This window comes from Thunnus thynnus, chromosome 4, assembly GCF_963924715.1.
Source record: "Thunnus thynnus chromosome 4, fThuThy2.1, whole genome shotgun sequence".
In the NCBI taxonomy this organism is placed as follows: domain Eukaryota; kingdom Metazoa; phylum Chordata; class Actinopteri; order Scombriformes; family Scombridae; genus Thunnus; species Thunnus thynnus.
The window spans coordinates 21254053-21324226 of record NC_089520.1 but is presented as its reverse complement, the minus strand read 5'-3'; the positions used below and the strand labels follow the sequence as shown (position 1 = coordinate 21324226).

The 70174-nt window shown below is 40.2% G+C and overlaps 5 protein-coding genes across 9 annotated transcripts in view; 4 read left to right on the top strand and 1 right to left on the bottom strand.

The window, feature by feature from the left end:
• prkcda (protein kinase C, delta a) overlaps positions 1 to 12444 on the top strand; it is a 13215-nt gene extending 771 nt beyond the window's left edge. Inside the window, exons 1-18 of one of the 2 annotated variants that reach the window (XM_067587459.1) lie at positions 135 to 229; positions 2757 to 2886; positions 3023 to 3222; positions 3308 to 3374; positions 4270 to 4426; positions 4915 to 4946; positions 5085 to 5170; positions 5744 to 5873; positions 5957 to 6057; positions 6898 to 6994; positions 7134 to 7264; positions 7635 to 7808; positions 7906 to 7997; positions 10038 to 10100; positions 10813 to 10951; positions 11096 to 11284; positions 11448 to 11576; positions 11698 to 12444. In XM_067587459.1, coding sequence (XP_067443560.1) covers positions 2778 to 2886; positions 3023 to 3222; positions 3308 to 3374; positions 4270 to 4426; positions 4915 to 4946; positions 5085 to 5170; positions 5744 to 5873; positions 5957 to 6057; positions 6898 to 6994; positions 7134 to 7264; positions 7635 to 7808; positions 7906 to 7997; positions 10038 to 10100; positions 10813 to 10951; positions 11096 to 11284; positions 11448 to 11576; positions 11698 to 11856 — 2055 coding nt within the window. In that variant the 5' untranslated portion in view covers positions 135 to 229; positions 2757 to 2777 and the 3' untranslated portion in view covers positions 11857 to 12444. Of the gene's footprint in view, positions 1 to 134; positions 230 to 2756; positions 2887 to 3022; positions 3223 to 3307; positions 3375 to 4269; positions 4427 to 4914; positions 4947 to 5084; positions 5171 to 5743; positions 5874 to 5956; positions 6058 to 6897; positions 6995 to 7133; positions 7265 to 7634; positions 7809 to 7905; positions 7998 to 10037; positions 10101 to 10812; positions 10952 to 11095; positions 11285 to 11447; positions 11577 to 11697 lie in introns of those variants that run through there. The other variant, XM_067587458.1, reaches the window with a different exon arrangement.
• Positions 12445 to 13892: 1448 nt separating this feature from the next.
• rft1 (RFT1 homolog) lies at positions 13893 to 17609 on the top strand. Of its 2 annotated transcripts, XM_067587454.1 has the most exons (10): positions 13893 to 14223; positions 14323 to 14408; positions 14497 to 14619; positions 15290 to 15581; positions 15665 to 15799; positions 15894 to 16154; positions 16250 to 16394; positions 16503 to 16608; positions 16702 to 16951; positions 17083 to 17609. In XM_067587454.1, the coding sequence occupies exons 1-10, from the start codon at positions 14161 to 14163 to the stop codon at positions 17245 to 17247; spliced, it is 1626 nt and encodes a 541-aa protein (XP_067443555.1). In that variant the 5' UTR covers positions 13893 to 14160; the 3' UTR covers positions 17248 to 17609. The 2 variants fall into 2 exon arrangements, with proteins under 2 accessions (XP_067443555.1, XP_067443556.1); XM_067587455.1 differs by lacking the exon at positions 13893 to 14223 and having other exon boundaries at positions 14523 to 14619.
• Positions 17610 to 18934: 1325 nt separating this feature from the next.
• Positions 18935 to 20364, top strand: mustn1a (musculoskeletal, embryonic nuclear protein 1a). The gene is made up of 3 exons (XM_067587457.1): positions 18935 to 19080; positions 19192 to 19321; positions 19680 to 20364. Exons 1-3 carry the CDS (start codon positions 19072 to 19074, stop codon positions 19775 to 19777), a joined length of 237 nt encoding a protein of 78 aa, XP_067443558.1. The 5' UTR covers positions 18935 to 19071; the 3' UTR covers positions 19778 to 20364.
• A 1-nt stretch (position 20365) lies between these two features.
• ruvbl1 (RuvB-like AAA ATPase 1) lies at positions 20366 to 26965 on the bottom strand. Its single transcript, XM_067587456.1, has 11 exons — positions 26682 to 26965; positions 25289 to 25375; positions 25033 to 25165; positions 23140 to 23291; positions 22537 to 22626; positions 21751 to 21900; positions 21557 to 21620; positions 21275 to 21473; positions 21076 to 21178; positions 20899 to 20990; positions 20366 to 20773 (listed from the first exon to the last, which is right to left on the bottom strand). The coding sequence occupies exons 1-11, from the start codon at positions 26820 to 26822 to the stop codon at positions 20614 to 20616; spliced, it is 1371 nt and encodes a 456-aa protein (XP_067443557.1). The 5' UTR covers positions 26823 to 26965; the 3' UTR covers positions 20366 to 20613.
• Positions 26966 to 27085: 120 nt separating this feature from the next.
• eefsec (eukaryotic elongation factor, selenocysteine-tRNA-specific) lies at positions 27086 to 46237 on the top strand. 3 transcript variants are annotated; one of them, XR_010928166.1, is made up of 8 exons: positions 27086 to 27896; positions 29869 to 30076; positions 30331 to 30427; positions 30827 to 30991; positions 32310 to 32951; positions 35122 to 35278; positions 37190 to 37673; positions 37906 to 38010. XR_010928166.1 is itself a non-coding variant. In XM_067587453.1 (7 exons), exons 1-7 carry the CDS (start codon positions 27593 to 27595, stop codon positions 45550 to 45552), a joined length of 1593 nt encoding a protein of 530 aa, XP_067443554.1. In that variant the 5' UTR covers positions 27086 to 27592; the 3' UTR covers positions 45553 to 46237. The 3 variants fall into 3 exon arrangements, 2 of the variants coding, with proteins under 2 accessions (XP_067443554.1, XP_067443552.1); XM_067587453.1 differs by lacking the exons at positions 37190 to 37673; positions 37906 to 38010 and adding an exon at positions 45533 to 46237; XM_067587451.1 differs by lacking the exon at positions 37190 to 37673 and having other exon boundaries at positions 37906 to 38626.
• The last annotated feature ends 23937 nt before the right edge of the window (positions 46238 to 70174 follow it).

Below are 70174 nucleotides of genomic sequence, written 5' to 3'. Positions count from 1 at the left end.
TTGCCAATATGGAATTCCTGTTGAGGTCACAGAATCTCACGGGTCACAGAATACGTTGTAACACCGGGCGTGAGGAGGAATGCGGGCAGGTCTGTGCAGAAAGGATGTAAATTTAAAAAACAACAACATTGCATTTATTTGTCATGAAGACAGCACTGGTTGCAAACTGTCGTCTGTGTCAGACGTGAAGTGACATCAGCCAACTGACAATCAACCACTTCCTTTGGAGGTAAAACTGTTGCTTAAAGAATGTCAGATGCACTGACTGATTCTCAAGTCGATGCTGATTTCTCTTCAAATGGCCACAGTTGAATTGTAAATCACTGTAACCGCTTCCGTGGACTTTGTGACAGTCACAGTGAGTCTTTTTTGTCTTTCAATGTTATATGTAGTTTTCAAAAGCAATAAAAATGTGTGGTCGTAGTTGCAACACTTTAACCACTTGTATGTGTATGTGTGTAACAGATGTGAGGACAGGTTGTTCACATGACACAGTAGTAACAGACTGGTTGTATGAGCTTGATGCTTACATGGAGACCTGCTCCAAAATAGGTTTAAGTTGTAATTACATCCATACAGCATATCACTGTACTGTTAACTGTACGAGCTCCCTCTATGTGTTTCTGCCTGTTATCTCTCTTTGTGTCTTGGTGAAAGACTTTTCTTTCCGCCTCTCTCTTTCTCCTTCACTTATTATTTTATTAGTACAAATAGTTTGACAGTATGGTTCAGTTTCCCGCACTCATAGACGAGCTACTAATGTCACTACTACAGCTAATATGCATCTATTACCTGTGTTATAGTTGCTTATTTTATATTTTAAGAGCATAGAAACACACTTATACAGACCCCAAGTTATCTTTTGGTATGATTACATAGCCTGTAAGTCAAGCTTTTAGGTGTAATGATGAAATAATTAAGTCAGAAATTAATGTTGGTCATTAGGGTTAGGGTCACAGATATCAGGATGTGGGCTAGAAAATGATAAAAAGTCAGAAGTTCATGTTGCAAATTACAGTACACTGGTGAATGGCACATAACTACTGAATTTAACAGTCGGGACAAATCGAAACTGCACATGAACAGTTTGCTAGATAATCAATCTCTACCGCCCTCAATCACACAGTGTGCTTGCTATCGATTAACTCCAAAAACCCTGACAGCACAGCTCACAGCAGCAGTGAGTGTGTGAGTTAACATGGTTGTTCACCCCCCCTCGCCTCCCCTCCCTCCTCCCCTCTGATTGCATACTTTCTTTCTTGCCCGCATGTCTTTTTTTCTGTTTCTTAGTTTTCTGGTCTCAGTGTGGGCGATTATGAGTTTAGGATTGTGAATACCAGCTAGGCCTACCATGAAGCACTGCATGCTTGTGTTTGGATTAGGGACATGTTCAGGCTCGCTCTGCCTTTGTAGTACAGGCAAACACAGCTCCACTGTTGCACTTGAAACATTTCAGAAACTACACGCTCAAGAAAACACAGTAACAGGGAACTAAACAAGTAGCAGAGGTGCAAATATGGTGCTGTAATATTTAATGTTGTAGTTGTATTTCACACACAAGGGCGTAGAATTAATAGAATTGGCATGTAAAACAGCATGAGTGTGACTTAATCGGCTGGCCAACATATGTGGTTGTTGGATTTAACGTGCATGTGTCTGTGTGGGCATTACACATACAGAAACTGGTGGTGCATAGATGGTTTTAGAGGTTGAGACATAATCTATGCGTGCACATGTAAGTTTATGCAAGCAGCAAGTCATGCATGCATCAAACTAGTGCCTGCATATGGGGTGATATTGCTCTCTCACTTATATCATTATCAGCATATATTTCACTTCGAATCCACAATGGATGCAACATACTTTCATAATCTTTAAAGATACTGATAATTTTTTTAATCATTAATTATTTAGTTGTCGAAAATGATGACAAACGCCAATCACAACAGCCCAAATTAATGCTCAAAAGTGCTTCTTTTTTACTAGAAGTGGGAAAATCTATTCAATTAGTATTAAATTAAAATTACCAGCACAGGATTTTCACCCCAAAAAGCCAGATATAAAAAAATTAACATTAAAAAATAAGGTATAAAAATATTTAAAAAAAACAAAAACAAAACAGGCATATAATCATGTTGCTCTTTCCAACAACCAGCTTTGGAATCACATACAAAAACAATGCAATAGTCAGTCCGCACACTCTGTTCTTCTGCCACACAAAAACAGGTGTTATAGATGGAGGTGTTGTGAATGTTTGTGTCCCTCCTCCATGTGGGTGTGACTGAGTTGAAATGTCTCAAAGTGAGATTACAAAGTACAAGAGTAAATCCAAAGTAATGGTGCAGCCACAGTCAAATTTTCTCTTGTTTCTGGGATTGGAACATAACTGCGGTTCGAGAGAAGTTTTTCTGTCCTTATCGACTAAGCACATTTTGTGTGCAGGTGTCTGACAGGGTGTGAGATATATGTTCACAATAAAAAAATCTTGATTAAGAGAGTATTATCGTAGGTTCTCTCTCTGATGTTTGGTCTCACAATGTACACAGAGATTATTAGGTCTAACATTGACCTATAGCACTTATCTTTATGCCTTAATGTGAGCCAGCAGTATTGATGCATGAGAATATGCAACTGTGTGTATTAATGCAATATAATAAGTGGATATGTTGATGATCTACAGTTGTGTGTGTAACTAACATGCCATTATAGATAAATGTCACTAGGGTAACACTATGTTTGTTCATATCTGAGAGCAGGTGACCCTGGTACTCGTGACCATGGCTCCTTTCTTGAGGATCGCCTTTAACTCGTACGACCTGGGCGTTCTGCCCCCCCTGGCTGACCCGCCCTTCTGTGCAATCAAAATGAAGGAGGCCTTGACTACTGGTGAGAAACTCCATGATAGCCCACACACTGCCCTGTCTTTTACAGAAGGTGTGATCTCTGTAGGCAAAGCTGTCAGTTCTTGTGGTTTCCTGTGCTAAAAAACATCTTCTGTCTCTGTCCGTCTTCTTTCTCCTAGAACGAGGTAAGACCCTTGTTCAGCGGAAACCTACCATGTACCCAGCCTGGAAAGCCAGTTTTGATGCGCACATCTACGAGGGCCGTGTGCTCGAGGTACTGCTGATGAAGACAGCCGAGGAGCCACTGGCTGAGGTCACTGTAGGTGTTTCCGTACTTGCTGAGCGCTGCAAGAAAGCCAACGGGCGTGCTGAATTCTGGGTAGGACATTCCAGACTGTCTTGTAGTCCCTGTAGAGCAATATCTCAGACTGTCTGTGTGTCTAATTGTGTGTTTGTGTGTTCAGGTGGATCTCCATCCTTCTGGGAAAGTGATGATGGCAGTGCAGTACTTTCTGGAGGGAGTAGATACAGGTGAAAGGAAATAACATGGAAGCCTTCTCTTTTTTTCTTTTATTCTCTGCCTTTATACTGTTGACTTTAAATCTTATCTGTATGATTTGTTTTCAGACTGCTTTGTTTTCTTTGCTTTATTTGCCACATTGTCATTGTAGCCTTCAAAAACTTGATTTCACATGTTCCACATGTTTCACTATGGCATTAAATATTGACTAAATAAGCAACAAAAAAATTGAAAAAAATATCCTTATTTATAATTTATTAAAACTTAAACACTGACAAACTCTCCTTATCTGCTGTTGGCAGGGACTTGGATAAGATAAACCAACAGCCCCTCAACTATTATCAGATTCTGATTCTAGTGTTATACATAGCATACACGTGACATCCAGCTGAGCCACCTCAAACCAGGAAGAAGACCACAGACAAAATAAAAATACAGAAATCTCTTAAATGAAATAGTGAGAACTGATTTTTACTCTGGCTGAAAAATTTGTGTTCATGTAAGACACCAGCACTCATAGTAAGAGGCTGTTTGAGAAAATAGGTTTTCAGAGAGAGATGAGGGAAGTGGGCGAATAGTGTGAAAATGGGGAAGAATATTTTCTATATCTGTCCCTTAACTTTTGCATTGATCAAATACCATGTTGATGAAGCTTTATCTGTAAGGTTAGGGATTTCCAGTTTACAGTTTTCATACTTTGGTTTTTAAAAAACCCCCACCCTCATACATACACACACTGTCCTGCGACTTGTTTTAATCTTATCACCCACAGGCATTCACATGAGCAATTCCTATGGGTCCCCATAAATGATCATTAAGACTATCAAATTTTGACGTATATAAATTGACCTTTTGCATTGCATTGTTGTGGGATAACTGATCTGTGTTTTTCTGTCTGTCTGGAAGAGAGTAAGCAGGCTGCAAAGGAGGAAGAGGCTCCTACCCTGAACCGTAGACGAGGGGCCATCAAGCAGGCAAAGATCCACTTCATAAAGAACCACGAGTTCATCGCCACATTCTTCAGACAGCCCACTTTCTGCTCTGTGTGCAGAGAGTTTGTCTGGTCAGTTCCGCCTACACTTAAGTTCTATAAACAAACCTTCAAGACAGATAAACGGGAACTCATGAAACACCAATCTGATATGCTAGAACATCAGGCAGAATAACAAGGGGAGATTAAAAATATAATGTTTTCTATCTTCCTGATATCAGTTTTAAACACTCTCTGACTTGGTTGATTTCTGTCAGACTTGAGTTAAATGATCTGTTTGCTTGTGATTTTTTTTGTTGATAAAACCATTAAGGTTCAGCTTTCCTTTTAAGTTGTATCATGCATCCGTAGCAATGTTTATGTTCACCCACTGATGACCGATCTCCACTCATCTGCTTTGAGGTCACTTTTGGTCTCACAGGAGAGGAAATTTGTGGTTTACATGGGTGTACTGCAGGTGTTTGTTATCACCAACAAATGATTAATCAGCAGACTATTTACATTCACATGATCAAAGAATGATACAGACTGACCCATTTGTTTTTCTTTGTCTCCCACAGGGGACTCAACAAGCAAGGCTATAAATGCAGACGTAAGTGTACAATCATTTAGTATATTTTAAAATTGTGTACTTGACTATAAAAGGATATATTTTTTCACTTTACTGTCATAAATATGCTCAGATACTGGAACAAGTATGCAATTCTCTATCATCTTTGCTTTTTACCAGAATGTAATGCGGCCATCCACAAAAAATGCATAGACAAAATCATCGGCAGATGTACCGGTACTGCTGCCAACAGTCGGGATACTGTGGTACGTAACACATAGTTGTGCAGTACACAAAGCACTGTGAGCGTTCTTCATAATTCTCCAAATGTCAGTTTAGTGTGGGCTTTTCTCACTCTGTGTAAAACTGATATAAAGGTATCTCTTCTTATCACTGTGAACAATTGTGATAATATCATTGAATTGGCTTGGGTTGCAGGTCAGAGTTTAATACAAAGGCAGATACCAGTCTGGGTCCACATCCAATGTGATATCTTTTCAATGATCATCAGTGTTGGTGGATAAAGACGATCAAAGACCAACTGACCCAGATAATGACTACATGGAAATGATCAAGCACACTCACCCACACAGTGGATGAATGACAGATGGGGCGTGTACTCAGGGAGGCAACTTAAATCCAAGTAGACCTTAGAAGATTTGACATTGTAGTCACTTTTAACAGTATCAATCAAGTATCAGAGAGGGAAGCAAAGCGCTAAGCAAAAAAGGGAAAAGATGAGGCAGGTGCGCAGGGCAGTGAAGTGTCACAGACCTTTGAGTAGGTTTCCTTTGCCACCGGTAATTCATGGAGATGACAAATCCCGTCTGTTCCCGCAGTTCCAGAAGGAACGCTTTAAGATTGACATGCCACACCGTTTCAAGACCAATAACTACATGAGTCCCACCTTCTGCGACCACTGTGGAAGTCTGCTGTGGGGTCTGGTCAAACAAGGCCTCAAGTGTGAAGGTACAGTACAGATATGATTGACTTAATTATTGGAGTATAAGTGTACTTGTGTCTGTAACGGACTGTTTCTGTTCTCTTTGTAGATTGTGCCATGAATGTCCATCACAAGTGTCAGGATAAAGTGGCCAACCTCTGTGGTATCAACCAGAAACTACTAGCTGAGGCACTTACACAAGTCAGCCAGGTGAGGTCATGGAGTCATTTAATAAGTTGTCAAATCAAGTTTTTTTTTTTAATCTTTAAGCTGAAGTCAAAGTAAAGTTGGAAGAATTGAAGAACAAGTCTGACTCAAGTATCACACCACTTAATTAAATCAAAACACAGCTCTGTGAAAAACAATACGGATATCTGATTACATTATCTTTTACTTAGCAATTAGTATATTGTATCAGGGTATGTAATGTAATTTAAAACAATGTCAAGATGAGAACCACAATAGTAGGCTAGCACTTAAAACATTGTATGCTTAGATTTATTCTGTTGATGTGTGTTTATATATATATATACTATTTAAGCATTAACATTAGCACTGCATCATGTTTCATGCAGTTGACAGTGTTGACAGCTCTCCATAGGCACCCAGAGAAAGCTTTTAACAAACATTAAAATTATAGAAAAGTTAGGTTCACCATAACTATGGTCTTAGCCCATATCCTAGCTGTAAACCTGACCCCATTCTAGTCCTGAATCCAGTCCTTATCTGAGCCTATTTCTAACACTAATCCCAACACTTAGATTAACCCTGAACCTAGATAGAGCATATCTGTTCAGGGCTCTTCATTACAAAATTAAGTGTAACCATCAAACTGAGTGTCACTTGAATGTGAAACTCTTAATCCCTGGTGTGCGTTGACAAATTGTTCAGAGTGTGACACTTGATGGTGGGAACCTGAGCTCACTGTGCTGGTGTGTTTAAGGACTGGCAAGTTGTGGAAATCCTGGTTCTTTTGTTCTCTTTTTACAGACCTCTAAACTATTTGACTGGCTCTTTTATGCTTACTTTTTCTTTGTATTCATCCATCAGAAATCTTCCACTCGCCGTTCAGATCCAAACCTGCCTAATCTGCCCGATATTGGAATCTACGATGAGGTTAATAAGCTTGCTGGACTGGAAATCAATGGTCAGTGAGTGTGTTTTTCTGTATGTGCATCTTAGGCTCTTTATTGCTAATTATACAGAATAACATGCGAAAGTTTTCAATATTTAAGATAACAAGGTGAATAAATCGTTTCTATGTGTTGTAATTGTTTGTTCGTTAGATGGATCTCCCTATGGCAGACTGTGGGATGGATCTAGCCCACGGCCTCAGTCTCGGATTACCCATCTGACCCGCATCAATGTGGACAACTTCGTCTTCCACAAGGTCTTGGGAAAAGGCAGCTTTGGCAAGGTACACAGCAACCATTTTAACTGTGAAAGAGTATTTTAAAAAACCCTCAACCCAAGAATGAGAGGATTACCATGAGTAAACCAACAACACTCCAGCCATAAACACACTGGAAACTGCAGGCCTCACAGAAATAATAATCCCTCTTCTCTTCTCTTCTCTTCTCTTCTCTTCTCTTCTCTTCTCTTCTCTTCTCTTCTCTTCTCTTCTCTTCTCTTCTCCTCTTTTCATCTCCTCTCCTCTCCTCTCCTCTCCTCTCCTCTCCTCTCCTCTCCTCACCTCTCCTCTCCTCTCCTCTCCTCACCTCTCCTCTCCTCCCCTCTCCTTTCCTCTTCTCCTCTCATCTTTTCTCTCCTCTCCTCTCCCCTCCCAGGTTCTCCTGGCAGAGCTGAAAGGTCGTGGAGAGTACTTTGCTGTGAAGGCTCTGAAGAAAGATGTGGTGCTGATGGATGACGATGTGGAGTGCACTATGGTGGAGAAAAGAGTCTTGGCTTTAGCCTGGGAAAACCCCTTCCTCACACACCTTTACTCCACCTTTCAGACCAAGGTACATCCCTCTCCACCTCAATAGTGCCTTTGTTCACATTTTGTTTCCACTCTGCATAATTACATCATTACACACTGAAAGTGAAACTTGTCTACAGGAGCATCTGTTCTTTGTGATGGAATATTTGAATGGAGGAGACCTGATGTTTCATATTCAGGAGAAAGGGCGCTTTGAACTCTACAGAGCTACGTAAGTCTGACCTTTCACACAGACATGAAAACATACAGACTTGGCGGAGAAAAAAAAACACACAACCTGGCATCATTAGTCAGCGCTTTCATGCTCATGTAGCTGTGAAGATGTACACAGACAGAATTGATGACTTGATGGAAAGCAGCTGCTCTTACTAGCAGACTGGCCTTGTAAGGAGTGAGCAGGTCTGAGTGTCTGTGTACTGTTTGTAAGGGAAGGTATCAGTTACCACCCACCACTCAGCACTCTGTGGGAATTCCTTCAGGATAAAACAATGGCACACTGGTAAAAGAAGGTGTTATGTCCAAGTCCAAAAACTCAGTGGCACCTGCACTACCACTAAGTGAAGTTTTAAAAATTCTCACATTTACAAACACAGAGACGGAAGTTAAACATTTCTTTGAAACAAACTAGATGTTCTTTCTTTTATGAAATATTTTTCCAGGTATCACCTTTATTAATTCCACCTTCCTGATAGAACAGTTGTAGTACAGAACACTTGTGAGTGAAACAGAGTTAGTTTGGTCAACAAATATATGTATAGTAGACTTCAGTGTGTGCAATTTTGTGCAAGCTGGTTTTACTTTTTGAAAAATGTCAAGACAATAAATGCATTAACCATTAGCTCCTGTGTTCAGAGACACTGATCTTACAGTTTAGCCTGCTGCTACATTTCCTGTAGTTAAAGTGGTGGCTATGTCCTGGACCCATGAGATGACAGGAGTAATTCTCCACTTTGCAAACACAGACATCTGATCTTGTGTTGGCATCCACTAAAATGCTCCTCACTCAGTGACTGTATTGAGCCTGGATGGATCATTTACCCTCAGTGAGTGAGAAAGAAACAGAATTGGCTGTTTAATCCTCTCACAGTGCATTCATTTGTAACAAATGTGTGATTGCATGTGTGTTTACATATGTGGATAAATGCAATAAATAGTTCTGGGTGATATGGACAAAATCAAATATCACAATATTTTTGACCAAATACCTTGATATTGATATTGGGAAAATATTGTAGGGATGATTATTGGTGCATCACAAAATATTTACACAATGAGATTTTTATAAATAATAACCAGTAATGTGGATATAATGACTAAATGGGTAAAAGCAAATAATAGAAGAAAGAAATAGAAGAAAATTACATCACTTTACTGTAATGCAGCCTTTAAAACCAGGAAAAGACAACACTTGTGCCATATCACAATATTACAATATCCAAAATCTAAGATATCTAGTCTCATATCACAATATTGATATATTGCCCAGCCTTAGTAATAAACTGTGTGTTGCTGCACAAGCTGTCACGCTGCAATGGAAAGTATCTGCAATATTTTTTCCTTAGGCAGCAACTGAACTGCAGAGTTTCGAGTGACCTCTTTATCAGCACAAAGGCCCTGTTCTCCCAGTAGCTACCGCTAACCTGTTGACCCGGTGCAGTAGACAGTCTAGTGCGTCGTCTCAACTTTCATCACATAGCAGAGCCCATTTAAACTAACACCATACTTACACATACAAGATGCAGACTTCTTTTCATGCTTTTTTGTGTCTGTGTTTTTTGTGAATATATGTGCACATCCTGACATGTTTTATCTGAGCTACAGTATATTTATCAGTATTAAGTGAGAGATACTGAGTAGATAAACATGACGACCTATTTAGTTCTTGTCAGCTAGTCATTTACAGGGAATGACCAGTTATTTGGTTTGAGCGGAGGCTACTTTATCTCCTCTCTGGACTCAATCGTTTCACCTGACACAGATGACAAGAGAAGCGGGTCAGAGGTAGTCTAATCTTTCGGCTCCCAGCGGCTCTCAGGTTTCACATTATGAGAGCATTATTCACCTGTCTGCTACTCCATACAAATGTCCTCCTCAATAATTCAGGTCTACACTGAAATGAGTCTGCAGTGACACCAGCGTTTAGCTGCCAACTCCATAGTGACATAGCTGCAGTGCAGACCTGTAGCTTTCCATCAGGGACAAGTGGCTGATAATCTGTCTGTCTCTGCCATCTTTGTCTTCTACTCTACAGGTTCTACTCTGCTGAGATCATTTGTGGTCTTAAGTTCTTACACTCCAAAGGGATCATCTACAGGTCAGAGCAAAAAAAGTGTTTTACATAGGATGTACAGTACTTATATAATACTGATAGTTTAGCCCATAAACTTAAAATAATGAAGTCTTCAAATCACAGCTGACCATTTTATTGTTTTCCTGTCCTCTAGAAGACCACTGATTTCAGTGCAGTTGCAAGTGTGATGTGAAAATGAACTTGCAGAGACTCGAGTTAGATAATGATCCCACGCATTTTGACACCTTTATTTCCCCTGAAAGTTTCATTGTCATTGCGTGGTAATGCAGTTGTGTTCATGGAGTGTTTAGAAAACTGTCTCCGTGGGTGCAGTCCAAAAAGCAAATTCAGAAGAAGAACAAGCAAATGTGGATATTTCAAAAGGAAAATGTGAATGTGTTCATCTGTTACAGTAAAAAAAAAAAGATTCTTCAATCTCAGAAATAGTGTTCCTTTTGCATTTGCATAACCATGTGAAGATAATGAATGTTGTTCAAAATAAACATTCAAACACTGGCCTAAATCTATCATAGGCAAATTTCACATCTCTGCAAGTAGAACTGAAACCAGGGGTTGCCTCAAAATTAAACCTAACATTTTAAGTTATGTGCCATTTGTAATTAACGAGCTAAACGTAAAAACTCTGGTATGGTGCTAAAGAGTGCTGTTTTGAGGCAAGTTACAAGTTATTATATTTAAAATCAAAATCAGTCTGCTGTGATTGTTTTTCTTCCAGAGATCTTAAGTTAGACAATGTGATGCTGGATCATGAGGGGCACATAAAGATCGCCGACTTTGGCATGTGCAAGGAGAACGTGTTTGGAGAGAACCGCGCCACGACTTTCTGTGGTACTCCTGACTATATCGCTCCAGAGGTACAGCCTTTCAAACTTAGAGATACCCTCTTGTTCTGAAATATTTCAAATCTGCAACTGATTTGCGTTTATCATTCTGTATGCAGGAAAATGTCAGTTTGTCTGGAACAAGATGTATTTATAATGTTTTGTGTTTCAACTCAGATCCTTCTGGGACAGAAGTACTCATTCTCTGTTGACTGGTGGTCATTTGGGGTGCTGCTGTATGAAATGCTGGTTGGACAATCGCCTTTCCACGGAGATGATGAGGATGAGCTGTTTGAGTCCATCCGCATGGATACTCCCCACTATCCTCGCTGGATCAACAAGGAGGCCAAGGACCTGCTTGAGCGGGTCTGTACCAGAGCTTTTGTACAAAATCCATCTGTCACAGAACACCATGAAATCTATTCAAATGCAATTAGACATTAATTAATGTCAGTGTTTAACTGAAAAGGGGCTGTTTTTGAGATGTAATCATGCTCATCCTTTACTTACTGACTTTGTCTCCTTGCAGTTGTTTGAGAGAGACCCCACGCGCAGGCTAGGAATCGTGGGTAATATCTGTATACACCCCTTCTTCAAGAGCATTAACTGGCCGGCCTTGGAGAAGAGGGAGGTTGAACCGCCCTTCAAACCCAAAGTGGTAAGTCCCACACACAAGTCAATGAGGTTTAAATTGTGATAAGACAATGGATTATATGTAACATATGTCTATAATATTTGATTTTATAATTTTTCTGAGATATATTTGCTGTCAATTACAGAAAGCACCAAATGATTGCAGCAACTTTGATCGGGAGTTCCTCAGTGAGAAGCCTCGTCTCTCTCACAGCGATAAGAACTTCATAGATTCCATGGACCAGTCAGCATTTGCTGGTTTTTCATTCATCAACCCCAAGATGGAGCACCTTCTAGAAAAGTAACTGTTTTATTGACAGTCAGACTCGGGTTACATACCTACTGTTTTACAGGACAGTTCTGTCACATGGTTAAACTTGCAAATAAGTGAGCTGCTCCACAAGCAGTATATGTGTGACTTTATTCAAAGCACAAACTATTCTCCTTGGGTACGTGTAGAGATTAGCAGAATAGAAACGGGCCCTTGTACTGTATATATTGATATATTGATGTTATTGTGTTTGTGTGCATGCTTCTAAATTGTAAAGGCCTGTATGAGTAATAATATTAGGGTGGGAGGTTGTGAATCTGTACATTCCACTTGACGTCACTGCTACCATCTACAACCATGTTGTGTCCCTTTTGGTAATATTCAATTCAACTCAACTGAAAATTTAAGAAGAGGAAAAAGAAACGTATAAGAATAAATTGCACTGTATACTTCAAATGTATATTGTTTGTGTAAATGAGGTGGCTGCATGTACTGTATATAAATCTCAGACCAACAGAAGCCTATCCATCTTTAAATATAGCTTATTAATGAATGTTATCCCTTTTTGAAACGTCTTAATTCTTGCCTTTGACTGGATAAATCATGCCTTGCTGACAAAGAAGAGATTGTGTTTGTGTGGTTGACTAAACAATGTCATGTAAAGATCAAATTTAAAAAGCTGTATTGAGAGGTCCTGTCTGTGGATGGAGGCAGATTGTGTGCAAAAAAATGATTAATGGTACATGACTGTAAACATGAGCAGGAGGTCACTGAAATGCTGTATATAGACATTATGTATGTATATTATTGTAACACGTACACTCACTGGCCACTTAATACACCTTGCTAGTACTGGGTAGGACCCCTTTTGCCTTCAAAACTGCATTAATTCTTCATGGCATAGATTCAACAAGGTGCTTGAAACATTCCTCAGAGATTTTGGTCCATATTGACATGATAATATCACCAGTTTCTGTATATTTGTCGGCTTCACATCCATGATGCAAATCTCCCGTTCCACCATATCCCAAAGATGCTCTACTGGATTGAGATCTGGTGACTGAAGAGGCTTTTTGAGTACAGTGAACTCATTGTTGTGTTCAAGAAACCAGTTTGAGCTCTGTGACATGGCGTGTTATCCTGCTGGAAGTAGCCATTAGAAGATGGGTACACTGAGGTCATAAAGGGATGGACATGATCAACAATACTCAGGTAGGCTGTGTAAACAATGGTCAGTTGGTACTAAGGGGCCCAAAGTGTACCAAGAAAATATCTCCCATACCATCACACCACCACCACCACCAGCCTGAAAGCTTGAAAGGTTTTTGGTGTAATTCTGTGTCATATTGTCTTTATTTTTTAATATCTTGGGACCATATTTGAAATAAGCATTCTCACTTTAACATATTATCACTGTATTTTGTAGATCCATAAATAACCCCAAGACAAAATAAATATCAATAGATAAAGTGAAATAAATATCAAGAAGACAGGCTGGTGATTATAAAAACCTACAGAAAGTAATATTTGCAATGAAAACGTTTTCAGGTAGGACACAATTTGTTTCCTGTCCAGGGACAGTCCAGTCCAGTTACTCCCCAAAATTCATTTTAATAAAATATTCCTACAGTGACGCAAAAATACTTGAAGACATTTTAGGTAGATCAGAAAATGCAGTTACAGGTGGTTCCTAGGGAAATAGTAAAAGCACTATTTTTGTGTAACTATATAATGGGAAAATAATGAACAAAAGAAAGAAAGGAGAGGTTAACAAAACTGAAAAGCTTGTGAATTAATATATTTAATAATCAGCGTATACTTCGGGAATGTTAGCTGTGATAAACTTTTTATATAGATTTTGAGCTTTGTTTGACAGAAAAAATATTTTTTTGGCAAATTTTCATTTTGTGAATGTAGAATTTACCAAATATTGGTGACAACAATTTGGTCATTACACAAAAATGGGATATTTAAAATGAGTCCCCTTCCACAGATTATCAGAAGGGACAGTTACGCTCTCTAGCGGCGCTGCGCTTAACACAACGCTCTATTAACGTCACCGCGTAACGCGTGTGCGTACAATGTGTACGGAAGTGGAAATCTAGCCTCTAGCTTCTACTGCTGTCCAACAAATATCATCTAACACTTGCTGTGTTGCAACATTAAACCTGCCGTTCTCGTTTTTTTAGGCAGCCACATTAACAGTTATCACAGTATGAAGGTTCGGCAGCCGCATCTTTGACTTTATAATGAATTTATTTTCTTTATCTGCAGTAGAAAGCAGCGGATAATCTGTCAGATTCACTAAAAGTTTTCAGCTGGTCAGAGCAAATTCAACATGAGCTCTCAAGATGTGCTGAAGGATGCGTCCACACTAGCATCGTATAATGTGTTGCTACAGGTAAATGAACACACATCTGAGCTGTAACACTATAACGCTAAATGCTCTGTTTGTCTTAATGTTAAGGGATTAATATTGTTTGTCCTGGTTTTGTCTTAGGTGATGTTCCGTGTGCTCACCTTCTTGTTGAATGCATTCACTCTGCGGTTTGTGTCCAAAGAGCTGATTGGGGTTGTCAATGTCAGGTGAGACAAGACAAGAAACACACAATACGAGCACATTTCACTGCACCAGCTTCTGTAACGTGATTTTGTTTCGTCTTCGTATATGCAGGCTTACACTACTGTATTCCACATTAGTATTTTTATCCAGAGAGGCTTTCCGGAGAGCTTGTCTAAGTGGAGGGTCAGGGACGAACCACAGCTGGAGACAAGTTATCAACCTGCTGTGGCTGACGTGAGTTGATTTTATAAAATGATTCAAATACAGAAAAAAGAGCGATTTCACTGCTTAGAAAAATGTAGACAGATTAGAAAATGCACCCTATAAAGATATTGTGTGATTGTGTTTTGTTTGAGAAAGAGGAGCTTTACATGGCCATAACCATTGAAATGGAGGGAAGTGGAAATTGTGCTGTGAATTTCTAGCCACAAGATCAGTGAAATTGCCTTTTTTCATTTTTCACAAATAGAATAAAGGCCTCACAAATCTGAAACTGTGTTTTAATGACTCTCTGGAGTGTCTTTAATAACCTAGTCCAGATTTTACAAGTCTAAATATAGCGCTTTTTGATCTGGACCTGATCTAATGTGGTCTGGATGGGGGAAAAAAGCAGTGAATTTGCCCTTTTCTCAGTTTTCATAAGCAAAATAAAGGTTTCACACATCTGAAAGTGGGTTTAAACAGCGTGAAGGCTTTTGCTATGATGTCTAAGACTCTGTCATAAGTGTAAGTGGTAAAAAACTGAGACTCTGCAGCTAAATATCAATATTTATGTTTCCCTTAACTTTCCCCTTAACCCTGAATTGGAAGCTGTGAGTCAGAAACTAACTTCAGCGTCGTTATGTGCATTTGATATTGTATAATCAGCTTGGATATTTATCTCTGTACCTCTCTCACCTCCCAGGTTGCCTCTTGGTGTGTTATGGGCAGCCCTGCTGGTTTGTGTGTGGCTCTGGCTCCTGGAGGTCCCCGATCCTCAGACCGTTCCTTACTACAGCTCTGCTGTGGTGTTGTTTGCCTTTGCAGGAGTGCAGGAGCTCCTGGCTGAGCCCCTCTGGGTCCTGGCTCAAGCTCACATGTTTGTGCGACTGAAAGTGGTCGCTGAGAGCTTAGCGATGATTGCTAAGTGCAGTTTAACGGTAGTACTAGTGGTATCTTCACGTGAATGGGGCCTTTACATCTTCTCTGCTGCTCATGTAAGAAATGAGTTGAAGTCTTCATTATTTCTGTAAATACCTTTTTTCACATTTAATGATTGTAAGTTCTGGGCTTTTCTTAGTTGGTGTACACAGGAGTCCTGGTGCTGTGCTATGCTGTTTACTTTCTTCGCTTCTTGGGGTCTAAAGAGGCGACGAGGAAGGGTTTTCCTTTGCAGAGTGTTGGAGATCTGCTGCCCCACAAAGCTGATGGAAAGGTATTATTATTATCTATGGTTTATCTCCACAAATTAAACTGATGTACTGTTTACCATCTAGGACCAATGATGTTCATCTATTTTTTGTTTGTAGCCACTGGTTGATTGGACTCTGGCTCGGCTCACATGGAGCTTCTTCAAGCAGTCCTTCCTGAAGCAGATCCTGACGGAGGGCGAGCGTTACGTCATGACCTTCTTGAACGTCCTCAGCTTTGGAGACCAGGGTGTTTACGATATTGTGAATAATCTGGGCTCCATGGTGGCGCGCTTCATCTTCTTGCCTATTGAGGAGAGCTTCTACATCTTCTTTGCCAAAGTGCTGGAGAGAGGCCGTGATGTCAAAAGCCAAAAAAAGGTCTGTGGCGTGAAAATAAACACAAACACAGTTTTGTGAATCACTGGGCAGGAGTGGTTGTTGGTTTTATTTCATGCTTAGGGTTTTGTCTACAGGAGGATGTTACTATAGCAGCAGAGGTCCTGGAGTGTTTGCTGAAACTGGTGCTGGTGATCGGTCTGATCATCATGGTGTTTGGCTACGCCTACTCTCACCTGGCTCTGGACATTTATGGCGGCTCTCTGCTAAGCAGTGGGGCAGGTAAGAGAGCTACGACACAATCACAGGAAGCACAAACATTTTAAACAACAATATATGAAAATCTGTTTGGTTATCTTAGTTACAACTTTTTTTTTTTTTTTTTTAAAGGTCCCACTTTGCTGAGATGCTACAGCTGCTATGTCCTCCTGCTAGCTGTAAATGGTGTAACTGAGTGTTTTGTATTTGCTGCCATGAGCCAAGAAGAGGTTGACAAGTAAGAACATAGAGATACAAACAGACAGATTTATTTAGTACACAGTATATAACCTGTCAGTCAACATGACGTTTGTGGGGTTTTTTTTTTCAGATATAACCTGGTGATGCTGGCTCTGTCAGTGTCCTTCCTGCTCCTGTCCTACATGCTGACATGGTGGGCAGGGGGTGTTGGCTTCATTCTGGCCAACTGTCTCAACATGGGCCTCCGCATCTCACACAGCCTGCTTTACATACATCGCTACTTCCAGTCCAGTCCATGGAAACCCCTGCGAGGCCTGTTGCCTTCTCCGCTCCTATTGCTGGCACTGGCTGTCAGTGCAGTTGTCACAGCAGTGTCTGAGGTACCAGAGAAATGTGTCTTTTCATTCTATGCTCATATTTTACTTCCAAATATTGACATTACATTACAATTTTATTCTAAATGATCTGTGTCAGTGGCCCTAATTTAAGCTTCTTTATTCTGTGGTTTCAGGGTTTTTTCTGCTGTGACGGCGGCTGGTTGCTACGCCTGGTCCATATCTGCGTGGGAGCAGCGTGTCTGCTCTGCGTACTTGTAGCTGTTCTCCTCACAGAGACTCAGCTTATTCAGTTTGTGAGGACTCAGCTCTTACCCCAGTACAGAAAAAAACATACATAAATTAGATGGGAAATTATTTTATTGGACTGGAGGAAACCCTTTTCTCCTCTACAAACAGCAGCTAAAGAGTTACTGATTGACAGGCTGCGTGGGAGCAACAAGTGAACAGCTTTTTCCAATGGACCTCTATTATGAGTATGTGAATGTGTGTGTGTATGAGTGTGTGTACAGTATGTGTGTGATGATGATATCTTTTCACTCGATCATTCCTGTGTTGGTACCTACAAGTATGAAGAAACTTGCCATGACTGTTCTGGGATCTAATTGTGGGTGAAAAACAGATGAATGTATTTTATGGAAACAGTTGAATTTGTAACAGGGAATAGATTGTCCTGCACAATAAAACAAGGAAATGTAATTCACATTTGTGGTGTTAATTGAATGGAAAAGTATGAATTCATAGCCCAAAGAGCTACCTTGCTAAACTCACTGTGTGTGTGTGTGTGTGTGTGTGTGTGTGTGTGTGTGTGTGTGTGTGTGTGTGTGTGTGTGTGTGTGTGTGTGTGTGTGTGTGTAAATGTTGTCAAAACCTCCATTTTGGAGGATTTCAGCAGTTTTAGGGTTATTTTAAGTAACTTATTTCAGTAAATTGAACATAAAGTACAACTGAAAACTGTTGATATAACAAAACATGACATGACTTAGAATTAGAAAAAAATATTTAAACTTGTGTAAATAATGGGCACTTGACCATATTCTATTGAATTTGATAAATTTAAATTCAGGATCAAGAGACAATCAAGGCCTTTGTTGTAGTTTGTTCATGGAAACAAGTTTCACTTAACACTGAATTGTGTGTGTACTGTATCTTTTGCTCAAACTTTTTTTTTTTTTTTTTTGGATTTCAGTCTCATAAAACATGATGTCCATAACTCTATTTGCATGACTTTTTTTGAGGAGGTAAAGCAGCTCTACACCACAAACAAAGTGTATGGTACATCTCCACTTGATGTTTAGTTCAATTATATTTTCCATGCTGAATTTTGGTGACATTTTCAATGAGACAAATTTATATTGTGCTTTTGCACGCTCTGTTGAACATGAGGTTACACCATATGTTTGTGTCAGTCTTTTAGTCATACATTTTTATTTTATGAGAGTGAGATTAAGAGTAAACAGGTTGGATTCCTGCAGTTAATTAACATGTTGCTGGGGAACCTTTTCTGGTTACTTGTTGGTCCTTCCTCTGTACTAATCACCATTGAGTTTAAGATCCTTGAGGGCAATGACGTCATTATGGAAAATGAGCAGGAAGGGGTGGAAACAGCATTCTTTTAAAGTTGGACAATGCTTATTTTTATTTTGTTTTTGCTTTGTACATATATGTGCACATAAATCCAGCATGGTGTAAAGTTAGTTGGAAGGTTTGATGTCTTAAGACAATCAGCTACTTGTCTTTCGTTTCATATCTTGAACTTTGAGTCCAATTTGCTTGACCTGCAAGTTAACAGTGCTGTTAGAAAGGGATGGTTTGCCTAATGTAGGGAGGGGGAAGATGCAGGGGCAGATTTCATTTGTCATATTCTCGCCCCCTCTTGAATTTATTTGGACAAATGTAATGTTAACTGAATGAGCTATAGCAGTGACCTCATCATTTTTTTAAAGAAGAGCAGCTCAGAAGAGAAAAACCAGAGGCAAAGAGACAGAAAATAGGTGGAGCATGTACACTCATTGCGTCATTTATTAGTCTTAGGAAGAGATTTACTGTCCAGTGGAGAATTGCTGCCAGGTTGTGTGTGTGTATATATATGGGCTGGACCGACAGACAGCTGACAGAGAGAGGAGAATTTCCCACAGGATATCTTCCACCACTACTCAACCAACATGTCTCAAGTAAGGCCATAGTTTTAAGTTTTCAAAAGAGATGACATTTTCTTGTATTGTTGACTTCTGTAAACACGGAAGTGTGCCTTGTCCTACTTTTTCCTTCTCACTGCCCTTCAGCCAGGTCAGGAAGAGGACGAACAACTGCAGCGTCCTGAAGTGAGAGAAGAGGACCTGGCTGATGCAAAGAATAAGCTGGGTGGAAGTGAGCGAGTGAAGAGCAAGACTGAAGAAGTTATGGAGGAGTGTGGTGAGCACACACACACACACACACAAATAATCACAGCTATATGGTTTGGTGTTAGTTTGACTTACAGATTAAACAGAAAGAAAACAGTCTTTTTCTTCCTGTATCTGGTTAAGCTAAGATAACATTATGGCAGTGAGTTTGTGTGAGGGGAGTTCCTCATGATGCACAAGTTTCCACTCCATATACAGAGAGGACTCTGAGAGCTCTAATGATGGGCGACTCCTGTCAGCGTACTCTCTCACCAAGTGGGATAAACTGTGTGTATTTATAAAGAGCATTTCTGTGGCCTTATGTAACCCGCTTCTTTCTGCCCCATTAACAGTGAAATATTCTGATAGTTGTTTCTCTTCCTCTGCAGAGAAAATGGGTAAAGTTGCTCCGTCTGTGTTCAGCGGGGTGAGGTCCGGAGGAGAGACTGTTCTCAATACGCGCTCAGCTAAACCAATCAGGAAGTAGCAGGAGACTTCCTGACCATGATTGGACAACACCTGTTCCACATTAGTGATTAGGTTGTTTTCTTGCTGTGCTTCATTGTATGAATTGTTAAGTGTGTTTTTATAGTGGTTTCCTGTTATTTCTCAGTTATCTTTGTGTTTTTGCATTCAACAGTTTCACTTTGGCATGTTTTTGAGCTTTTATGAAGCTGATAATTACCTTTAAAAATCTAAGAATTTCTATGACCTGGTAAGCCAGTTTTTTTTTTTATTATTATAAGATTAAGAATTTAGGTTTTTTGCTATTTTTTTAATGTTCCTGTCTCACCAGCATTTGCCCACAGCTTCATGGTGTGGAGTAATAATAAAGGAACACGAAGCACCAGGTGCAATATGGCAATTGATAAATTTGAACATACAAAAATCTTCTGAAACATCAGTGTGCTTTATATACTTGTCTTTGTCAAAAAAATAAAATAAAAAAACCAAAAGAAAATAATTTGGTCTGTGCATTTGTGCCTGGACTGTGAGGAGTTTGTCAAAATCATCCATCATGTAAAAATCTGTAAAAATGTAACAATCCAAAAATATTAAAGAACACTGAGACAAGTTGTGTTTTCCATTTTTATTCAAAAATTATTTTCATCAACAAACGGAATGAATAAAAATCAATTAGAACAAACTACTACAGTAAATGAGCCGTAAGTAAGGACACTACAATGAGCCATGGTGGAGCGATAAAAGATGCAAAGAAACAAAGCATGGGACAAAGATGGAGAAATAAAGTGAACCATGTAACAACTGGCTGGTAACACCAGCCCTGAGAGTTGTAAAAGAAAAGAGGTGGAGATCCAGTTTTTATTTCATAAACTTGTGATGTTGATCTTGGAGGATTTTGGCCGAGGACTTTGCGTCGTAGAACAACTCGTTGATTTCCTCTACCTGCTCCCTCTCCACTGTCTCTTTTCCCTGAACGCGGCCCAGCAGACTGGCCGGCGTCAGCAGCTGCACAGCGTACCTGAGAAGAAACAGAAAGTAAGAAGCACTCAGTACACTCATACACACACACACACACACACACACACACAAACAGTATACAGCTTTCTCCCCTCTATTCACTGACACAATGCACTATATCTTTACCTGAGGGTGGTCTTGTTGCCGATCTCTGCCAGATGTGCAAGTGCTTCCTCGCTGATATTGATCCCCTCAGTCTGAGAACGGATCTTGATGATCTACAAATCACACCGTCGTCAGTCACACAAATGCAAAAACCCCTGAAGTCACACATCACACATGCACTTTGACCCTCAGACTCACCTGCTTCATCTCCTGTGGTGTGTACAGCATAGTGCGGATGATCATAACTCTGTCCAGCAGGTCCAGTGGAATCCCGTGTGGTGAGCTGATGTCCTCCGTTCCCCTAATGTGCAAAAAAGGAAAGTTAAACTACAACTCTTACTGCATTTCGAATATATATTTCTCTCTATAAAATCAATTTTATAGAGTTAATCCAAACCTGATTAAACAGTTTCCCCTGTTGGAAGCGAATACAACGATGGGGGCGATGGTGCTCTCCAGCGCTCGGTGGAGGTAGGTGAAGCACTCGATGTCCAGCATGTGCACCTCGTCCACGAACAGCACGCCGGGTACTAGCTCAGCTACACCTTGGTCGATGTAGCGGTTCACCACCTTGTTGATCTCAGCACGTAGCTTATCTGGAATGGCAAAAACGGAAGATGAATGAACAATAAAAGTCAGCTGGTGGAAGCACTCTGTGATGTTTTGAGTTTTTCTCTACCTGTGATTTCTGTCTTTTTGGGCTTCATCAGTTGTCCCATCATGGAGAGAATGTCCTGGCCTCCCTAAGACAGACAAATAACGAGCAGTTATTAAGGAAGAGGAAATAACTGCCTCTGACAACTTAATATATATATGACAATGTGACCGGATGCACATACATATTCTCTATGTTACTGTTTTACAGTTCTGTACCTGGGGTCTGGCATTTGCGACATCCAGGTCGTGCAGTGTAACATCCTGAACTATCTCCTTCTTTTTGTGGACGTCACCTTTGGGCAGCGGCACATACTCCTCGGCCTCCAGGTCAAACTCTGTTGCAAAAGTGTCACAACGACCTTGTCTCTGCAAAAGACACAAGCATAAAGAACATGTGGGTCACTGTTTAACAAAAAATGAATGTCTTACATTGCTCCGGAAAACAGTGAAACAGAAGACGGCGCATAAGAGGAGGGAGAGCAGGTGTATGATTGAACCCGGTGCCAGCCCATCGTAGACAGGAGGGCGTGCGGCTGAGGGATGAAAGAGTTAGAGGAGGCAGGTCATGAGATGGCTGTCAACAGTAACAAATGTGTCGTCCAGCCCTCCTCCCCTGGCCTCTGACTAGAGCCGACCCGCGCGCCCCCCTCCCCCCGGCCCACCTGCGCCGATTAAAGGAGCCGTCATCGCGGCCTGTCAACACGGGCCACAAGCCTCGCTGTTGGAAAAGGGGCACTGTGGGAGATGGAGAGATAGAGGGAGCGTGAAGAGTTGCAGGAATGAGAGGGGCTCATTCCAGAGTACAGTAGAAAATGCAGCAGAGCTTTCATGCAGAGCTGAAAGAGATGAAAGAACGCCACCATGAAGGACGGAAGAGGACGAAAAAATACCGAGACACCAAGAACAAAACCAAGAGCTTTTATTCAAACTATTTCATTAATGAATTTGTTGATCAAAATTTGTGACGGTTGTGACGAGTACATGAAAGTAATATAGTGATACCTTGACAGCTCCACTGTTGGCTTCAATGTAGATGACATCTCCCACTTCCACACGCTCCTTCTGAAGACTCTCATAAATGCTGGGATCCAGCTGAGGAAACAAGACGGGTGTAAAATATTTAAATCTGAGCATTAATGTCCCCATTAGCATTACTTTTATTACTAAAATCATGGCCAGAATTGGTCAATGACATTTTAAAAAACACAACGCTAAAATTCACATGTAAATCAACTGTTTGTTTTTCAGGATACTGATGGAGAGGAAGAGTTTTCTCAATTTTCAGGTAAGAGTTAAAACTGAATATGGAAACACTGATAGAAATCACATCTAGACACAACCTGGATTTGACATGTATGTTAATGAAGGTGTAAAAAAAAAAAAATATATATTTTGGAAATATTTTAGCTGATGCAAAGTAGCTTGAGAAGTTGATAAATTCTTGATAAATTGACACCGTTCTCATCAATCCTGTGGAAATCATTATCATCATTAACAGTTTATACATGCACCATAGCTAAAGGTGCTTTACAAGCAGCAGTAGCACAAGTACAAATAAAAAAATAGAGAGAGGAGAAAAAAAAAGATTATAGCTCCCAATCTGACCTTGAGCTGCTTTGTGCCTTTGCCCGTCTTCAACCCGATGACGACGTGGCTGATGGTTTTTCCGTAGCCACCCATGGGATTCTCAGTCTCACAGGGGGTCAGCTCTGTCACCTCCCCTTCATACACCTCCTTTGTTTCTTTGATACGTAATCCTGAAGGAGGGCGACATTACAGTACAGTGTGAGAACTCAATCGGGCCTTTATATTCCTGCTGAAACTAAGCCGCCACATCCTTCAGACTACTCAACAATGCGTTTTATTACAGAGAGAGAGAGAGAGAGAGAGAGAGAGAGAGCGTGTGTGCATGTGCCCATGAAATGTCTGGGCATCTTTCTCTGTAACACGATTACACTCTTGTTGCTCTTTTGTGCAGCCTGCGGCCCTGAGGATGAGGAAGGCACAGGTGGCTGATCCTCAGGGCCCAGTTGTTCAGAAGTCATCTGATGGGATTTCAGCTATTGGATTGGATCAAACCTTGAAAAAGGGGTTGTTCAAAAGGGAAAAAAAGAGTGTTCTGAAATCGGATTAGATCACGTAATCCAGTCTTGGCTTTGATCTGGATCAAACCTTCAGTATTTGGTGCTTTTTAGCAGGATTGGGATACCTTTGATCACAAAAAAATTTTAAAAATTATTTATTATTTGTATCATGAAGTATTTATATTGTGCACTTGATTTATTTAACTGTTACAGTGATCGAGTAGATAAAGTACTGTGTATTAATTACAATGTCACAATCATCAGAGATGAACCAGTCAAAAGTCATTTCTAACAACTGCATCCCTTATTGCATGTCCAGTCAGTCCCTCATTCTGGGTGAACACCAGAGGTTGGTCTGGGTCTTCAACAAGCTCAGGTGCATCATAAACGTTGTAACAAGGAATAATCCAGATTGGGTAATCTTGAAAAGTTTGTATCTGGATCAGGGTAATCCAATCCAATGTTGCTTTGAAAAAAAAAAAACGGCACAAAAGTAAGATGGATTACCTGATCCTGGATAGCAAAACATGGGATTTCAAAATCCGGATCATTCTGATCCAGATCAAACTTCTTGAACAACTGGGCCCAGGTCAGAGAGCAATGCTTAAGGCAGGGACTGTCTGTCACAGCGCTCTTATCGACATGGTGATGACAACCACAGAATGAAACCCCCTCCCCCTGGCAGATCATATTTGAGGGGAGGAGCGAAGGTGCTGATGACCACCTCTCCCTCTACCCAAGCTCCATTTCCCATTTCCTTCCCTCCGACAGGTACCATCAGCAGTCAGACAAACCCCTTCCCCCTCTAGAGCCTTCCTTCCTTCTCAACACCGGTCTCATAAATTTGCTGCAGAGTGCTGCCTTTCAGCTCATGAGAATGGTGTCAGCAGGACACTTTCCTATTCCTGCCCAAGGACTCCTTCACTGAGGGACTGAGATGAACATATAAGGCTCTGTTACACCAAAAGCTGCAGGCAGGCTGAGGAATTTTAAAACTGAGAGGCATTTCATTTTTCACTGCACTTAAAGATCCAGCTCTAGTAGAATCTAACCAAGCAGATAGTTTCAGTTTTATGAGCTTTCATGTGCTGAGGTTTTTAAATATCTGTTGTTGAAACTTATACTGCCAATTCAGGACAGTGGGAGTGGTGTGGAATTGGTTTCATGTTGGTACAGAGTCTGGTGATGTATAGTGATTTTGTCAGTTTCTTCACTTATCGTTGTTTCAGCATTTGCTTTCTCTTGCTGCTATTATGGTTGCAAATCAACCGTTTTGCAACGCAAAAGCTTGTGTTTGACCAACATTCAAATTTTCTTTACTGTAAACTTAAAGCTCAACAGGTCAGAGCGCATCAAAAACAACAACCTCAGTCAGCCTTGTTTGGGGGTAGAAACTATGACCAGTCACACTCACCGATGGCCCTCCTGAAATTCTCCATCAGTACTTCTGTTTTTTTAATCTCTGATGAGTAGACCTCACTGCCGACCATGGGGCAGAAAGGCACCTTGTTTCCCAACTCCTGCGCTACAGCCAAGGCAAGGGCGGTCTGAAGGGAGGAGAAGCAGAAATGTGAGAAAAGAATCACCAACAACAACATTAATAACAACAAAAACCACACTCAACAGTTTAACTAATGTCCTGCTGTTAATGAATGATCACTGTACATTACCTTTCCTGTACCGGGTGGCCCAGCCAATAAAACTGCCCTTCCTGACATCTTCTTTGAGCGGATCAGCTCAACAATGATGCCACAAGCCTAGAGAGTGAACACAGCATGTAGTCCTGTTATATATCAACATTCAAAAGTAAAATACCAACAGGACCTAACTGCAGGGAAGATGGACAGAGTAGTAGGATATCCTGGTGAGAACTTTGACCCAAGACTTTACCTTAACTCAGATGTCTGCAATGTTTCCCAATTGATAGATTTACTGTATGTTCACATGTGTGTTGGACTATTGTAAAACACAACATTTTTCACATTTATAATGGCTGAAGTCACACTCTGTTACTAGAAATGTTCATTGTTGTCTGGTTGGACCTGTCCTGGTTGGCCACACCAATGTCTTTGAAAATCTCATTCAAAACAGATCCAGTGCACTTGAAGCTGAGCATTTCACAGCAGGTTTTTTTTATTTTCACATATTGAAATCAAGTGTAAGCTTGACAATGGCAGCTCCTGACATTTCCAATCTGTGCACTGTCCCCACTCCCAGTCCCACTGACCACTCTGTTACTCTGTCCATGTATGTTAATGGCATAGGGCTAATAAAGAAAAAAAGCTGTTCTCTTTTATTAATTACATTTTTGAAAAGGGTACGGTACACCAATGTCCTATCCAAATGATTGTAGGCAGTCAAGTATTTCTACAAACAGTCAGGTCTCCTTAATCTGGAAATCAGAGCACTCAAATACAATGCCTTTATCTGTTTACAAAGCTGGTCCTTTGTCATTGAATGTGTAATGTGTGAATAAAAGTCTTCCATAAGTTGAATATTGGACCAGGATTGGCTTCCAAAGTATTCGTATGTCACAAATCATGCTCGTTGGCCTGCCCCTTAAAATTGGATTTTCAATAAGCACAAAGAAACATTACACTTTCAGCAGATGAATGTGAAAATGAATGTGGATGCTCAAACATCCAACTATAGGAATAAGGAGAAAAAACATATTTTTGAGTGGAGGGGGACTTTACATAAAATCATAATTGCTGTTAGTGTTTGTCTATTGAGCTGATCCGAGTTGCATTCATCAGTTATACAAATTCAGTTATATGCATTTTTGCTTTTCTGTGGAGGGATCAAAAATTCACAAACCAAAAACGGAGCTCTACAGTATTTTTAAAAGGGTAAATGAATAACTGTAAATATCATTTTAAGGTGGACTTTCCCTTTAGCTCACCTCTGACCTGAGAGTAAAACAGCGACACCACAGGGCTAACGGAAATAACACATTAACACCTGCAATGAGCTAAATCATCCTTGCAAGAATCCTTCAGCTCTCCTAGTCATCCAAACAAACACTACAAGAATAACTTAACTTCAATGCAACGTAAATATTACCTCTCTGGCAGCCTCCTGGCCGACTAGACCACATGCTGACTGTTTAGCATTCCCGGCCTCGTCGAGCCCGAGTCCTTTGACATGACTGTGAGAGGCGATCCGCTGAGTTTTTGTGGTGCTTTTTACCTCCTCGATCTTCATAGTTGTGTATAGATATGTGATGTGAAAACTGCAAAGTGGGTTTAAGGCAAAGAAATTGCCTCCTGTGCCTCAGATTACTTCTCACCGCCAGAATCGGCGCCGAAACTCAAAACACAGGGAAATCGGTTTCCATGTGGGTTACTAGGGGGAAAATTAGCGGAAGTGATACCCCTGAAATTACCGCCTATTTGGACTATCGAGTAAACCGATTGGACCATACCGATTAATACAAAATTTTAATTGGCTAAAATTCACGTCAATCATTTCCACCCCTCAAAACCCCACCCCCAGAGTTTTCATTTCCGTTTGTGTTTCAGTTGCTGTGTCGTAGTAGAAACCACTAGAAACTTGTCAGTGACTAAATAATAGTCTCAAATAAGTGTGAAACATAGCAGATAGAGGGTTTTCATCGCCATTCCCACATTTTATATTTACGTTTTAAACAAATAGCCATTACAGTTACTTTTGTTAGCTACTGATAAAACGTTCCGCTTTAGCATGTTGTTGTGCTGAGGATGGGAAGCAGGGAAGACGTGTCTCTCAACTGCCGAAGTAAAGTCTCATTTATAGTTCTCTATATTTTGTAAGCCACAAAGTAATTAGAACAGCGTATTGCTTAAAGTGTTTCGGTTATAATTAACGAATGTCACTGAACGGAAAGTTTGTGAGTAGCAGCAGTAACACCGCCTGATGTTTTCTCTGTAACCGTTAACTGAGACCAAAGTCTAACTCAGTCACGCCAGTTATAATCATTACAACAAACTGGCAAAATGTCAGACTCTGCTGACAGTCGGACAAAAACGTTAAATTTCAACATCGGGGTACTCGGACATGTCGACAGCGGGAAGACGTCGCTTGCCAGGGCGCTGAGCAGCACCGCTTCCACCGCCGCCTTCGACAAGAACCCGCAGTCCCGTGAGAGAGGCATCACGCTGGACCTGGGCTTCTCCTCTTTCACGGTGGATCTGCCGAGTCACCTGCGGGAGAGTCTCGGACAGCAGCAGTATGACAGCCTGCAGTTCACCCTGGTGGATTGTCCCGGACACGCCTCTCTGATTCGGACTATTATTGGAGGTGAAGTCTATAAATTATGTTCAATTGATATTTATAATAATGATAAACTTTATTAGGTACAAGGTGCTCCAAAAAAATATAATATCATAAAATATACAGAAAATGCAATACGAACAAGGATCTCATGAAGTGGTCAAACATAGAGAGATAAAACAAAATATAAATATAACAATATAAAAACATTTGTGTAGGCATTATGAAAGTAATGGGTGGATAGTATATAGTTATATAGTGTGATGATACAGGCGACAGTAATCAATTACATCCCACCAAGTACTCTCAGTTGCCAGTTTATTACTCCCACCTAGTCAATAGTGTAACACAACAGCTCTAAATTAAATCCTGATGAAAGTTTTTCAGAGAGGTTTTGATCCAACCTGATGGTCATTTTGGAGGCTGTGGTGTGTTGCTGTGGAGAGGTGTTCCTAAATTTTTTCCACTCCATTACATCAATGAGTTTAGAGTAAACATTACCCCTCAGTGTACTGAACATTGTAACTTTAATGAAGCTAGGATGGGTGGCTTTTGTATTAGATTGCATTAGTTTAAGCTATGTGTAGCTAATACACTGGTAACTGAGTGTATATACAGCTTTAGAATAGTAGCTATCAAATCACATAGTGCTGTATTTCTTCACTGCATAATAAATTACTCTCACTATCAGAATTTGATAGACACACAACGATACACTGCAACAGCAGCATCTATGAAACAAAGCGCATATAGTGGTAGCATTTTTGACAGGCACACATCTGCATGTAGCCTATGTAAAAATCATTCAAAACAGCCACATGTAAATCTTTTCAAGAGTAACAGAAAACTCAAAAAAACAAATTACTTTGCAAACAGCAAACTGTTTTGTAAAGTCCACAATTAACTCAAGTACAAATACTGCTTGGTACTAGTGTATCATTTACATATTTAAAGAAAGCATAGTGCAATAAGTACCAGTAAATGGATAACATCTCACTATAGATCATGACATGATAAATTGCGGTATTTTCCATCTTTTGTGCTCAATGTGCATATGTAGTAGTAACAACTACATTTTGGCACACTGAACCTGAAGTTATTCTGTGTAGAATGATAAGTAGACCTCTGTCACACTCAAATTTTACATTCCCAGCAGAGGGCGCCTTCTCTCTGCAAGTAGTTTGACACATTATGACATGTTGAACTGGACCGGGAGTGAGGAGAAATGACTACAGTGGTGAGGCACTTAGAGAGTGACTACAGGTCACTAACTCAGAGGGACATGGTGTATTACCTGCTTTCTCTTTTAGTCCTCCCTCTCATTTGTCACACACCTGAACACATTAGCTCCCACTTTTTAAAATGTACAAAGCATTAACAGATAATAGGCAGTCTGTGGGTGAAGTAATCGGTTTGTTATAGAGGCACTCAAACACTTAATGTTGCCGTGTCATGTAACCAACATACTAAATGAAACCTATGAGCCAGTGGGGTGGCACATGCTATAGATTAGGGAGGAAGGAAAGTGCAGGGATCGGGGTATGTATTAAACTTCCCCTCTTGTCCCAAGTGGGGAGAGCACAGGAAAGAGAGGGAGCCAAATGGAAGGAGAGAAAAGAGGGGAGCACAGGAAAGAGAGACTGCCAAAGTCAGGAAAAGAAAAGAGGGAAAGGAAAGACAACCAAGTGAGCCGCAGCTCTAGTTTCAACCCTCTAGCCCTTTACTCTCTCTTTGCTTTTGTGCACCCCTCCCCTAATTTCTCTTCTTGTTCTACTGTTTTTCTTGGGTGTCTGTGTCTGTTCCTGTTTGTATTGCTGTTGTCGGCTTCATAGTCGATATCACACTGAGGTGGATGAATTAATAGACAAAACCACCCAAACCTTTTCTCTTTTTTATAGGATGCCATATTAAATTTATACAGATGAACAACAGGAATGTTAATTACTGTGCTATGTTGGTTTTTATTGCATGTTAGTAATATCTAGTATCTCTTTTCTAGGGGCTCAAATCATTGACCTGATGATGCTGGTGGTGGACGTGGTGAAAGGGGTACAGACTCAGACTGCAGAGTGTCTGCTGATAGGAGAACTGACTTGCCCTCGCATGGTGGTCATCTTGAACAAGATTGACCTACTGCCAGCCAACAAGAGACAGAGTGCCATCGAGAAAATGACCAAGAGACTGCACAAAACACTGGAGGGCACCAGGTCTGCATTTAATACAAGTAAAATACTTAATCTGAAGAGGTGTAAGAGGAAGTGAGTGTAAAATCTTGGCCCAGACAGTTAAGTAAGTTAGGGCATCCTGCATGCCTCCTTCAATTTAATCTCTTGTCAAACTTCCTCCATCCCTAACCATTCTGTCTCCCTCTCTGTTTTTTCAATACAAATAGTTAATTTTAATCATTACTTCAACATTAAAACATGAAGTAATTTCCACATGACTGTTTTTTGTTGCCCAGATTTAAGGAGTGTCCAGTTATAGCTGTGGCAGCGAAGCCTGGAGGCCCGGAGGCTGCTGACACAGAGGAGCCACAGGGAGTGCCAGAGTTAATCGAGGTAAAGTCTGGAAACACACTGGAGCCCTTCTGTTGTTATTAATGTTGCTCAAAACAGCACAAGTTCTTACTTATGAGCAAATGCTATTTGTCAATTAACATCAATAAGATAATAAGAGTAGTTCTCACCTGTGTGTACTTACTGTCCAATTAAACATAACAACAGAATACTTTCTTTGTTTGCAGTTTGTATTGTACTTGAAAATTTTCAGTGCTTATCGGCAAACCGACAAAGTTGGTGTTTGTTTATTACTTAATTGGTATCTGGGTTCATATTTGTGTATGTGTGTTTCTGTTTCTCGAGAGTCACACACGTGCCCTTGCAATAGTGCGACACAAGTTATCTTTTCATGTGTGAATAGGTGTTTCTTACTTATTTCCTTGTTGGTTTCTGTCTCAGCTTTTGAAGAAACAGACATACCTCCCTCAGAGAGACCCCGGAGGTGACCTTCTGATGGCTGTGGACCATTGCTTCTCCATCCGCGGTCAGGGAACAGTCATGACAGGGACCATCCTGCAGGGGTCACTGGCCATCAACGACACAGTGGAAATCCCAGCACTAAAGGTACATTTCAAAGATTGGGCATGAATTCTGAATCTCGGATATTTACAAGCAGACAACATACCCGAGTGCTGGAAATGCTTTTGTGGAAACCACAGCGTTTCGGAAGTTCAGAAGTTTACTGGATGTGGGCAGACAGAGGGAGGGATGGCCGAGTGGGTTCAGAGGATGTGTCAGTTTAATGTGAGGGAAGGATGAGGGGACTTGGGGGGTGGACTGGCAGCACAGGAGTTTAGTAATTTAGACCAGATGCAAACTTTCAGCCGGGCTCAGCAGTTTTGTCTGCAGTTATTATATTCACCTCTTGGTGGCAGCAAATGGCTAAATGATCAGTCACTTGTGACAAAGCTTTGATCTGAACCACTACTGTTGATTTTGTCACTGTCTGATAAAAGACAACAAAAACAATTAGAAAGACATTGTCGTATGCCAGAAACAACAATCACTGATGGATATATTGATAGATAGTCAGATCGGTATCTTTCAGTTGTGAATTTGTATACTTGTGAAATCAAAACAAAGTACATCATCAGCTAATAATAAGTTTTTGTCAGTGTTTTACATTTTTAAATACATATTCAAATATGATTTTTTTTTTCACCAAAACACTGACAGTTTTCCAACAAATAAACCACATACAATAGTTTGCACTTCACTAAAGCTTTGTGGGATTAATTGACAGTAAATACATTTGGACATTGGCATAAAAAGCATTTTATAGAAAGCAGCATTTTGACAAATGGTTCTGTTATCTTTTAAAGACACACGTAGCTTAAGTGGTTATGCATGTTCAATAAGCTGTTTACTTATGTGCATATTTTAATGATAAAAAACCTGACAAAAGTACTAAATTGAGCCTTTCCCTTAAATATGTTATAAATCATCTCTGTGATGAGGATATACATATATATGTATATATATATATATATGTGTGTGTGTGTGTGTATATATATATATAAAATGTATACACATACATATATATAATTTTTTATTTTATCACATGCTGTATTCCATGTTTAGTTGATTTAATAGTAACCTGAAGAAATGATTGAAAATGTTAAAGAAACATTTAAATATACATAGGTATTAAAATCAACTTATATTTCCCATTTTGTGAAAAGTGAGCGATGAACTTTTAGCAGCAGAGTTCCAGTGTACTGCAGTATAGTGTATTTATGCAGCTTTTGCTTTCTCTTGTATCTGTGAATTGTATAGCTTTCCAAATCTGCTCTGTTAAAATTGTTATTAAACTGATTATAGAAATCTATGTTGTTTAAATTGTGTTTTTTATTTACTGTACTTCTGTGCTCTCTGACATCAGGTGACCAAGAAAGTAAAGTCGGTGCAGATGTTTCGGAAGCCAGTGTCTGGGGCCATGCAGGGAGATCGTGTGGGCGTGTGTGTGACACAGTTTGACCCTAAACTGTTGGAGCGGGGTGTGGTGTGCACCCCTGGCTCCCTGCATACCCTCTATGCAGCTGTCGTCTCGGTCAGGAAGATAGGCTACTTCAAGGGCTCTCTTGCCACCCGTGCCAAGTTCCACATTACAGTGGGGCATGAAACAGTCATGGCGAGGGTGACCTTCTTCGGCCTGCCACCTGTGGGTGTCTCAGAGCCCCCTTCAGACACTAAACCACCTCCAGAGCCGTGCTCACTAGAAACACCCTTCACCTTCGACAGGGAGTACTTCTACCAAGACGCATATCTCACCGGTCAGGGAGAGGCGAGTTCAGGACCCGACTCAGAGCAATGGGCTTTGTTAGAGTTTGAGCGGCCAGTCACATGTCCCTCACTCTGTCTTGTGATTGGCTCCAAGCTAGACACAGACATCCACGCTAACGCATGCCGTTTGGCCTTCCAAGGCCGTCTGCTGCAGGGGTTTGAAGATAAAGGCTATGCTGAGACTGCCCTGCCTCGCCTGCGCATCTACAAGACCAAACACAAGGAGGGACAGGTGGAAAGGGTGAGTGGACACTAAACAGTTTGTCTGTTATTAAAAACGGTCTTTTTCTGACTCTCCATTGTTCTGCTTAACCTTGAACGTTGCCCTTGTTTCTCTGCCCTCTTTATCACCTTATGCTCCGCTCTGATTCTTCTTTGGATGTTTCTCATTGCTGATGGCACTGGAGCGTGCCTCTCAGACAGAACCCCTATTGTATATTCATAAACAGACACGTACACACAAACAAGCATGCATATGCAGCCCTGGTGAGCACTGTTTGAGGCATGGGCGGGTATGCATGCCTTAGCATGTGCTGTGACACAGAGGTGTGTGTGGGTGGCCGTCTGACGCCACTCGCCCTGTCTAGCTGTCAGAGGCTGGTGCTGTTTGGACACACCTGAGTGGCATAGGAATACCCACATGACTCTGTGAGTTCACCTGACTCCCTAATTCTCTCTGGGTCATCATGTCTCTCTCTTGTTCTACTCCTCTCTCTCTCCCACATATTTTGATTTTCATTCTTGTGTGATTGATGTTACATTCTGTCCTGATTTACAGGTCATAATGATCCATATCTCATCTAATCAAAGTCTGTTGTTTTCTTATTGACATCAACATCTGATTTGACAATTTTTCAAAAGTTCTACAATGTCCAATAACAATCTTTAGGATTTTATCGATACCTTCTGTCCGATACTTGATACTCTTGTTTTTTTAGTACTGTGCTAAACAAAACGAATACATTTAGAACAGGATACAAATTTATATTATTTATGTACTTTTATGTGACAAAATATTGTTTCTAGAGCAGCAACAGCAATGTTTATGACAGTAAAGTTACTATATAAACTCAAAAAAATATCCCTGTAAACAAAATCTAAATAAAATGAATAACATTCCTGACATCAAAACACTGAGTGAAGATTAAAAAGAATATAGAACATAGAAATCAGCCACTATCACTCTTACTCTTTACTGCTAATGTGGCTTAGTTTACAAGAGTTTGCTTAATTTTAAGATACTGTACGTGGCTAATTTGGCTAAACAGTTTGGCTATAGACAGCCAGTTTCTGTTTTAGCTTGTTCATAACAGTTTTCTATTTGCAACAAGCTCACAGTTGAAAACATAGCTTTTCTGCATGTCACTCCCTGGTTTCCTCAAGGACTGATAAAAGAACTGAAAAAATCTCAGAGTTCTTACAAACTTTGAACCAGTTTCTATTTAAAACAGAGTTTCGGGATTCATCCCTATCTGTATGCGCACTGAAGGTGTTATGACACTTGTTTATTTTACAGTGTACAGTGAAGTTTCTTTGTGTGCACCCTCGTGCAGGGTCAGATTCAGGTCGGGGGTCAAGTGTGTGAACTAGTTTCCTGCTGTTAGCACCTCAGGCTGTTGACAGCTCCAGTCAGTGACTCAGGAGGAGAACAGCGTGTGCAAGAGGTCAGATCCTGGTCATGTGACATTACATTTGTTGTTTATCTGTCTCCCAGAATGAGTCAGTTATGTTATAAGACTTAAGAATTCCTCTTCGTAAAAGACACATTACTGGCATTGTTCAGATATGACGACCTCGACCAGTCACAATTCATACGGTCTGTCAGACGTGTATAGCAACTGTATTTTTTTTATCAGCGCATCAGTCACGCTTGAGGGACGTCAGGGTCAAATGTTCAAGAATGAATGAGGGTTAGGCAGAAGAGAGAGGAAGAGCTGGAGGTGGAGGGCTGGGGGGGGGGGTGAGTTGGAGACAGAGCGGTGCCCTCCTGTTATCAGATTAGTGGCGGGTAAGATCGACTTAGTGATGGATGATAAGCAAGAAATACAAACAAATATAGCATAAAATGTGCAGGGGGATGAAAGAGAGAGTGCGAGACAGCCAGGCGGCGAGCCTCGAAGAATGCGGCTTACAACGAGCAGTGCAGTTGATGGGGGTACAGGATGGAGGGTGCGCGGTTCTTCCTCATCCTACCCTGATGAAGGAAATCATGGCAATCCACAAGATCTAGTCATCGGAGGAAGGAGCCAGGAAATCAGACTAAAATTCATCCTGACATATTCACAGTCATAATTAGATCATATGCTTTCCCACCATTTAAAACGTACTTCTAATCACGTTTTGTGCTTTCATTCTATTTGTCATTAGTGCTGCAGTTCATAAGTCTCTTTCCCTCTCTCTCGTGCTCTCAGGTGACTGATGATTATACTGTGATCGGCCGCAACCTGTTCAAGAAGGAGACCAACCTGCAGCTCTTTGTGGGGTTGAAGGTCACATTGTCGACAGGTGAGACCGGTGTTATCGAGGGCGGGTTCGGACAGAGCGGGAAGTTTAAGATTCGAGTACAAGGTAAGGATTTATCAGATGCATTTCGATTATATCGCTTAGTTTGACACTAGGCTGCATAGATACTGTACGTGTCCCTCTTCATCACTACACACATCAAAACTTTCTCCGTCTGTCCTTGGATTTTGGGGGCTCTGCGGACGGTTTTCAGGATGTGGTAAGAGTGGTAGGCCTGACATCCCGAACCACATTCCCAGGATTCCTCTGGGGATTGCCTGTGTTCCGGGGGAAGTCTGTTCTGTGTTTATTTTACCTTCTGTTGCTCCAAACCCACGGCTCCACACCGGGAGGGAAGAGAAAACAAAAACATTTAGAAAGAGAACCTCACCTACATCCTCTTCACTGCCTCACACTTGCATACTCGAAGGTCTCTTGACATACGGATACACACATCCTCATGTATGAACATAATGCAGACATTCAGTGGTGTTCATATGAGACTCCGCCGGGCCTCAGGGGGAAGATGGCACTACTCTGCTGCTGATTAGGGGTTTGTCAGACTGATACAGAAGGATGGTATTTAGTTGTGATAGGTTTTAGCCTTTTGAAAGTTCTACATTTGAGTAATGGCATATATAATTGTATGGGTGTTTTCTTCTCTTCACACAAACATGCATAAGATAGAGAGAATGAATGAAAAAGTGGAGGACAGTGTCTGCTTTCATGCAGATTTCGCTGCCAAATGCTTTTCTGTTTCTCATATCTGCTGTGTTATTTATAGGACTGCAACTAATGATTATTTTCATTATCGATTAATCTGCCGGCTATTTTCTTGATTATGCAGTTAATCTTTGGTCCATCTGTCAGACAAATAGTTTTTTAAAAAAGCCATCACAATTTCCTGAAGCCCAAGGTGATACCATCATATTGCTTGATTTGTTCAACCAACAGTCCAAAACCCCAAAATATTCATGTTACTATCATGTTACATACAGAGAAAAGCAGCAAATCCTCACATTTGAGAAGCTGGAATCAGAGAATGTGTGGCATTTGTGCTTGAGGAGTGACTAAAACAATTGAGCAATTATCATTATAGTTGCTGATTAATTTTATGTCAGTTGACTAATAGATGAGCTCTTGTTATTTCATCAGAAATAATGCAAATTTTAAATATTTACAGAGAGAGTTTTAAGAAGATCTGACCTCATCCACAGACTTTATTTAAGGCTCTCAGTTAAACAACAGTGAATACAATCAGTGAGACCGATTGTGATGTAGTACCAATGTTTAAATACTTTGCTAGTGAGACAAAAAGAAGTCTCTCAGTCTCTGTGACTCATCATAATCTCCTCAATTCTTCCTTTCTGCACCAGCATACATATATATATATGTGCTACCACATATGTAACTCTGTGTAGGCTTTATTACAATGACTGATATAGAAGTCCTAAGGAACTGTGCAACACATCAGCCAGTCATGGACTTCTTCATTAAAAGGATACTATTGTTGACTAGAATTTTTTAATGGGCACAAGGGACAGCGAGATTATCATTCCTCCATACTCTTATCTGGTGTTAGAACAGAAAACACAGTGGTATCATGCTGCCCCTCAAAAAATTAATTTGCTGCCAACTCGGCAGATGACCTGGTTTTATATGTAGTACACCAAACCCTATTTTTACCCATATTTGGTGATTGTCGGGTGTTAATTTTGGACTCTGTCAGATAAACACACTGTCTAATGTACATATGTCACTAATGCCTCGTGCTTCACATACACATATCTTGATTCTTAGGTTCTTCATCAGTGATTCTCCCATTACCTGCAGTCTTAGTCTGTGCAAGAATTTTATAATATAATGGAAGTTAATTTGAGAACAAATGTGTAAAGAAGTGGTCCTTATGTGTCATTTATATGTGAACACAAATCATTCAAGTTTGGGTGTGTGTGTGTGTGTGTCTCTTTTGTGGAGGTAAATGGACGTTTTCAGCTGATCATAGATAACAAGGAGAGATTTCTGGCGGCGCTGCAACCATAACAACCCTCACATTGGCATAACGATAACAAGAAGAATGCTGGCGCCGTTGTACGTGAGGTCAGACAGTCAGCGTGTAAAGCAATGAACCCAGAACATTGCTTACCTTCCTTGTGCAAAACCGCAAGCAAACAAGCAGCCAGTTTCCATACTCGGTGCACAAAGATATGATGGCATAGAGGAGTCTGTAGTGAACATCAGACAGCAGCTCACCATTCCCAGGAAACAGCTCAGTACAGCTGAGAACAAGGCCCGAGTGAAGGATGAATCATGAGTTTAAGTCTAAGCAGAAAGAGGAGGCACGATACTGCTGCGTACATGTCGGGATGGGCCAGACTAGTCTCAAGAGGCAACCGAAACATGGTTCTCTGCACTTTTCATCAGTTACATCAGAATGATGGAGGCATCAGTTGATCTTGAGGTCAGCGCACTGATACAGCACCTGCTGCATACATAACAGTGAAGAAAAGATCTCTATCATGTATCAGATATACCTACATACTGAGATTATTAAGTTGACCTAAGTACAGCACATCAGGATCTAGATTTGTTAAATAAAGGGATCTATTTATATAATGTTTCTTGATTGTTGTTTTTTAAATAATAAGATAACCAACCCCCTTGCTTGACCTTTCTGTTTATCTTTTCTTCAGAGGGTCTTCTCCCAGAAACCAAGCAGTTGTTATCCTCTACCTCTAAGAAGAAAGGGAAGGGGGGGGGCAAAGGCGGACCAGCAAACGAAGAGGAGCCCAAAGCAGATTCTCAGCCTGTTAGCATTCACCTGCATTTCAAGCGCTATGTGTTTGATCCCCATAAGAAGATGGTTCAGTCGTGACCTTTTGTTGCACAGCTTTCAAACTGACACTATGTGGCAGTGCTGGAGACGGGGGGAGAGGACAGCTTCAGAGGTCTTTTAGAGGTGAGGGGGATTCTGGCCTCTGTATCAGGGGTGTGCTAACTTTTGTTGCCTCTTTTTCTGGGGATGGAAACAGTCTGCTGAAATGCAATGATTGCGAAATGCTGAATGCGTGTGAAACAGTTTTTGTTTTATCTCCGTTTATGGAGATGGAAGCTGCTCTTCTGTTCATGATGCATTTGAGTTGTCTTACATAATCATACCTTAGTTCAGTTCTTTTGACTTGCTGCAAACCTTTCTGTCTGTAACCTTCTAACTCAGCGTAGCCTTAATGGGACTGATCACATGATCTCAGATTTAAAAAAAAAAAAAAAAAAATCACACAGGTTTCTTCAGAATTTCATTTTCTGTAATGGAAGTTGTAGAGCTGCATTTTTACCCTGGATAGCAATTATGTCGGAGTTCTCTTGAGTTGAAATTCAGAAAGACAAATAAAGCAAATCCATCCTTAAACTCCATTTCTGACTGTTATTTTCTGTGTGATCATTGGAAATGTCCTTCATCAAATGAGGTTATGATAGCAATGAATTTAGTTGTTGTCACAGAATAAGATTAATTCATCAGCAGCAATGTATAAAAACTACAGTGCTAGTCACAGTTTATATGTGCAGTAGCAGAGAGTTTCTGTATCAACATACTATATTACAGTTCCAATACACTGATTACATACTGAAACCAAAACCCTAACATGTGTGTAATCTGTGGTTCTCTGTGGTCGGTTTGTTCTGCTGTCATACATAATGCACAGCATAATGGGCACATTTTACCTCATGTCACACTCTGCCCAGAATCTATTCGATACATGTACAACCTGAGACGTAATTAACATCCATACCAAGCGTACCTGCTACTACCCACTGAGTCATATTACACTGTATTGCAAAAAGCAATGTCATTGCAGGGTGTAAGTTACGGAAATGGCATCTCTTTATTTATCAATTTGCTAAATTTGTACTGTTTGTACACTGTGTGTTCACTATTCTAAATCAGGAAAATATATTTTAAATTTCTTTTTAATTTCTCGAATAAGCAATAAATTAATCATCTTATTAAATTATTTGAATTATTATCATCTACTGTGTGCTTTACATTATTGCTCTCTATCATCATATGTTTTACATTTGTCATTTTTCTTTTCCATGTTTGATTGAGTAAACAATGGAAAACAATAAGAAATACCAAAAAATTTTTAACAATTATCATTGGTGACTGACGGTGTGATTAATCAGCCAGTTACTGAGAACTGTACAATGTGAAATGATCATGTCTCTTGTGTATACTGTATGCGTTTCCATCCTGTCACAGAGATGTTTTGGGGTGGGGCAGTGAGAGTGCAGGACACTCGGTATGTAGCGAATGATGTCAGCAAACTGTCCCTGTGAACAGCGACTCTATCTCAGCAGGAATCTGTGGAAATTGGAGAGAGAAGGAGGAGGGAGGGAGGAGCAGGAGCAAGAGGGGACACTGGAAGGATTGTTCCTCTGAGTGACAGTCCTTTTAGTCTTATCTCCTTTCGTTCCTCTTATAGAAAACCAGACAGGAAAAAATCTCTGTTGCTTTTTACTCCTGTGTCTCTCCAATTTCTCTTTCTCGCTCCACCCCCTTCTTTCATTCTCCATCTATTCTAGTTTTTATTGAAAACCTATTTCTCTGTCCGTTACTGGTCTCATGTCCCATCATGAAACAATAAAGGAAATCATTTTTAGGTTATTAAACATTTCCCTTAAAGTCTTAATTACATAGGCAGACCATGATGATGCACATCTTTGTGTCATTGCTGCAATATCATCAGTTGGAGATGGATATGAGTGTATTTTTTAAATTTAGCAACTAGTGTTAATATTATCACATCCAGATCTAACATCCTACTTTCCTCAAACAATAAAAAACACACCCACTGACGATACAAATTAGCTGAAAGCTACTGTCATGTCTTGCATCACAAGAGGAATATGTGTTACATCTTAACATAATTGTAAACACTGAATCAATTTTCCAATGCTTCTTTTTAGAAGATGATTATTTTCATCCTCCTTGTCTTGATAAAGATCCTCCTGCTTTTCATTAATACAGACGCAGGAGTGTGGGTGCACTGCGTTTCCCCCAGTATGTTTTAACATGCATGCTAATCCTGTTTGTGTGTGTGTGTGTGAGAGAGAGAGAGAGAGAGAGAGAGAGAGACACTGCAGTCCCTTCTGAGTTTAGGTGAGGAGGTTTTGGTGGACTGTATAATCCGCTTTTAGAGACGTAGCTGATTGTGGCAGGAGGAGACAGACAGGGAGGCTGTGGAACTGCAGCTGGGAGTGTGTTCTCACCTCAGCTCATCACACACACACACACACTCAGCGTCAATGAGACAGACACCTGACATGGGAAAGTGATCACCATTCTTGCTGAGACACTTTGGCCTGTATGTGAGGCCCAGTGCTCATATCTTTAACCACAATTTCCCATATGACTCCCTATAATTTTCCCTTTTTAAATTCCTCCTCTTCTCTCTATAGAGATAACACACACAGCTATGATGAGTTTCCTTCAGTACCCCTGTCCTTTTTTAGTTTTTGCTGGTAACCTTGAGGTCAGCCAGGAGTCAAAGGTCAACGTCTGAGCTCCTGAATGTTTATAGATGGGAAACGGTCATCGACGAGCTGAGATAACAGGTATCTATCTGTGAGAGAAAGAAACAGAGGGGAAGGGGATGGCAGACGGATAATTGACAAGGCAAAGGAGGAGGGCAAGAAGAAGAGTTTAAAATGTGGTTCAAGGCAGAGGAGATTGAAAAGACTAATTAACAGCTATTTGACTGATAAATGGGTGCAACATTAATTAACAATTTAACCAGTGGGGATGTGGTTAGGCTGCTTTTCTTATATTACTGTCTCACTCCAGACTATTATATGCCCTCCTTTAGAGTTTGCAGTGTATTTTTGCTCCAAAGCAGCTCATAAAATACTTTTTTCACATTTCTCTGGTTTTCTCTGTCCAGTTGTTGGTGTTGATCCTCACCAAGCTGCTATATACAATCACTGTTTTAACAGTATCACCTCCCTCTGACAGAGATGATATTTATTGCTGATTATTTGATGACAGAAGCTGTACTTTGCTATCAGACAGCTGCACCACACTAATGAGCACAGACACCGATAGAATCACCCTCGGCCCCCTCACTCCTCTCAACCCTCGCCTGCAAATATAATTAGCTGTGATTAAAATGGGCATTGTTTAATTAATACCACCGCAGCCCCTTTCAGTCGACTTCTCCATTTCCGGCACTGCTTATCTCCCACTCACCCCCCCCCCCCCCCCCCCCATCAGCTGTGGAGGTCTTTTTAGTTTTGTTTTTGACTTATGCCTGTGTGAATCGTGAGCATAAATATAGGTCTGCCTATTTGATTAAGCTATATGGTTAGAGTTTCTGTCACTGCTCTTAAAAATAGTTTGAAATTAAGTGTATCTCTAGTGTTGTTAGAAAACTCCACTAGTGAAAGAAGTAATTGTCCTGCATTCAAAAATTCCCTTATGTAAACATATGGAAGTATTTGCAGCAAAATGTACTTAATAGTAACACAGCATCCATTAATTATTCTTATATGTATTTGTATCATTATTGACTCATTATTCTATAAGCAGTGTTTTAGCTAGTACAGTGAGTGTTTAGCGTAACTCCTATATAGCCAGCTGGGTAGATTTATCTGCAGCTATACATCATATCGAATGAGCTTAGCATGTGGTTTGTGTGAAAAATCCTCATCTGCAAAGTAACTAAGGATTAAAGCATCCCATAAATCAAAGTATGATAAGAAAGTGCAACATTTCCCCCTTTAGTGCAGGGACATAGTGTAGCATATTTGAGAAAGTGTAAGGTTTCACAAAACTGAAGCAAAGTATTAACTGTATAGTGGTGTCACTTGTTTTCTTCAGTATCTTTGCAAGTAAAAGCTGCTGTGAAATAACTCAAAAAATATATTAAGAACAAAGACTTATTCACTTATCAGAAATTGCAAAAAAAAAAAAAAAAGGATTGAAAATTTATGATGTGTTTTCCAGGCTTTCGTTTCATAATATGAGTCAGTAAAACGTCAGCTCATAAGTTACCATAAAAAGGAATTTAAACAAATATCCTATCTGTTATCACTACTAAATTTGCGTGTTAAATAAATAACAGCTGAAAAGAAGGAAAATAACCAACCTGTGAACATCCTTGTCTTTTATGTTAGTGTGTCAGCCTCTTTACTCATAGTCCATCCCACACTGCACTCTGCTCTGTCAGTCTTAACTGGAGAGACTGGGTTCTGACAGTGGAGTATTTGTTGTAAATTGAGAATGATTTACATCTACATTTTTAATTTAGCTGACGCTTTTATCAAAGGGGTGTACATCTGATTATTATTTATTATTATTATTGTTACAAAGTGATGATAACAAAGAAGGAAACCAGCGAGCAGGTTTATGACTCTGTTCCATTCATTCCAAATAAACTATACTGCATGGCCATAATAAACATTTATTGATACATTTATTTTGAATTTGACTGCAGTCACCTTTAAATTCAGATAAACCTTCTAAGCTTCTATTTTGATACGTGTTTAAAAATAGTTGTTTTTACTGATGCACTGTGTTGTACTTCAAGAATAGCTTTTAGTCTAGTTGAGTTGTTGTCTGTAAAAATATTCTGTCTTTGTATCACATTTTTGAGCTTCATAGTGATTGTAATCTTTATGTGTGCCAATCTTGTTCTGTCTTATAGTCTTGCATTATCTGACATGACTTGTTCGGATCCTTGTATTTCCAATCACTATTGCATATGTTTTAATTTGGTTTTACCTTCTTGTTTTAGCAGCTCATGTACACAGTTAGGGTCTAGAGTTTTTAATTCTACCTCTGCCAATATTTTTAGTAAAGCTTTTAACACTATCCCTTGTGAACTAGAGCCTTTATTATCAGTGGATGAATATTTAACTAATCTCAAATTCCATCCTCTATGAAATTGCTCCATTTAAAACCAGGAAAACAAAACACATGTCCCAGCCATGGATAAATCAAAACATTCATACTATAAAACATAAATGTGGTAAGAAAAAACAACTCTAAACACATCTACTTTTCCCATCTCATTGGATCTAATATTTCTAATCCCAAGGTGCTTTTTAACATTGTAAGCCGTGCCGCTGATGCTCCCCCTGTTCCTTCTGTCGACGCTACTCCTGAAACCTGCAATGAGTTTTTATACTTTTTTACTCAAAAGATCTCCCTCATTCATCAGAGTATGACCTCATCTGTAGATCCCCCGTCAGTTTGTTTACCCACTAGGCCTAATGCTTCTCGATCTCTTCAACCTTGTCTCTCAACCTACACTGTTGGAAATTGTCAGCAAAATAAACCCCTCCCCCTGTCCTCTGGACATTCTCCCTCTTCAATTTTTTAAAGAAGTTTTTACCACAATTTGTCCTTTTATACTGAACACTTTAAATAGCTCCCTTTCTTCTGGTACTGTGCCCCATTATTTTAAAAATGCTCTTGTTCAGCCCATGTTAAAGAAACTCTCTCTCTCTATCTCTAAACTTCATTTTTTAGGCAAAGTCCTGGAGAAGATTGTTACAAATAAACTTTTAGCTTTTATAAATGAGAATTCTATGTTTGAATCTTTTCAATCAGCTTTTAGAGCTCACCACAGTACAGAAAATTCCCATGAATGACTTGTTTTTAGTTGCTGACACTGGATGTCCCTCCATTTTAGTATTTCTAGATCTCAGCACAGTGTTTGACACAGCTGATCACACCATCCTCTTGTCCCATTTAGAGAAATGGGTGGGCATCAGTGGCACGGTTTAAGTCATACCTTACAGACAGGACTTTCTGTGTTGGTATTATTGAGTCTAGGTCTTCCACCTCTAGGATGGATTGTGGGGTTCCTCAGGGTTCGGTGCTTGGCCCGATTCTGTTCACCATTTACATGCTGCCTTTGTGACATCTCAAAAGATCACACAACGCCAGTTTCCATTTTTACGCAGACGATACTCAGATTTATCTCAGCTGTGATCACAATAACTTCAATGAAATTTCTTCACTTATAAACTGTCTCAAGGACATTCAAAAGTGGATGGCTCAAAATTTCCTACAACTCAACTCAGAAAAGACTGAGATATTTCTTGTTGGCACTGACTCCTCAAACACTCAAATTAAAAACACACTAGGTTCATAAACTCATCTTATTACTCCACAGTGTAGAAACCTCGGTGTGTTATTTGACAGCAACCTCACTCTGAATGGCCACATCAAATCTGTCATACATTCAAGCTTTATTCAATTTAGGAAAATCTCCAAAATTAAGCCATTTCTGTCTACCAAAAACCTTGAAACAGCCATTCATGCTTTTATTTCATTTTGGCTAGATTATTGCAACTCCCTTTTTTCCGTCTAGAGCAAAAAGTCTCTCTCCTCTCTACAATTAATTCAAAATGCAGAGAGAGAGCACATTACACCTATCCTGTCATCTTTGCACTGGCTGCCTGTTTTAGAGTCTGCTGTCACAGGCCCTGAGGTCCTCAAATGCTGGTCTCCTGGTGGTACCTAGATCCAGACTAAAAAACAAAGGTGACACAGTGTTTCGCCATTAGTGCCCCCAGACTTTGGAACAACCTTCCAGAGGAAATTAGGAGGGGAAAGTCTATCTCTTCTTTTAAGTCTCTTCTTAAAACACACTTTTATAGTCTATACTTCCTGTGATCGTTCTATCTTAACTTTCCCACACCATGTGTTTGTTTGTATGCTTTATTACCGTCTATAATTTCTTGCTTCATTATATTACTGTTTTATTGATGATGCTATTTTTCTTGTTTTTATGATTAACACTTTGATGATTCCTGTTGTTTGTTCTTTTTACCCTGTAAAGCACTTTGTAAACCTTGTTTTGGAAAGGTGCTATATGAATAAAGTTTTATTATTATTATTATTAATTAGTTTTAGAAAAGACAGGAAATCGTGCAATCAGCTACTAAAGCCAAATTCTTTATTTCCTTTGCATATGAAAGAGGCTCATTAGCTGATACGTCCACAAAATAGTTGCAAGACGTAAGCAGTACACCATAATGAAAGAAAAGCCTTTAAGACCTCCATTGTCCTCCCATCACCACCGAGTTGTTTGCATATCTATTCCTGTCTCATTTACGCAGACAGGAAAAAAACGCCCATGCAAATTAGAGCTGCCACCTCAATAAAGCAACATATTGATATACTGTTTCCATATCCCTGACACACACATACACAACACGAATGTCACTGTCACCTGAACGTCTGGTATTGTATGACTGCCCTATGTGTTTACTGGCACTGTCATCCTCTCATCTTCTTCCTCATCACCTCAGGACAGGGGGGTGGCCAGTGAAAGGCAGAGACTGATGGCCAAAGAATAACAGCCGATCATTACAGCTGAGCTCAGCAGAGCCCCGTCGTCCAGGTCAGAGGTCACCTGCAGCATCACCTTGAAAAATACTATCCAGCATTCTGTCCGTCTGCCTGCAGACGTCATCTTGTCTCATTCACCTTCACATATAGAGGAGAGGAGAGATACATATAAACACACTCTCTGACCTGCGATTCCGACAAAGATTGAGGTGATGACCAAAAGCAGTGAGGATGCAGAGATGATTCAGTCGTCAGAGGAAAAGATCAATAATATGGAGGACACAGCAGTTACTTTGTCAGGCTCTACTCTCCAATAGCCCTCCTTCATCCCTCATCCTCCTTATACACGTCTTCATAAGAGAGCTGTCCTCTCTGTAGTTCACAGCAAGTATTTTTAATTCCATACAGGAGAACAAATAGCTACAAACTATTGCTGCGCTTAAGGAAAGAAAGAAAGCCATCTTTAAAGTAGCTGTAACTATTGTATGTATTTTGTTTGGTGTTGTTTCATTTTTCTAGAATAGTAAAAAAAAATTAGTTTCGACCAATAAATTGGCTGCTATTTGATTATTACCGATATATTAGTATCAACCGATACGTAAAGAGAAACTGTGGCTTTGAGGTATTTCAGAAAGTGTTGCCCTTACATAGTTTGTCCACCAGATAGCACTGAGAAGTTAATTTTCAACTGTAAAATTTCACACTCAGTACATATCTTGATCACAATTCTTTTAAAAACATTTTTAAAGGCTCTTCATTTAAATAAAAAATGTTATGTGTTTGTGTAACAAGACTAAAACTCTACTGCCATGCTAGTGGTTCTGTGAGCTGAAATGCTAACATAAGCATGCTAACGTGCCCACAGTGACCATGCTAACAGGCTGATGTTTAGCTAGTACAATGTTTACAACAACTTAGTTTTACATGTTAGCTTGCTAACATTTGCTAATTAGCACTAAACGTAAAGTACAGCAGAGGCTGATGGGAATGTTGTTAGCTCTGCAGGTATTCAGTCAAGTATTGGACAAATAAAAATTTTGACCTGATGGTGCTGGATGAAGGGTTAAGGGATCACCAAAGTTATTACAATTTTTCCGGATATGTGTGTACCATTTATCCATCCAATAGCTGTGGAGACATTTCACTCAAAACCACAAATGTCAACTGGTGTCAGTAGGGGAAAAATTAGGAGAACACCAATGTCAGTAGGATTCATCCTTTGTGGACCATGAATGATTGTACAAATGTTAATGCCAATCCATCTGATGGTTGTTGAGATATTTTAGTCTGGACTAATGTGATGGAACGACCAACAGACCAACAGACCAACAATCCCATCCCTAGAGCCAGGATGCAAGCATAGCTAAAAAGTGACTATTGTTGGATATATCGCTGGTTGAAACGATTGTAAATGTTATTGCAATGAACTATTTGTCACCTCTTTTTTGAATACCCATACAGACTAAAAGAAGATGCAGACAGTAAGACTCCAGGAACATCTTACTTTTCTCTTTTAATCTGTTTATTTATTTATGATCAAGCTAACTTTCCCTGAATATTGTGCTCATTACTGCTGCAATCAGCTCAGTGTAGCGCTTTAACTATTAAACCACAGGATTTTTGATATGAGATCCTGTGTAAGCACAAAAATGTTCTAATAATTATGTTAAAACAACAGGGTAATGAGTTTGAAGGAAAAGCCTGAAGCTGTTCCCTTTCAAGCATTGTGTTACTGCTGAGGGGACCCGATGCTGCAGGGAGGAGGCTTTAAAACTGGGGGTTCAGTGCAACTAAAATCGCTGCTAGTGGGGTCATGGGATGTGTAGGGTCATGTGAAAAGTCACTTCCACTCTGGATAACCTTGTAAAAGATGTCAAAAAGATGTCAACTATTCTTAAATTTTCATGCTTGTTTTGCAATCTAATGAAATGTCTTTAGGGAGTTTTGGGAAGTCCATTTGGCCTGCAGAGGTAGATGTTATGTTTAGATTAGTCACCAAACAGGATAGTCCTAAACAAAGAAACCACTCCTAACTCGCTCCTTATGTGTTGTGCACTCTATGTCTGTGTACGTTTCATAATCCACTGGGTCTAAAATATGTTAAGTGAATATAAACGTGTCTAAACAGTGTCTGAAATGTGAATACTTTTACATACTTTGAACTGTGAGTTCCCTCAGGAAAAAAAGAAAGAGTAATTAATAGCACCAAAATGTATTTTTCTTTCCTTTCGTGATACACAGAAGTGATTTTATAGTCACATGTCCAATACACCCTCCAATCACGCATGTTCAAGGTGTATTTCTCTCAATAGATGGTCCATATAAGCATTTCTTGCTCATTCAGTCTGAATACAACAACGCTGAGTTCCTGTTCCTGTATCCTCGCTGCTACACTGCTGCTTGCTGTCAGAAATTTGTTCCAGAGCAACACATGAGCAGATCCACACCGCCAAACTAAATATTATTGCAATAAATAATAACCTTGAGGTGAGTGTTCTTACTGAAATGTTAATCTTTATGGCTAGAAACTTAACAAAAACAAGCAGCACATGTCCTGCTACCTAACTTTAAGGCAATTCCTTGCTCAGCCTTGCAAGAGATAAATGAAAATGAAATGAAGTTTTTAAAACAATTTACACCTGCCTTATGTGATTTTTTTGGCCACTTGGCAGTGGAAGATTAAACACGACACTGACTTATAATCGATTTTTGAGTTAATATGGCGAACTTGTTATTAAACAAGGCAACATTATAATTCATCTGGAGTCATGTATGCGTATACCTGGTGAATGTAAGTCTCCTTTTAGCTCTGTTTATGGTCTCTGCTAATTCCTGGGGGAAATATCTGGCTCTTTAGTCGCTAAATGCTTCACTACGTTCACCAGCTAGTGCTGAACATCTGTCTGCTGTTTGGTGCAGGGCAGATAGTGTACATCGGATCTGCCTGCTGCTTCTAGAAATGGTGCTGATGAGAACAGTGAGAATGAACCAAAGCAGTAATATTGCGGGCTGTAAATCCAAAACATTGAGCTGAAAGATGCTAAAATGCACTGTAGTTACTATGTGAGACTCTTTTCACATACACGTAGTAACCTAATGCATTGTGAATATAAACTTATTTATTATAACAGCTTTAAATGTTTTTTAAAAGAATATTTATCAGGAGAAATAGGCCTTACTGATGACAACAGCAATATCCTTAAGTCCTGAGGTCATCTAACTGTGCAGAATGAATTACATTTTTATTTATGTTATTTGTTTAAATATATTTGAAAGCTGGTGCTGCTGCACTATCATGCAGAGGATTTTAGTGTAACAGAAAATCAAAAGCACACTTAAGAACCTCAGGACTGCAGCTTCAGGAAACCATGAATGGTTCTTTAACTATCAGTGAGAAACTGTTTACAGATTTTGAGGTTCTTCATAGAGTACTATGCTAACATACTGTGTCAAACCCACAAAAACCTCTAAATAACTTTCTTTTAAAGCAAACAGGAGGTTATCAGATTAAAGGATATTTATTGTGCCCTTAGGGCTGTGCTGTGTGTACTGTAATGGGCCAGTGTGTATACAGAGTTAATCCTGGACTGACAGGCGGGGACAGTGGGGTTCTGATGGGCCGGGGGACTCTGTGTCTGCAGGGGGACCCAAACATGGCTCTGGTTCTGTCTGGGACCCGTCTGAAAGCCCCGCACTGTCAGGCTGGCCCAAACACTGCCTGATGGGGCTTTTAGAAGAGCAGAGTGAGTGACGGAGGTTTAGAGGAGATCTGACACTGCAGCCTGTGGTGCTGCTGTTTATGTATGTATGCTATCCCTCCAAAAACTGTGTTTATGAAAACAGTGGCCCGCTGCCCATCAGATACGAGCTCCGGGGGCTGGGACAGAACTAAAAGGAGACGGAAAGACAGACAAAGACAGAGAGAGAGAGAAAAAAAGGACAGTAACACAAAGGGAACATATAAAAACAGGGCAGGGGGGTTCATTTGATGCAAATGTGGTCTGAAATAACTCTCCAAATCAGTTTTAGCAAATGCTCTCTTCATTAGTGTCTCTTTAACTCTTTATTCCTTGTCTTCTGCCCCACTTTGTCTCATCCCCTCCCTTTCCAAATTTTTGAGCTAAACACTTGCAAAAGTAGAAAGCCCTCTCACACTAATCCCCCTCCTGCCTTTAATTTGATTTCTTCCCTCTGTGTTGCCCCTTCGGTTGTCTTCCTTCTTAATTAGCTCATATCCCTCTGGTTTTCCAGATTGAGGGTGTTGACATGCACACGGCACAGCCCTAAATCAAATATATATATGTAACCCTTCCAACCACTAACATCACACACACAGTTTCCTACTTTTACTCCTCTCAAGGAGCCCAAAGCATTTTTGTGCCTCTTGTTTTTGGTGTTTATTCACCGGCTGCTTCAGTTATCTGTTGTTTTCTGTTTGAAGTGACAGATGCAGAGTGACACCACTTTATGATTATGATTATTGTCATTAAAGGTGAATGTCATCTACTATATTTGAAATAGCATTTGCATTTGTTTAATTTTGCATCATGTAAACCCAGTTAAAACACTTGGTTTTAATACTTTATTCATTGTTGTTGCTACGGATGCATTGCAGTGATGTATGTGAATAGTACACCCACACACACTTGTGTGCTCTAAGTTTACTTCACTTGTCCTTGATCATTTTAGTCTTATCAAAGGAAAGCGGAGGGAAAACTGCTTCTCAAAGTTCACATTTCAAATATTTTTTAATTGTTTTATGCAGCTTTCATTTATTTTTCTAATAATCCCCTGAGGCGGCTGGAAGACTGTTTACCGTCTTTGATTTGCAGTCCTGTAGCTTTTACTCCAAGCGTTAATTAACCTTCAAATGGAGAAATTACAGCAGGCACACAAGTATGCGCACACTCTTGACAACCACACACGCATACACACTCTAACAATGGCAGAGAGTTTTTTTCCCGCTTTTCATCTGAGATCTTCCTCCCTGCTTCTTTCTCTGAGTTTAGTTCATTCCCATCCTCTCTCTGACTGTCACACACACACACACACATACACATATACACGCACGCACAGACTTACAACGTGCAAGTCGACATTTATTCTCCCTTTCTCTTCCCTGTTCCTTTTGTGCACCAAAGTCTAACTCAATCTCGGCCTGCAGATTCTTTGAACTTCTGTCAGCACAAAAATAACATTACAGGTTCAAAGACAACAGATATCTGTTTTCTGCTCAGAAGCAGTTAATCTCCCCGCCTTTCGCTCTCTTTCTCTCTCTCTCGCCGTTCGTCTGTCTCTTCAGCTCTTTTTAGTTTCTATATGTCATCATGGTGTTTTTTTTTTTGTTCATTTCTCACATAGCTGGTAAAACATTCTATTATTTTGATATAGGCTCTCATTAGCTGTTCAGTTTAATTAAAAGAGCTCATTCATATGAAAATGGGAGACTGATAGTGATTTCCTTCCCTAGCAACAATCACTAACCTTGCACAGCAACTCTTAATTAGAAACCTTCTTGATTGACATTGAGCATGCACAATGCACACATATACACACATGCATGCATACTGGCACACCTTTTAATGCCAGTAATACTAGTAATATATCGCCTGATATTTTTAGACAAATCAATAAACCGTTGTCCCTTTTCCTGCTTTATTGAACAGTTTATTATCTGTATATAGTATATGCTATAGTGAACATTCTTTCTCCTTGCACCCTCTCCTCATTTGTTTTCTGGTCCTCATGTTGTCAGTGCTCTGATAGGTTAATTCATGCAGTGTTTACTGTCCCGAGAAGATTCCCATCAGGCCCTTTCTCTCCTCTGTTTTTCTTTTATCCCCCATTCCTTTTTTCACTGCCTCATCGCTGCATATTAATCATCAGGTGTGTGTACATAACATCATTGCACGGAGGCACAAGGCAGCGAGGAGACAACAGAGGAGCAGAGACCATTCGAGGGTGACACCGAACGGCAGATACAGAGACTGATAGCGCAGAACAAAATATCCCATTCTCATCTTTCTTCATCTGAGTCCACATCTGCATCTCAAAGCATCAAATGGCTTGTTTATTATGTTACATTTCTCTAAAACAGATGTCTGGATGTAATGGTGTACAGAAGTTAACATGATACATTGGGGAAAATTATCCCAATGTGTTACCCGATAATCGCCTGATTACTTTAAACCCTTATTTAGCATTTATAAGCAGCGTATTAACACTGAAGAAATGGTTTATAACACACTATAATGTAGTTATAGGCAGATATACGGACATTTTTAAGTGTTTATTAATGTTTTAACAGCTATAACTCTTCCTCCTAATTAATAAATGCATTAACTGTTCATACACCAGTTTTGGATGCTTCACAGGTTGTTTTGACATGTACATCAATAAACGCTTAAAATGTCCTTATTACATTGCATTATAATGTGTTATAAACCACATATTAATTGTTTATATAATACTTATAAATGTAAGGGGGGTTAAAGTAAAATGTTAGCGATTATTGTCATTTTTTAAAGGTCATGTTGAGTCCAGTTTGTTTGTGCAGTGCAGTATAACATGTTACTATGTCTTGGTGAGACAGTGGGTCTCAAAGTCAGCTTCTGCATATGAAGATATTTTGAGTGATAACCTGATATAAAAATTAATTACAGAACTTGTAAAGTCATTATCAAATTATCAAGGGTGTTTATTTTGAGTTACAGCAGTGGTTTCCTTAGTTATCTCTAATTTTAGGGAGATTTTTTTTTTCATATTTTTCACTACATTTCTTATCTTTTCGAAAAATGAGATGACACAGATACTCAGTGTTAAACTCTGTTCCTTGGAGTGTAATAAGCCCACATGGTCTCCTAAACATGTAAACAAAAAAGACTAATTTCTTTTTTTTTTCTTAAAGTCTTTTTTCTTTTAAAGTTTCCCTCCTTTCTTTCTTCCTTCACCAGTCCATCATTATTCTTTTCTACTCTTAATCTGTGTTGCTTTTATCTATAATAACAGCCAAGCTAATTGTTTGTCAAAACTTTAATTATACAATATAATTTAAAAGGCCAAAGATGACATATTAGGCCTTTAAGTACAGATTGAATTTTGAGTTGTACAGAGATTTGAAAGTTCAGAAAGTACAACTTTCACTAACGTACCATCCCTGTTATTTCCTACCGGCAAGTTTTGTGTGTTTCAAGAAATTCGGATAAGAAGTTTGGATACTCTCATAGTCAATTTGCCCAAACACCCAATCAAACAAACACAATCCAGCATACAAATAACTAATCATGAATTCAGCGTGTTTGGGCTGGTACTTTCACCTGCCCTGCCACCAGCAGGCCCGACTGGCTGTCTGCTCTCTGGAAAGGAAGACCCAACTGAAAAATCAGATTAGACATACTCCTGACTCTTTTTCCTGCTCAGCGAGGCACAGAGTGTGTGCATGGATGGGAAGATTTAATGGAGAATGGGGGTTGAGAGGTTGTCTCTTTACTGATGTCAGGCCCAAGGCTTAAGGGTAGTGTCCCACGGAAATGAGCCATTAAAATTGAGGATTTATTTATTTTTCTGCTTCCCCTTCTCCTTCTCTGCATTTGGCATGGGGTGCAAAAGTCAGGCAGACTGTTTGGGAATGATTTGGGGGACCGGACAACCTCTGTGGTAGCCCGGCCTGTGGTTGGGTTTCATAAATGGAAATGTTGCATCCATTATGGTGGCTTTATTAATTTATCAGCCATATCTGGGAGGGGGTTGGGCATCTTGAATGCTTCCGATTTGCCCAGACGGTAGTTCCAAGTGTGTAACTGGATCTCTTCTTGTCACAGACAGGCAGCGCAGTAAAGTTAAGTGCACACAACTTTTAACTTTCCCACATTGGCCTTCTCCTCTGCTGTAGTTTTCCAGCACTTTCTTTGGCAGTTTTTGTTTTTGTGTTATTGAAATTAAGCTCCAGCCACACAAGTACAGGCTGGTTTCAAGCAGATAGGAAGATAGTGCAGAAGCGAGGGATGTGGTTGAAGTCACGGATGAGGTGTTGCTTTATCAGCTCACATGAGGCCGGGATTGGTGCGCTGCGTAGACCTTTGATGAAAGTTGTGATCCAGACATCAAGGAGGTGAGGCATCACACAGCAACAATGAGGGGTGATGAAGAGAGAAGGTCCTGTTTAGACACAGATGAGCAGCGCAGAAACTCCAAAACAAACTCAACTCACAACAAGCAAATCTACTGCGTCTCACAGCTACAGACAAATCCAGAGACATAAGTCACTTTCTGCTCTGGTTTTACAGATTTTTCTTCATTTCATGAGAATAGTTTGTTTTGCTTTCTTGCCTTCTATTTAATCATGAGTGTTACACACTGTCTAATCTTGTTGAGCTTTCTAAGACACGCAGACCAACTTTGGTTTAATGTTTGAGCAAATTGACTGACTAAATATGTAGATTTAACAATTAATTGATAGAATCTTCATAATTGCCAACAAGTTCTGTAATCGATAAATTGTCAGATTTCATTTCAAAAGTAAAAACCAGACATTCTCAGTTTCCACGTTCTCAAATGCAGAGATGTTCTGCTTTTCTCTGTTTTGTGCCATTTTAAATTTAAAGGTGCAATGTTTAGAATTTAGTGTCAGGAATTTATAAGTATTTCCATTAATTCCATGAAAATAAAAATTGTTGTGTTTTCGTTACCTTAGAATGAGCCCTTTATATCTACATAGGGAGCAGGTCCTCTTCCACGTAGCCCGCCATGTTGCATCGCCATGTTTCTACATTAGCCCAGAACAGACAAACTAGACACTGGTTCTAGCGAGTTTCTTTCGCATTTTTCACGGCCACCATAGGCTCTCCTACATACTTGGAAGGTGAGGGGGAGGGGAAGGGTATTCAGTAGGCTGCAATCTGCAACCTCACCACTAGATGCCAATAAAACCTACACATTGGTCCTTTAATATCTCTGGATTTTGGGCTGTTGGTTGGACAAAATGAGCATTTTAAAGACGTCACCTCTGGGAAATTGTGATGAGCATTTTTCGCTGTTTTCTCATAATTTATAGGCTAAATGATCGCAACACAATGGGTTGGAAATGGAAATTACAAATAATCAATAATGAAAATAATCATTAGATGCAGCCGTAGTGGAATGATGTGTAACCCAGCCAAGAGTGAAATCAAATGCTGTAAATAATTTTGTATATTTTATACATTACATATTTTAAAATGATCACAGAAAACATACAGTAGGAGGTGACAGTAGAGAAAGAAAATAGGGAATGTTTTCAGGAAAAACAAAGTCAAAATACTTTCATCATGAGGCCAAAAACAGCCTGAAGTGTCACTTTAAACAACAAAAAAACTAATGTCTCAGGTGCTGCTGTGATGAATACAAACTGTACTTTTATGATGAATGGCTCCGTGCAGCATTTATGTATCACAAAACATTTACTGTAGACTGACAGCTCTTGTTACTGACTGTGTTGTCTGTAAACACCAGCAATGAAACAGTGAAGAATGTCCCTCATCCGCCATTTTGGAGGATCAGGAGTTGACACGTTTATATTTAGCGCAGCCATACTGTATGTTTTTTTTGTTTTGCAGTGTATGTTTTTGCAGCAGTGATGTGGATTCCCCAGAGTTCATGTAAATACCACAGTCACCATAACCATGACAGCCATTGTCTGGTCTGGTTGGCTCTCCATCTACTGCGCTCTCTGTGTATTAATCTCCAAAACCCAGTGTTTGTTTAATAAAATGTGCATTTGATTTAAAGCCTCGATGAACAGGGCAGAATAGACATCAGGATCATTCCACATGGAAAGGGTCATCTGGATGTAGTTTTGACTTATGAAAGACACATCTTGGTTCACTTGTTCATTTTCTTCCCTTTGCTAATCTCTTCTTTCCTCCCCATCCTAATCAAGCAAAACTGTTTTCATACACGAACATTGCAGCTTTGCTCCTCTCATCTTCCTTCTTCCCTCCTCAACTCTCCCCCTCCTCTTCTTCCTCACATGTTTTGGTAACGCTTTATTTGGATAGTCCAGTTTTGATTCTTACCCATGATGACAAAACTTAGAAGTTCAACAATACAACACTTGCCTCAACTGGCTAAATCTGAAAAAGTTGTTTATGTGTGAAACAACATGCATCCACACTTATGCTTTCAGGTTGTTTTTGTTAAGATTTCTGTTCACAGTGAGATACCCAACATCAGGAAAGTGGCTAAATCTCTTCTTCTTTTTCTTCATCACTGCAAACATCTGGTCTTCTTCTTTTTTTTTTTTTTTTTTTACACGTATTTGAAAAACTCACTTTTCGGGTCTAGTGAACAGAGGGCCAAAACAGAGAGATAAAGATTTGTCGGACTTAGCCAGCGTAATGCAGACATACTCCTTGCCAAGTCCCCCTTCTAACCTTAAAGTCCTCCTCTACTCTAAGTTGTGTTTCGCTTGTTTGTTTGAGCCACTTTGTCACTTTGCAGAATGATGTATATATGCAGCGTTTGACGCTAAAAGACTTTTTTCACATTAATTTACTAATGATGTAAAGTTTCTCTGTGCTCATCTTAAAACTATGACATCACAGTGCACATACTCTGACAATGGATTTAGGAGACATCTTGCATCCAGAAGTTAAACATTTGAAACAAAAAATATTTGCAAGTTCATAGATTCTAGATTTTTAATGAAGTAGGAGAAGTAATTAATTTAATTAAATTTAATACATATCAGACACAAATTATTATTCAAAGAAGAGTATATTTTTGGGGGGATCTTTAACTTCAGTTTAAGATTAGCTCTGACCTAGGCAGTAAATATCATGTACTAGTTTTACAGACACATCACAATTATTTAATAATCATTGTCACATATCATCTTAACCATAATTTGACTTGTCCAAAACATGGAATAATATACAATAAATAAAATAACACCAAAACATAAATTAAAAAAAATAGATCTCACTGACAATGTTGAAAGTTATCTGTTGAGTATTAGCAGGTGACTAAAGTTTGATCTTTTTTCAAGAGCCCCCTGATCAGCTGTTCTGTTAGACCACCACTCATCTCACTCTGCATGTTTGTTTGTTTGCAGTGAGGTCTGCTGGTCATACTGTCCAAAATATGTCTGTGTGTGTGTGTGTGTGTGTGTGTTTGTGTGTGTGTGTGTGTGTGTGCTGCATGATTAAAGCACCACTGAGAGTTAGTCTGCCCTGCTCATGTATTCTTGTGTCAGTGCTCAGAGACGCTCAGAGACTATAGAAATACAGAGGCATACAATTTAACCCCTCCAAACACAAACACACACTACTCCAGTCTGGATGAGGGGATGAAAGAGGAGTCCATGCTGTTCACGCGGACACAGACGACACAACAACTCCGAATAAGAAACAGATTTCTCCATCTTTACCCATCCACTCCCTCTCTCTCTCTCTCTCTCTCTCTCTTTCTCTCTCTCTCTCTGTCCATCCTATTCTCCTGCTCAAACAGGCTTGTACATAAATCCTCACCCTTTTATCTTACCCTTTGCATCTCTCACTCCGTCGCTTTGTCTTGAACTGTGTTAGCGATGCTGTGGCTGGAGTCTCGGTTCACTGTCCTCCTGCTGTGTTCTGTTACTGTTTCGCCCCCTGGGGTTTTTATATTTCTGTTTCTTTTGTATAAATATGAATGAAGCAATTTCATTAATTACAACATGTTGAAAAAAAGAAAGGTAATTTCACTCACTTGGGCTGCTTGTGAAAACACTGCAGGCGAGGTATGAAGCGACGTGAGTGTAACTGACTGTACACACATAAATAGGCACACACATAATTGCTAACACAGGAGGAACGGACACATGTAGACATTTACAATCAGGTTTTTTCCTACTTTGATCTATTGGTCCAGGCCTCCAGGCTTTGAAAACCTTTTCGTATCTCGCTTCTCGCTCAGACCATATGCTTATTGTGGTTAGCCCAAGTGTAATATCGAGGCTTAATGACATAACTCCCACCTGGAGAAGCAGGCTTTGAACAGCCATTATTAAGCCTGCTGCAGAGATAAGGCAGCCATTAGCCAAGCTTGATCATTTCATGGCTACTGCAACAATAAGAGTGACAGGCCCTTAACGTTAACTGCACCCGCTGAGAAGCACTGCTTTTCTCTTTCTTTGACGTGTCTGGAGGGATGCGGTAGAGGGTATTGTGCGCGGGTCAGAGGCCGTTTTAAATAAGCAATAAATGTTAAATCTGCCTGACATCTTCAGTATCCATTACTGCAAAGAGCATGCCGAGGAGGAGACATAGACGAAAAGCGGGAGTGAAACTGGTAGACGGAGGAGATGAGATCAATAGGGGCAGAATGGAGGATTGATTCAGGCTCTTAGATCTTTGAGATTAGTGGCTCGATTAGAGACAAATATGGAGGCTTATTCATGTGACCTTAGCAGTGACAGCCTGAACTAAGTGGTCATATAGTAATTACATTCAAACCCCAATATCCCACTGATGCTAAAGATTTGGAGATGACTGGATTTTCTAGAATCTTACAGGACAAAAAATGTTTGTATGGCCCAGTTTTTGACAAGGCTGTTGCACTCTGTCACTAATGTTTCTCTGCACGGAAGATTTAACACTCTGAGGCCGAGTTATTCCTTTCACTGGTCAGTCAGACTACGGGATCTAACTAATCTCTGACATTATATTGTGATGTTGTCTGGCAGAGAACGCTTGAGGGGAGTGTCTGATTTTGCAGCAAAATGCGTATCCAAGAGACCTGAGGGGTTTAATGCAGCAGTTACGAACAATGGAGGCTTCGTGTGATTTGGATGTTCACACGCAGAAATAGGGCCTATGCAAATTTAATCAAATGCACCATGTGTGCAAGACAGTGTGTTACCTGTTGGCTCTAAATGGTGGAGCTGCATCATAACCCCACATAAACCAAAACACTCTGCTCATCCAAAACATCACAAATTTTATCTCATAATAAAGGTTTTCAATGAACGATATTAAACGGAAAACAATGCATCTCAGAGGTCATATGTTTTTCTTTTGTTTTGTTTTTTTAGTCTGAATTAGAATTTTCCACACTTATTGTGTAAGAAAATGCTTTGCATACAAAATTAAAAAAAAAAAAAGATTTTTCAGACATATGCGTAGAAACAATGTCTAAGCTTTAAACCTCTGGGTGGACGTTTCCCATCACAGCGGTTAACTGACATCTGACATTTGCTAGAAGATGCGTTGTCAACTTCTGTGGTGTGTTACTGGCAGGAACACACCATGCAAATGTTGGTACAAGATGTTCTTTCCACCTTCATCAACCATTGTTTGTATTCCAGTCTGAAAGTGGAAGCCAACAGGCTACGGTAACTGGCTTCCACTTTACAAGGGTGAAGTGAAGTTTGTCTGCCTTGCTAATGTTAGCACAGATTCCCAAAAGACATTACTTTTCGTGGATGTTATGTCAACACCTGCTGAGTGCTGCTGGGGGCCTGGTCATGGCAAATGAGCAGACTGACAAAACTCTCAACAAGGGGTAGTCCCTCCTGTGACCTCAGCACTCCATACGTTACCTAGTGATTCGAACCAGGGCATGGAGTGATGTAGGGGGTGCACAAATCACAGATAGGGCTGTGATAAGCGCTCACCACAGAAACATTTTGCATCAATCAGTCAGTACCAAAAATTCACACCTAAAGTAGGGGGTACTGTCACTGCAGAAGAATCAATAAAATTTAAATTCCTTCGCTTTTGTGATCACGACTTTGACCAAATAAGTACACAAGTCAAAAGAAACACCAAGAACATACTGTATATACAGACTTCTTAGTAAACATGACAGTTTGACTTAATTTTTTGTGTCTTTGTGTTGACATAGATGCAGTTTTTCCACAGTTGCAGCCTTTGTCCTGTGTAATTAATGCAGCTCTCGGGATGTTCATGATTGGCAGGTGAAGTTCGCATCTGTCGTCCACACTGATACGACTGTGAAGAGATACGACAATAAACAACACTTAAAGCGAGAATTACTGTAAAGGAACCCCTTTCTACCACATACAATGCTTCTGTGCGGACGGCCATTTTAAATTAGATGAATAAATTTGGAAGCTTAATTATTTTTTGGTGCTTTGAGCTATTATTCTCCTCTCTGGAAAAGTGAGGGATGAGATGAGAAAGAAAGAGAAGGGATATATGATCCCTAGAAGACAAATGCAGATGTGTTTGCTCAAAATCTCTCATTTTTCTTCACCTCTTTCTGTTTCTTTCTTTCTGTGCCTGATAGGCATAACTTTATTTCTCTCATCATTAGATTGGCTCCAAACAAAACAAACTCAATTAACCTCATTTCTCCCCCTAAACTCTCTATTTCTGGAAGACTAGAAACACAAACACACATATATGTAATTGCCTCTCTCTGATACTGGTACGATAATAGATCGGAATAGTGTGAATTAGAAGTCGTAACAACAGTCTCAATCAGTGTATAGACTCGTTATTAACCGCAGCCTGTCTCTCCATGTTTAGCCCCACACATGGTGTTTTTGGCCAAGTGTAATTCAATCAATTCACACTAACTCTCTCCTCCTCCCCTCTTTTCCTGCTGAACTTGCCAGGTCATGTTCTGTGGCTCATGTGTTTGATTGAGGCCTCCCTCTCGTGTCTGGGAGAGGGGAGGTGGGCTCCGCGGGGAGAGACGGCCCCGGTCGCATCGGGACTGAACTTCCCTGGGCTGGGAAACAATTACAACCACCCCTCCGCCTCCTCCTCCTCATTTCTCCTTCGTCTGTCCGCCGCTATTCTTTTCTTTTTCTCTCTCACTTTAACACTCTGTCTCTTCCATCCCAGTCCTGGGGCACTATATACCCCTTTATTTATTTATGTATCAGGAGACGGAAATGGACTCCCACCCAGGGAAGAGGGGTGAGAGGGAGGTGAATTGTGACTGCGTGCAAATGGATGTGTGTGTGTGTTTGCGTGTATGCGCATGCAGGCGTACTGTGTATACAGTATGTATTGCGATGCAGTGTTGAATTCATGTTCAAAGTTGTGCATTTTGCAACTTGAGGAGCAGACAAACCCAGACTTCAAGAGGGTGGATGTTTGTTGCCATGGCAGCAGTGCAGACTGCCTGCCTGCCTCCTCTCATCCTGTCTCATTTATAGTTTTGATTTTTGTTTTTTTTAATAAATAACACACACTCACACACACACACACACACACACAGACACACACACATTTAGAGCCTCTTTAATGTGAGCAGAGAAGAAGAAAATCTGCTTTCTGCAATCTCCAATTTTTACTGATCTCCTCTTTGACTGCATTTTAAAGCAACCCAGATGTAGTCCTCATACTGCAAAGTTTTCTTTTAACAGGGGTGACTTACGGTACAGCACACGCCTGCTTGAAATACCTCTGCCAAAAAGTCTCAGCCACAAAAAATACAGAAAAATCAACTAAACTGGAAAAGACAAAAAGCCACAAAGAACTGAAGCAAGCTTGCTATTAGATGAGAAGCTCTGATTGTGTCATGCTCTTCCCAGCTCCTTCCTGTACACGATCTTTGCGTGACCTGCGCGAGACCCCTTTGAAAGGAGTCAAGGACTTCTGCTCGGCCGCTTTGGGCTCAAGGTGGAGGAAGACGGGGTGAGCCGAGGTTTAGAGTGCCAGCTTTTCTGCTCGCCCCAGAGTGCACGTTATCACCTCCATCACTGCAGCACGCTGTTGTAATTGCAGCCTGTGATCTCTTTCTGGCCAAGCTTTAATTTCCCTCAGAGGAGATTTTGAAGGTCTTTCAAATGTTCTCCTCCATGTTGTCACCCTTCAACTCTTTCACTGCAGATACTTGAAAAGAAAACTAGGTCTTTGTTGAAAGAATGCTGTACATTGTCAGGTCTGTGTGTGATTTACTGTAAACATCACACGTACTGTAATACGCAACCAAACCGAACAGCAGATCAGGCTCGATAAACCTTGATCTCAACTGTATTCTGCTTGACATTTCTTTATTCCTGCTGCTCTGTCAAAGTTCTGAATTAAGTGGATTGGGGGGAGTGGGGCGTTTGAGATACTTTGAATATATTAGAGTCTAACAACTTTCCAAGGAAAGCATTCTTTGTTGTAAGTTTTTACTGGCACGAGACAGTGGAATGCAAAATGTATGAGATCTGTTGCAAAGTCATGTTTTAAGTGTGAGCCGCTTTTTGCTTTAAAGATACAACAATCCTCTCACATTTCTGTAAAATCTTAATTCAAGGAGAAAATTGTGTTTTATTTAATATCCATTTACATCCAACATTCTCTCTTAACAATTACACATCTCTTTCATGTGACATATAATCAATATGTAAGGTGAAGATTAAACTAGTTTGATAATACACTGTGGGGAATTTTTCTCACAAGGTGAGTGTATTTGTGTGGTGAGAAAGTGAAGTGTTTGCTCTTTATGGTTCATATTTTAAACACACTGAATAAAAATAAATATTATATATAAAAATTACATTCTGAATCACTGTAAAATTAGTGGGAATTATTATAATTTCCAAGTTAATAGTTAAGACTGAAATAATTCAATAACAGCATATTTTATTGTAACTAACATTTCAGAATTTGACATGACTGTGATATTGTCAAAAGACTTAAAACTATTTATTTTATACTGTATTTAACTGTACTAGCACAAATTTTCATAAGACCAACTTTTACATTTTCATTAAACCAACTTTTAAAAAAAACACGAAGAAGAAAAAAAACACTTGCCTGGATAGATTTAGAGATATTGAATACAAACTTTAGCTGTAGTACTATGCTAGCTTATATGCTACCCTAGTGTGTGTGTGTGTGTGTGTGTGTGTATTTGCATGTGGTTTGCGTGGCTCTGCGGCCGGAGCTCATCACCTGCAGGGCCAGGTCTGCTTTCTTATCACTTTGTACTTCTCTGATTGGCTTTTATCAGCCCTCTGAGCTCTGATTGGCCTTTATCTCTGAAACCAGCTCTGATTGGGAGGTCATAACGCCTTACTGCAATGGAGCATAAATAGCCTGATAAGGCGCTGATACCAGAGTTCAGCCCCAACACACTGATAATACTCGACATTATATCCTGACCCTCATCCTGTTTCCACCAGCTCCATGCGCAGTCCTGCCTCGTTTTTAAATGTTATGTAATCTGTGTTCTAATGAGTGGACAGTTCAGTATATAAAAGAAAGGAAGAATCATGTAGTTTTTGTTTTGTAATACATGCTGAAAGTGCTACATTTATCTTCTCACTGGGTTTTGGGTGAGGCCCTGTAACACACTGTGATATCAGTATATCCAGATTTTCAGCTGATATGAGTTATACTGCTTGATTTTCCAGTTGCTGTTTTGCCATAATTGGCAGGATTTATAGTTTAACCGTATACTATTACAGCCAAATAGAACTCTGATTTAGGATTGTAAATCCCAACACACCAAATTTCCATTTTTTTCTGTACTGAATCCATGTTTGTCTCTGATCGGAGATCATCTAGAAGTTGTTGAGTTACTCTTTTCTGTGGAGATGTTGTTTGTCGTCACAGCTGAAAGTTAACTACAGCAGTTCCTCATTTTTGTCTTCAAGATATTCCTGTACTGAACTATGTACCTCTAGGGGGTAGTAGTCATCAAGAATGGTTAGTCCAGTGTGTGTGTGCTGTAGACAAGACACAGAAACAGAAAAACAGATTTTTAACTAAACTTGAACTGTTTTTGTTGTTTCCTCAAAAAAAAAGACAATAGAGAGGGAAACAAGGAAAAGAAAATCAAGTTTTCAGAGGATCAGAGTCATCCACTTAAAACACAGACATTTTTATTCTTCACATGTCTGTAGAATCTGGATTTTACTATCAGAGAGCTTGGATTAATGAATTACCAGGATTTCAGGTTTGCTATAATTGTTTGCCTTGTTTAATGGGCAGAAAAAAGGAAATCGTATGTATCAGATGAATTAGCCATGTGATAAAAGTTTGCTGTGGAATTATTCAAAGCTAAAATGATTCCTTCCTTCTGTCTTGTTGGCCCATTCTGCACACTAGAAGCACAGTTAAAAAAGAAAAAAAAGTCTTTTAGTTTATTTTTTTTCCCCAAAAAATGTGAATCAAAAATATCTGTTGTCTGATGCAAACCTGAGTATGTAACATGTTCTGTGTGTGAAAATTGAAACTTTTAATGCCGAATTTAAAGATAAAATGTAAAATATACTCACACTTACTCCAGGAGTCACTTCTATTTCATTATTTAGATCCAAACACTTTATAGAGAATTTGCTTTTCTTTGAATTTTACAAGTCTATATTGTCTTTATCTGTAACATAGCAGCAACTATTGCAGCGCTGAATTAAACTGTATGACAAATCATTTGAAATACTCGTGAGGTTTTCCAGCAAGCACAGTGGAGAATTTCCTTTGCCCTGAACTCGACTATTCTGTCCCTCAGTAACCAGTTCAGACCTTTAGTTTAATGGTGTATATCAAACACATCCAGATCTCAATTATCATTCTTAATGAGGGAACGACTCTAGAGGAATCCCTTTTCCATCTGCAACCTTCAAAGGTCCTCAAAAGAACATCTGAGGGTCTTTATCGGACAAAGTTTCTCCTTCATTTGAATAATTCTCTAAATCGGCCAGAGAGAGATATGAGAGTGAAGACTGAGGTCCTATAAAGTCCTGGAACTGAAATGAGATCTGGGTATCGTGGGGAGGGAGACATAGTAGCCTATGATATGGATTAGAGTTTAGGGATCCGTATCGTTCTCTCCCCTTTTTTTCGCTCCTTTTTTTTTTTTTTGTCAATTCTGTCGCCACTTATGCTTCTCTTGTGTTTGCACCACAGCCCTCACAAGTGTACTCTACATGCATGTGTGTGCACACTCACTCACGCACAGAAACATTAGCATACACACTTGCTCAGAGGTAAAAGGAGGGTCAGGAGGTGTCAGAGGGGAAGAGAAAACGTCTAAGATGTGTGTGTTCAGAGGGCCTGTATCTCATTACATAGGAGTGTGATAGCCATCAGAGTCAGAATAATATTTAGCACATGCTGCCTGCTAATGAAGCGGTAATGTCCACAGACTGGAAATGAGAACCAGAGATGCCTCTCTTATACTTTTATCCCCTCATCTTCACGGCCCTCTCCTTCCATCTCTGCTCTCTGTTGAATATTGATCATAGAATAACGGCATATTAACTGTATTTGTGACAATTTTGTTTCCAAAATCTTTTGTGATTTCTTCTTTCAGCTGTTGAGTTATTGGGACTTGTGCAGAGGAGCTGGAAAAGGGTTACACATGAAGTTATGAGTAAGTGGTTGGCTATTTTCCTTTTTTTCCTTTCTCTCTTTCTGATTCTTGTCCTTTATTTATAAGTTGAAACACTATAATATCTTACTTAACATTCACTATACAAAAGATAATTGACGGTTAGTGCTTATTGCTTGTGTTAACTTTTTATGTTAAAGTGTATAGTTTTTACACCATCAGGAGAAATAATGACTAACAAATTGACAATGATTCAGGACAATTTTAGCAAATGTATTATTTTACGACGTCTTTTTTTTTTTGACATTGAGATGCCTTTAATGTTTTTCGCATTGGGATTTTTTTGTGTCCATATTCCTGCACTCAGAAACAAAGAGCCGAGTTGAAACAAAGGAGTTTCTGTATGATGAAGGGTTATTTTCAGATCATTTGTCAATGCAAATCTACTCGCGGTCATGGCTACATCTGGTACAGGCAAATCAGCTGTAGGGAATCCACTGTAGGCCGGGAAATGTGCACAGCTGTCTTTTTTATCTGTAAGGATTTTTTTTTACAGTAAGTTGTAAAAGCGATTACAGTAATAATACCAGAGAGTGTGTTATGTACTGTGATTATAGCCACAATTCATTGATAACTGCGGGCTTTTGTAGTGCCATCGATACATCTGTACAAAGAGTTCCTTGTACATAACAATGAGATACAACACAAGTATCAATTTTAACTATATTTTACATTCATGGATTTATTAAATTAAAATTAAACAATTAAAAAGTGTATGTTGTGTCTTTCTGGAAATATTATTGAGACACATAGTTGACCAGTTACATTTTCTGGCAGAAAATATCTGTTGTATAAAGATTTGAACACAAAAATACATAATATAAATGAATGTGTGCTTGGTTACAGCATTACATAGCAACAGCACCCGCACACAAACACACAAACACACAAACACACACACACACACACACACACCCTAACCTTAATATAACCCTAAACTACCCTTAACTTTAAGCCAAGCCTTCACCCTCACCTAATGATTTATATTAAGAGGACTTGCTTTTTGTCCCAATAAGGGAGGCGAGTCCCCACAACATGACTGTGTAAACAGATTTTTGTCCCCACAACATGAGGAGCACCTGGTCCACACACACACACACACACACACACACACACACACACACACACACACACACACACATTAAAATAAAAGTGTCACTGTTAAATGTGCTTTAAAGATTCTCGGACCACACTCACAGCTCTCATGGTTGGATGAAGTTTATAGTCAAAACATAAATTAGCTTTTATAGCTCCACAATAAAACACTCTTCTTCATTTAGATGTTCTGACGATCTTCTGCTAGTTTATTGGTCTTGATTTGGTTTTTGGTTGTAATGAAGGTGATGACTCAGATTCTTTGCTTTGCTTTGCTTCCATATGTGGATTCATGTGACATACGGCCTTATTCGATATAACAGATGTTACAGTACAAATCACGGATCATGCTATGTATTGTTTCCCAGTTTTCAAGCTAATCTGAGGTTAGTGCAAAGTATTGACATGACATATGAGAATTAAGGCTTTTTATTAATACATTTGTGAGTCTTACACTTAAAAGATACGTTTTCTGGATGACATTAAAGATCCATAAAAGATGCATCTCACCTCTCTGCACGCACATATTCAGCATAGTTTGCAGTCGCTAAAGGGCAAATGCAAATCATCAGAAAGTTAAACCAGAGGATAAAGCGGATCCGAACTCCAAGCTTATTTGGTTAATGCCATTAAGTCTGTCTGTGTCAGTCACCTTGCACACAGCCCGTCTCTCTTTAACACACACAAAAAACACCTGCACAAAAGAACAAGTGATTGTTTCAACTTTCACCCGTGCCCCCTGTTTTCTCCTTCTCCAGCCCTCTTCCTTGTCAAGAAGATTTACATGCTCTTTTTTTTCCTGGCTCTTTTATGCTGAGATTGTCCTCCTCTGTAGACTGCCTCCCCCCGTGCCGTCACTGCACAAACACAGCTGACAGGAGGTGGAGGCGCTGCCATGACAGAGTCGCGTGCCGTCCAACAAATCCCTCTCAATCCGCCAGCCAGCAGGCCCCGAGTGGGCTTGTGTGTGTGTCTTTGACGCTGTCCTTTTGGAGTGTGTGCATGCGTGTATTTTATAGGCTCCACATTTGTGTGTGTATGTAGATCTATTTTGCTACCCTGCATGTTGTGTGTTTTTCAGCTTTACTCCACAGCTTCTCCAATAATTAGCTATGATTATTTCAGTGTTTGTCCTCTGGTTTGAGAAGAGGATTTATCGATTACTGCTTTTAGAAAGAGTCACACACTCGATTGATTGACTGACAGAGGCAGTCAGCGTATCGGACATCAGATACAAGTTTGTTTTGAGCCAGCTTGTTGTATTCATCAATCCTCCGTCTGATCAGTTTGTCAGTCTTCATTAATCAATATGTCTATCTGGTGGATCAGTTTACCAATAAATCCATCTTATCTTTTCTTTTGGTAAAAAAAAAACTTTTACCACAGTTAGTAAATTAGTTTAAACCCCCCTTTTGCCCTTTTGTTGTTGCAATTTCAAACATTTATTGCTCAGTGCTTTATTCTATCACTTCTTTTCATCAATAACAGAACTGCAATCATTTTGCTCAGAGGTTCGTCTTCTATTCTAAAAGTATTTTTTGTCCAACAGGTTTTTTTGTGCGTGACCTTTGTCCTGTCACACTACATCAAGAGGTTGCTGTTTGTCTTTGCTGTAGTTAGGACGTTATAAAACCACACTGACAGACTATTGTCATGTAAATACAGGCTGCTGGTGGTCTTTTGTCTATGATGACATTCAAATTCTAGACAGTATTTGTCTGTGTGTGTTCGTACATGTTAAAATCCAACAAGTCAGAAATACACACTTTACATACATAGTAACACTTTGTCTTTTGTTGCTGGTTGTACATTAGATATTTTCATATGTCTGTGTTTTATTCATGCATTATGTTTAAGCGATTGAAGTGATGCGGTCAGTGATGGATGAATGTGCTTTGCTTTGTGGCATTTTAACCAGGTCTTTAGAAACAACTCTGCAGCTGTCTCCTGCTACATGGCACTGCGGGTTAAGCACATACACACACACACGCTGCAGCCCTCCAGCTCTGCTCAGTCCAGGGGGCAGTAAAGTGGTTATCTCTCTCTCTCAGATCCTAATCTGACAGCAGCTCCTGCCTGTTGCCAGGTTACCCCTGGGGCGTCAATCTCCATTTAAATCCTCACTGCCTCCCCGCCCACCCATCAACACCAGCCCTGTACACCCACCACCACCCTCCACTGCCATCCTCCACTCCCTTCTTCTCACCCCACAGCCCCGCGGGTCCGCTCTCTCCTCCCTCACCCCTCCCTCACAGCCCGCAGTCTGACTGTGATTGTGGCATCAGGCTGAATTCACACAGGGCAGCAGGTGACACATGGATGCTTTGGAATCAGCTGCCATTCAGGAAAAGATGGACTGTGTGTTTTTATGATGCAAGGGCACATGGTGGAGTTTGTTCAACATGCTCTATGCTGCAGGCCGTTCCCAGTGTGCTTTGGCACAGGTTCACACACAGTGTACAACCTGGTCTTGTAGAGCAGGGGGATGTGGGCTGAGTGGGTTTGTCTGAGAGGAGAACGGCAGACAGAGGGTCTGGTAGCTGGAGGAGGATGTGGGCAGAGTCTGTGCGGCCCGCTCTGCTCAGACAGATGAGGGGAAACGATGGAGAGATGGAGCGATAGGGAGTCTGATGTCTGAGAGAACGTTCTTCTTCTTCTTCTTCTTCTTTTCCCACTTCTCTCTATCCTCCCCTGGCTTGTGAATGGAGGTCCATTGTGTATGTTGGAAGGGACGTCTTGCATGTTGACCCTCACCCAGAGGTCACAAGGGGAGCAGGGTGGATAAGAGAGAGCGCATAATTGCAGCACAAACACAAAGACGAGCCCACTGAGAGGCCCTGCCGCTGTGCCAGATCAACCTTCCAGAGGCTGCCATTCAGAGTGCTGGTGAGCAGGATAAATTTCCTCACCCACAGATACACAGTCGTGTGTCTGTCCAGTCTGTCATTTGACTGTTTCTACTTGTTTGATCTGTTATCTATTGTTGACTGGTTAAAGCCCGGAGGCAAAGACAGTTTAGTAGCACTGTTTTCCATAAAGGAAGAAGGAAACACAGCTGGGTAGGTAGGTAGTTAGGTAGGTAGGTAAGTAGGTAGGTAGGTCGGTTTTTGTTAAGTAAGCATCTGGCACACAAGCATCCCACATCGTATTACAAGACAATGCTATTTTACAAAACACACATCTTCCAGTGATTAATATAGTATACAAAAAGCATGTGGAAAAAGAAGAGAACCCTCCCCCCCAAAAGATCAAAATGAACTGTTCACAGAAAAGAACTGTTGCATATCTACAATTTATCCCGATAAAGGCCTTTTTTTTCCTCTTCTCCCATGCTTTCTCCAAGTAACTGACTAATTTATGTTTCATATGTGAGCAGCCAACTCAGTCTTTGTGCATCATCCATACTTACGTGACGTTCAGTGCCAATGCAGGAAGTAGTATGCCCCAGATGAAAAGTAAGGATGTAGAGGTCAGGGTGTCGAGCTCATCCAGCTTTCATGCAGGAAAGCAGAGTTTGTGCCCCACCACAGAGCTGCATGAAATTCTTACATTTATATTGACCATAACCACAATCCTTCCCCAATCTTAACCATATCATAGTTGCATGTGCAGATATTGTAGAAAGGAAGAATTTAAAAAACATATTCTAGGGTTTTTCGTCCAATGTTAACTTTCTTGATTGGCGATAGGGTTATGAGAAACATACAAGTGGGAACAAAGTTGAGACGAGATGCGGGTGAGATTTGGTGTGTGTGTGCCTTGCATTGGAGTCGACTGTGATCCAGCCTTTGGCCCGTTCAACCTGGTTCTGGATGCCAGGGTCCCAGAGGACCCGAGGTTTTGGGCGGATGTGTGCGTGTTGGAGCATCTTTTGTGTTTGTGTGGGTTTATGGTCCAGTTGGCTCATTCCTGGTCAGTGTGTCAGTCAGTCTGTCGTGTGAGAGGGCACGCTCGGTGCATCTGAAACCTCTGGGCTGACGGCCGGCGGGCACGGCTCAGCCACCGGTGCTCCACCTGGCTGATTGATGCGGGCCTGTTTGAAGTCCTCTCAGGGAGAATGAGCTCCATTCATAAGCTGCTGCACCCTCCACACTGCCGGCCCCACCTCTCACTACCAGCCCTCCACTCTGTTAACAGCTGAAATGCTACACTGCTCAGAGCTCATAGTGGTATGAAACTGAGGTGGAAGACAG

Coding starts and splice junctions, on each gene's coding strand:
- ruvbl1 (XM_067587456.1), bottom strand. CDS start 26,822: ATGAAGATCGAGGAGGTAAAAAGCACCACAAAAACTCAGCGGATCGCC. Junction 25,376..26,681: donor GCCAGGAGGCTGCCAGAGAG/GTAATATTTACG, acceptor TTCACTCTCTAG/GCTTGTGGCATCATTGTTGA. Junction 22,627..23,139: donor AAGGCACAAAGCAGCTCAAG/GTCAGATTGGGA, acceptor TTGTTTCCTCAG/CTGGATCCCAGCATTTATGA.
- eefsec (XM_067587451.1), top strand. CDS start 27,593: ATGTCAGACTCTGCTGACAGTCGGACAAAAACGTTAAATTTCAACATC. Junction 30,992..32,309: donor TGGAAATCCCAGCACTAAAG/GTACATTTCAAA, acceptor CTCTGACATCAG/GTGACCAAGAAAGTAAAGTC. Junction 32,952..35,121: donor AGGAGGGACAGGTGGAAAGG/GTGAGTGGACAC, acceptor TCGTGCTCTCAG/GTGACTGATGATTATACTGT.
- mustn1a (XM_067587457.1), top strand. Junction 19,322..19,679: donor AGAAGTTATGGAGGAGTGTG/GTGAGCACACAC, acceptor CTTCCTCTGCAG/AGAAAATGGGTAAAGTTGCT.
- rft1 (XM_067587454.1), top strand. CDS start 14,161: ATGAGCTCTCAAGATGTGCTGAAGGATGCGTCCACACTAGCATCGTAT. Junction 14,224..14,322: donor CGTATAATGTGTTGCTACAG/GTAAATGAACAC, acceptor GTTTTGTCTTAG/GTGATGTTCCGTGTGCTCAC. Junction 14,409..14,496: donor ATTGGGGTTGTCAATGTCAG/GTGAGACAAGAC, acceptor TCGTATATGCAG/GCTTACACTACTGTATTCCA.